This window comes from Caloenas nicobarica, chromosome 3, assembly GCF_036013445.1.
Source record: "Caloenas nicobarica isolate bCalNic1 chromosome 3, bCalNic1.hap1, whole genome shotgun sequence".
In the NCBI taxonomy this organism is placed as follows: domain Eukaryota; kingdom Metazoa; phylum Chordata; class Aves; order Columbiformes; family Columbidae; genus Caloenas; species Caloenas nicobarica.
Window position 1 is genome coordinate 66,532,670 of NC_088247.1, and position 72,089 is coordinate 66,604,758.

The 72,089-nt window shown below is 40.5% G+C and overlaps 1 protein-coding gene across 1 annotated transcript; it reads right to left on the bottom strand.

Annotated features, from left to right (window-relative positions):
* Positions 1 to 7,243: 7,243 nt before the first annotated feature.
* Positions 7,244 to 31,528, bottom strand: OPRM1 (opioid receptor mu 1). The gene is given in 5 exon segments (XM_065630663.1): positions 7,244 to 7,282; positions 14,308 to 14,828; positions 15,686 to 16,038; positions 31,024 to 31,442; positions 31,445 to 31,528. Coding segments are annotated over 5 exon segments (1,416 nt in total).
* Between the last annotated feature and the right edge of the window lie 40,561 nt (positions 31,529 to 72,089).

Here is a 72,089-nt window from a genome sequence, read left to right on the forward strand (position 1 = left end):
AAAATAACACAACCAAAGATTTATTTATTTGATCACTATTTAATGTTCTTAAATTAGTTTTTAGGAGACTGAAGAATTTGCTTCTGTTTTGTGTTCAAACTTATGTTTGCTCATTGTTATTTTGGCTTTTGATGACTGAGCTTGGTAAGGGAGACTAATTTGAACCTTGTATGTCTTAATACAAAATCATGGTTCTGGGAATAAAAAAAATGCTGAAATAAACTAACTGTGACATATTTGTAGATAAAAACAAACAATTAAATGAGTAGAAGCTCCTGGTATGATGCCAATAATGTGAATAAAGCTGTTGGAGAATATAACCCCTGGATGAACATGTCCCTCCTGAATATATATTTTTCAGGAAGGACAATAGCTACTATATGAATACATTTCTGAAATGTCATGCATGTGTCTGAAACTTTGGGTACTGTTCTCATTTCCACACCAACATAGGCACTGGTATTCGCAGGCTAGTTGGCACCAAGTGATACACAATGAATGGAAATTTGGAAATCATGCCTTATAGGAAGAAAATTAAGAAGTGAAAAGTGTTTCAATTAATGTATTCAAAGAAGCAGAAAGATTTTTCAGTGGTCTTTTTTTCTTCTAATGAGGCTGAATCTCATCCCAGCTCCCCCTGGAGGCGCCTGCCTCTCTGCCTTGAATTCACTCGAGGGAAAGCTGGGAGAATAAATTCACTATATTGAAATTAACCCTGTAAGAAGCATCTCATACAAAGCCAATAGGCAAGGAAGGGGCTTCTAATAGCAGGGAGTCCCTAATCTCTCAGAAAAGGCATTGCAATAGGTAGGAAGTGAAGCAATGGGCAATTCAGGCAGCTCCTCTTTGTAAAATGTATGGAGTAGGCAGACATTTTGGACAGAAGTATGATGAGGATACAATGAGATTTCTGTCCTTTAAACTCATTGAATGAAGAATACCCTCCCTCCCCACTTTTCTTAAAAAAAAAAAAAAAAGATGTTACCTCATGCTGTGGGATCATTGGAACTTGGTAAAACATGAGCAGAATGGTTTTGTAGAAAATCTGATGGGAGGCTATAGCATTTGGTTTTGCCCTTCAAATTGCTGGATGAGTGAATTTGTCCATAGGGATGAGCAAAACACTGTCTGAAGAAATCCTCATGGTGTTTTGGCTTAAAAGTAATAATACAGGTCACAAGTAACAGTATATTTTAGGTAACCACAACAAAACTTCAGCAGGTCTCTTACAGGCCCCAAACAAACATACATCAACGATAAAACATAATTTAGAAATGAGTGAGCAAAAGAAAGTAAAGAGCACAGTATAAGTAAATCTGTTGTGCTGGAAAACTCAGTGAAATCAGGATTACCCATACTGGAGTAAAACCCAGGGCAAGGTTTAAATGTCATGTAGGTGGTTATCTCCACAGGCTGTTTTACTAAGGTTTTCCTTTACCACTCCCCCACCCACTTCCCTGTAATGTAACTGCCTCTGCTTTGTCTTTGCTATGTTACCTCCTGTCTGGTGTAAGCTCAGTGGACCTACCGCTGCTTCTGCCCAGCACAGCAGCAATCTTCTGTTTCTTGTGTAATGCCTTCTTTCTGGTCCTGTCCCTCTCTAGAAATTATTGTTCCTTTTATATGCATAGTTCCTATTAACATATTTGATGTCTGTTGCTGGGCTTTTTGCAGAGATATCGATGAGATCATAAAGAAAAGCACCACCTTTTTCCTGTAAGTTTATATGAAAAGAACAGTGAAATAAAATGCCATCTAAGATGTGCTACAAATAAAAAAATACTGTGAACATTCAATAATTTTACAGGCTTTAACACATCTTTCTTCAAGCTCAAGGTGTTTTGTTTTGTCACAACCAATATCAGCAAATTAACATGTGAATCTGTGGGTATTCTAGAAAAGGCTATTGGATTGGAAGTGATTAATTGGTGTAACACACAATAAATGTCTGTCATCTTTAGCCAATCTACTTTTATATTCCTCAATAATGTAACACTTAAGAATTTACCCTGGTATTACAAATCACTCTAAAACATTCACTGAATTGTCCAAAAAAAGAAATTAAAAAAAAAATCTTCTGTTTCTTTGGATAATGCCAAAGGTGGATTTGGTGCCATGGAATTAATTTGATGCTACATTAAAACCTGAAAACCAGTTATTGTGCTGATCCTTAACAGAGAGGGTAGGAGTATGGAATGGTTGTGAAGATCCCCATCCAAAGAAAAACGCTATGTCCTGCCCTTAACTTGATGAGTCATTTTACTGGGGGACTTTTGGAGGTTGAAGATGGCTCTACATCCCAGAGGTCAGCGACCTCTTGCTGGGGAGATGCACAGTGTCTGTGCAGCTTCCCTTGGACAATAAACTGAATTTATCACTGCTGCCTGTCTAGGCAGTAGATAGTGCATCAGGAAAGAACTAAGCTCACATAGTGGGGTTTCACTCTTCCAAAGCAACAAAATCATTAAAAGACTCAAGGCTGGAGAAACTGAACTTCCAGTGCTGTACAAAGCGGCATCATGGCTCAGGCCAGGTTCCATGGTTCAGGCCCAGGGGGCTGAATTATTGCAGCTGCCTATGATATACAAACTTGGCTTTGGGAACTGAACCTACTGTGGTTTCTCTCATATTACCTCCCAATCCTTTCCTGACACCAACCCATGGTCTGCTGTGTCTGGATGCTCACTTATTTTCTGGCCAGGTGGTGCCTATGAAACAAACAGAACATGTAGATTGAACACAGTTTTGCATCATCTTTTTTCTCTCTGCGGGATCCTCTTGCCTTTTGTCATTAGGCTGGTTCCTGATGGCAGCTGATATGCTCCTTGAGGACAGTGGTTCTTCCCTGGGGGCTCACACAGGCTAGGAACAGCTGAGAGCAGTGCATTCAGCAGCTGCTGGCTTCCTTCATCTCACTTCTGTTCACGCAGAAAGCAAGGCCACAAAGAAAGAGCATTTATTGGCTTTCTTCTGCATCCAAAACTTCACTGAGACCCTGTGTGCTGTACTATGCAATCACAGAATCATAGAAATGCTGTTTCGAAGGGATGTCTGGATATAGTAATTTACTCCTCTAGTATTTGTGATATTTTGCCAAATGGTGAAGTGTCTGACTGACAATCATAGCAATCATAGATCAGTTAGCATTTCTGCTTTGGACTTAGCTTCTTTGACTACTTCTGTTATATGTTGGTAATATGAAAAAACATTCAGGCCTAGAGTAAACATAGCATGACAAACTAGAAGGCTGCAAAGGGTCAAATACATTACCAGTAAATAAAAGACATGGTGGAAAATGGAAAGATGTGTGAATTCTTCACATGACAGCTCATTACAGAGGAGCTTAGGAGACTTTCTGTGTTGCAGCCTCCAGAGAGGAGAAGCCTGAAGAGGCATCTCAGAATGAAGTGTCAGCTGGAGTGGCTTAGAATAAATCAGGTTTTCCAATAGGATCAAATAGCAAGGGTCAGATGTTATTCACTCCAGAGTTCTAAAAGAACTCAGGTACGAAATTGCTGAACTACTAACTGTGTTGTATTATGCACTTTTAAAAACTGACTTTAGAACCAAAATAATACATGGCAGTTAGGAATCTCACTTTTTTTTTTTTTTTTTTTTTTTTTTTTTTTAAAATAAAGAAGGGCCTGAGTAAAGGGGAATTACAGACAGGGGATTTTGATTTTGCAGTAAGCCAGGTATGTGGAAGAGCAGAATGGGTAGACAGGTGGCAAGTATGACAGAATGAAGAAGGACTGACTCAGCAGTTCAGAGGTCATTGGAGGAGCTGATGAGAATGTGGAAAAAAATAATCCAGCTGAAATACAGTGTGCATCACTTCTGAAAAACCTGTGGGACACTGTACTTAAAGAAACCAAGGTAGAATGACATAAAGGAAAAAAGCAAATCCTTCCTGAATTAATAACTGCACAAAAGGCAAGAAACAAACAGGAGGAATAAATCGTAAGTAGAAGGGATATTTCCAGTGATGTCCCAGAAAGTTGCTCTCCCATTTTGTCATATGTTTAATGTAAGATGGACATCCAGACAAGTAACAATGTTTATAAAAACACGGTTACTTAAAATAGCGAAAACCAGCCCAGATGTGACAAAGAGCTCATAGTATTGAGTGGCTGGGGGAAAAAAATTATAGATTGAGGAATTTGTCCAGTCACTTCATAAGGAAAAATTCCTCAAAGTCTTTTAAAAATTGCCAGAATTTCTACAACAATAGAGAAAATGTGCCCGGTAACATTGTTGGGACACCAAGACCCACTGGGACAAAACAGCTTGCATTTAAGCTAGGAAATTCGGAGCTGCAGGTCAGCAGGGGGCCAGGCAGTAGCTCCAGGCTCTGCCCTGCCACTGGGTTTAGCAGTATAGGCTAAACCTTGCAGTGCCTGGGCATGTGCCCAGCTTGTTTAATTTAATAGGATAGGGCCTGGAAAGCCTCTGTCTGCCAGAAGCTGGGAAGAAGTTTCCCTCTGCTCACCCTATCTTTCTGTAGTGTGAGGTGGGCTCCCGCTGGCTGGCTCCTGGAGCTGAGCCTCTACAGCAAGTTATCAGCACAGGAGGGATGTGTGTGGTTTGGATCAAAACCAATTTTTGTCTATTTTTTTTAAAATAATAAACTATTGGGATTTGGCCTTTTCAAAATAAAGCAATAGAATGTATTCTTTAAAGCAATCAGATAATTAATCTGAGAACCTGCAAGACAATTGTATTGGTATGAGTTGATTGCATGGCATTTTTTAAAGCTAAGCTATGGCATAACATGTTAATCAACGTGTATTTGAATACAGTATCTTGCAAATATAGAAGAAACATGAACATTTTTATTAGAGGTTTACAGTGAAGATACAGAAATTGTGTAATAATATGCTACTTACTGCAATGCACTACCAATGAACATTCTTGCCTTCTGGAAAAAAAACGCAAAAACCAAAACCAAAAAGACATTTTACTTATTTTTGCTAATGCTTTGCTAATAAAATTTTCTTCCTCATATCCTTAGACTGTCAAAGCTATAATAACATTACTACTGCTAAAAATATTCACAGTCAGGTTGCTCAATTCATTACCGGACTGTAGAAACCTAAAATATCTCTAGAAACGTTAGGCTGTCTGTTGCCAAGTTTTAGTATTTTTCCTGTGAACTTGATTCCATTCTAAGTACAAAAGAAATAATGGCTTCAATTCATTATGTAAATGTGGTGACAGCTGAAGAACTTTTGACTAGGCATGAAACCCTGATTTTAAGTTTAATTAAATGTAGATCTGATTTATCAGTTAAGACTTTTCAAATGGTCATTCAATGTATTTCAATTTTCTGAGCATGGCTGACACCTCAGAACCTGTCAAGTAGTAATGACATCATATGATGCTAATCCGTCTGTATTTCTGGTGTATTCTGTATTCTTCTTGTTATCTAAATTATACTGCTCTGTAGTGCAAAACAATATGTCAAATTCTTCCGAGTGCTTATCTTATACCGTTTAAAAATTAGATGCAACACCTTTTAGGATGATGATGACTCTGGTTTAAACTTTCATGATTACTATGAGGAGATCGTGCTAAACTAATACAAAACTAAATATTAAATCTCTATGCCAGCACAGTGGAATTTTCAACAGAAGAGGGAAAGAAATAAGGCACTTCTGCTATATCTAGTTTCATATTCTGCTGATATGGAGGGCTATATATTTAGCTGCAACACAACGATGAAACTCACGTGTTACTTTATTTTACAACTTGCAATGATATGGCCTTCAATCTTTATTACACAGTCCATGGCAGAAACAAACAATTTCACATGAAAAGCATATTGTTACATAGATTTTAACAATGAAAATAAGAAATACATTTTGACTGCATAAAGAAAATGCAAAACCTTATACCACAGAGTAGCATTTTAGAATACTCTTAAGTTCATCAAAGTACATTTTCCCCCGGTTAACTACTGATGATTTATTTACAAAGCAAGTAACAAACAATGGCTAGAAAATACCATTGCATCACAAATTATCTACACAGATAGTTCTATTTTTCTTACTAGAAAACAGCTAAGGTGGCATTTACTTCAGTACAATGTTTCTTTCATAAATCTTAACATGTTTTAGCAGCTAATACAAAATGGAGATGCAGACTGTATTACCTTAGTTATAAAAGCAAACATATTATGGGTTTGGTTAAGAAAAAATAGATTTCTAGCAAAATGTAACCTTTTTTTCTTTAACAAAAGGTCTAATGCGTTAACGGCTCCAAGTACTTCACATAGAGACTGTTGGTGACTTAGAAATTTGAAATATTGTTGACAGGGCAGTTGAAATTTGAGAAACTAGTTAAAAGAGAAGTCCTCATCAGCCTGTGCTAGCTCTGACAGGCTCATCACTAGATTTCTGTTCACACTGGAATTTCTGTTAATAGTCTCTGCTGTTTTGGGGATCATTCGACAGTCAATAACAACACAGAATACTTTCATTTACTCATCTCTTTTAGAAGAAGTGATAGCCCATTGTTTTGGTTTTAAAGTATTGTTGTTTTTTTTTTTTTTAATGTGAGAAATAGAAGCAGAAAATGAAGCTTGGAGGTTTTTGTGGTTTTTTTGTTAGTTGTTGTGTTTTTTTTTTTTCTTAATGAGCACTGAAATACATAATTTCCCTTTGAAACTGTGGAACATGCAATCCTTGTAAGAGAAGGTCTCTTGAACTGCAAATATGTTGTTCTAGATGATCTTGTGAGACTTCAGCACACAAATAACCTGCACAGAAAACACCTCTACAAATAAATTTTAAGAGTAAATTGAGTACCAACAGTATTACAAATTCATTTCCCATTATTTCTCATCCTTGAAAGCTCATCTTCATTTTTCAAGCTATAGTTGTCTAGCCTTTGAGTATTTGCTTCCAACCTGTTTAACTTGTCGAGAACATGTCAGATGGCTACAGGTACAGTAGCTTTGTTTTAGACTTACGTATGTACTCCTGGTAAACATGACTGTTTTGAACACCGGAGCCTGGCAAGCCCCCGTATCTCTTGGCTCTGCTTGCTGTTAAGTTTCATGCTTCTGTTATGTGCAATGTAGAAGTGCTGCAGAAGCAATTTTTGACAGACTGGAAAAGCAGGCACTTTCCTCTGTGGTGTTTTTTTGAGGGAAAGTGTATCCTACACATTCCCATCACATACTGCCCAGACACACTGTGGCACTGGTGTGATTGCTTTGAGAGCTATACAGCAGGAGACCCTGTCACGGCAGTGGAGTAGTTTCAGCTTCTTGAAGTTCCAACTGAAAGGAAAGAAATTGCAAATACAATGAACAATTACTTGATTTCTTCCCACCCACAAGTTTGTGTGTGTGTTTGCATGTATGTGGGGTTTTTTTGTTTGGTTGGTTGTTTTTTTAAGAGGAATATACTTTTCATTTGCAGCTACTGTCCTGCTGTATAAAGCTAAACAGGTAGACCAGATAGTAAGGCAAGAATATGCCTTTGCAACAAAGCAACAAAGGCAGGGGGAATGACCACAGAGAAGTTTTACGTCTGACCTCTGAAGACAAAGAAATGTTAGTAGATCTGAAATTTGAATTAGAATTAGAATAAATTTAATACCAAGCTAGCTGTCCTCTTTCTAGAGGGAAACTTTCTATGCCTTTAATGAATATGGAAGGATTTTGGGCCCCTCAATATAGGAAAGACATTGAGGTGCTGGAGAGAGTGCAGAGGAGGGCGACAAGGCTGGTGAGGGGTCTGGAGCACAAGACTTATGAGGAGCGGCTGAGGGAGCTGGGGCTGTTTAGCCTGGAGAAAAGGAGGCTTATCGCTGTCTACAACTACCTGAAAGGAGGTTGTAATGTGGAGGGTGTTGGTATCTTCTCCCAAGTAACAAGTGACAAGACGAGAGGAAATGGCCTCAAGTTGCACCAGGGAAGGTTCAGATTGGATATTAGGAAGCATTTATTCACAGAAGGGTTTGTGAAGCACTGGAACAGGCTACCCAGGGAAGTGGTTGAGTTACCATCTCTGGAGGTGTTTAAAAGATGTATAGATGAGGCTTTTAGGGACAGGATTTAGTGCTGGATTTAGGCTATGGTTGGACTCAATGGTCTTAGGGGTCTCTTTCTACCAAAATGATTCAATGATTCTATTCCACTCCCTCCCTGTATTATTTTTGCAGTAATTGCAGAAGAGTTAGTATTTTAGATTATTCCTTCTGTGCTCACATCAGTACATTGGCTAACTTTGGATTTGCAGCTAAAGTAGCTGCACACACATTCTGTGTGAGATGGACTTACATCAGGAAACCAACCCAGCAACTCTCAGCAGTCACTCAGAAGTCCCATTTGCATAGAGGCACAATAGCGCTACAGAAGTTTCCATCAAGAAAATCTGCTTACTGAACAGCATGTACATAAAGTCTGTAACCCTTTTTACTGCCCAGCAAATGTTGCTCTGCAGCACTAGAACCTGTGGACAACAGAGTGGGAAACACTGTGAATGGTTTATGCTATGGAAAGCAGAGTCACACGTGAAGCCTGATTGAGAAAACAGGGAGCATGCTCCTGTGAAAGTAACGGCACATGGGGAAGGATTCGGGGTCAGGGAAAAGGAAAGTGCATTTTCTAACTGGCTCAATTTCCAGGCACATTCATCAGAGTGGAGGCTGTTTGGGCTTCTGATTTGGAGATAAATTTCTCCAAGGCCACAACATAACTCAAATGCTTCTTCAATTTAACGTGCTATATTTAGAGATTTTCTTTATTCCCTATTGGGAATATTTCTCCTCAGCTCCTTCTGGCCAGAAACTGACCTGATCCTAAATGTGAACGTCCCCATCTTTTGGAGGAGCCTAGATCCCGATATGAATTTTGAAGTCCATATCCACTTATTTTTATGGATTAGATAAAATAGAAGCTTTTTTTTTTCCTTGTTTCTTTTTTTTTTTTTTTACCAGTGAACTTTTTCTGATTAAGGAAAGAATTGAAATGTTTTGTTACCCATTTATTCTAATTCACAATTGAAGGAATGCCACAAACACAGGCAACCTTAGAAGCCATCTAATTAGTTCTGGTTCTCATAGCACAGTTTATTCTTGTTTCCTTTAATGAAATAGTCTCATAAACACATTCTGTTTTCTCTGCTATCTAAAGGGTTCACAAAGGGCTGGTGTAAGTACAAATCAGCTACAAACGAAAGCCCAGTTTCAAGGATCTATTGAATTTAGACAATCATTTCATAGATGTAATTATTATCGGGACAGAAATGGTCTTTATAAGAAATTGGTTCTTAATAATTATTATTGAAATACAGTATTATTTACAAAGAAGTTGTGTCCATTTTCTAGAAATCCACAGAAAGGCCATTTTCTATTAATACAGGTAAATGTGAATCTGCTGAGGTTTGGAGTTGCAGAATCTGCCCAGCTTTTGTCATGTTTCTGTATAGGACTCACCAGCATTACCCATATTTGTTTATATCTGTCATATAGCTCTGGGAAAATTCAAATGTAAGAAAATACTTTATTCATTTATTTAATCAAAGTGAAACTAGCTTTCATTTTTCCTTGTTTCACCATAAAAATATTTTTTCTTTACTCCGATACCCTTTTTATTTCTACATGTGGCTGTCAATCCAAACAATAAAGGGAAAACCTTTGAGGGCTGTGCACAAACACCAGAGCCTCTGATTACTGAATATATCTCTGGCCTCATTTTCAGCATATGAGAAGGATGCAGCTTCCATCATGGCATTTAGACACAGTGGTTAAGGAGAAAGCATCAGAAGCTAAAAATACAGAAAACCTGGTTACTTAGGATGACTAAATAGTCCTTAAAATGTGCCTATACATCATTTGCTTAGTTGCTTGGATACATTCAGGTGAGGCTGCAATAAAAACTTACATGTGTCACAAATAAACTAACCCACTGGAACAAATTTTATTTCTCAGATTTCTATAATTATGAATAATCAATTTTTCTGAGTATTTAGGATTTTTTAGTTATTAACAGGCAGATATTAATAAAAGTAAAAGGTATTTGGAAAACATACTTTGCAGGTAAAAATAATTATCAATGAATTTTAATTTTTAAAAAATATTCAAACTTTTAAATCTAGGAGATAAATTAATGCAGAGAGTCTCTGTGCATCTGAAGTAAAAGCTACTTTGAAATATTTGTCCAGGTCTTTGTTATGAATCAGCTTAATGTCAATGACATAAAAAAAAATGCAACTATTTGAAAAAGCTAGCGTTTTGTCCTTTATTACCATTCCCTACCAATATTGTGTCATACAGAGAAAAGTTCACCGTAAGCAGTTCTGCTTTGCAATCAATTTTTCCAGAATTCTATCACTCCTACTCTTGTTTTAACTCTTCATGCAAATGCAAGATTGCATATGCCTCCTTGAAAATTAAAGTGAGCCAAGACTTCATGCTCACTTTGGAACAAATGTTTTGTTTGTAAAATGTAACCTGTAACACAGGATACAACCCCCCATAGACGTGAAATATCTCAGTCTTACACCACTTCTAGTCTTTGGATGCCTGATTAGCCACTGTCTGTTGTCCCTCAGAACTATGTTACTTCACCGAGCATGTAGTATTTTTATAAATGCTCACACCATCCGCGTTGTAGATCAGGTGCTACTCTGTGCATTTGAAACAAGCTGCATTTCTGGAGGAATTCTGAATGTGTTCAGCTCTTCCACTTTTTGTAAATGCTGATAAAACAATAATCAAACTCTTAATCTGGATCTTTTTGATAATGCCTAGGAGACATAGAGTAGGCCAAAGGCCAGTATCTTAACTCAGAATGATTATTTGTGATGTTTCCTGTTACTGATTTTGCACCGATAGAAAACACAGTTGTTCAGTCCACCAGTGAATGCTTATTTTTAAGTGCTTTTAGACTGTGAGGCCCTAAGCTGCTGAACGATTGAGTGCTTGCTGTTCTTATTAACTTTAGCAGGAGAAAAGGATTCTCACTTGGCAAAAAAGCAACTTTTAGAACATCCATTTCTTTGAAAATGACTTGAACTGTGCCAAGTACTATAAAGGCTTGCAATTAGAATTCGTACCAAATGCTCTCCAAGGCCTTGTCTATACAAGAAAGAGCTTGTCAGTATACTTAAATCAATACAGATAAACTAACTAGACTTTCTTTTACAGAAAGCACTTATCTGTGAAAAGGATGCTCTGTGAATAGAATTTACAAATGCTCACTGTTTGAACAGTGGTGGTTTTTTCTTTCTTTTTGTTCTTTCTTTTTTTCTTTTCTGAGAGAAAAAGCTGCATCATTCACCCTAGGGCTTTTTATGTTTAAAATAAAATAATAATAATGATGATAATAATAATGATGATAATAATAATGATGATAATAATAATGATGATAATAATAATGATAATAGTGATAACGATAACGATAATGATAATGATGATAATAATAATAATACTACTAACAACAATAATATGTTACACTTGTAAATAGTACCCCAGAGAACCTTTTTAGTGTAGGTTAGTCCTACAACATTGTCTGTCATTCTGATAGTAGCAGACAAAGAAAGTGGTGTCTTTTACAGAAATGTTTCCTCAAAAAAAAAAAAAAAAAAAAAAAAAAAAAAAAAAAAAAAAAATTGAGGTTTGAACATGACTTGCTGTGAATGTATTTTATAGACTTTGTGGAGAGTGAGAAAGCCTGCCCCTGATAGCTGGTGTGCTGTAATCCAGGGAATGCAGCAGTGAGAAGGCTCAGGTCAACATCCAGTGAGCATATGCTGCAGAAATAAACCACTGGCAGCAGCAGCCAAAGCAAGGACTGCAGGGATGGTAGTGAGGGAAGTGAAATTTGGCCCATTTATGGCCACTTCAAATTCTTTCAAATACCAGGCCATACAAAGAGACCTATTCACATATCTATAAGGACATGAGCTTCCAAATGTTGCCTTCTTCTCCCCAGGGCTGGGGAGAACTGCTGGTTACCTCCCAGGAAGAGCTACAGAAGTAGTCAAAGTTGGGTAGTCACATCATTTCTTACAGTTCTGCATGTGCTTTTTTTGTTCCATGTATATTGGCTCTTTGCTTCAGTTTCCTTCCTTCCTGCCTCTCTCTGACATCACTCCTGATATTCTCTTTTCTCCTCTGCACTCTTCCTCTCACCTCCTTTTCCCTTCAGCATCTTCCCCTTCACTTCTCTTTACATGTGCTTTATCTCTTAACTAATTCCATCACTATTCCCTAAATGGAATGAAACCAACCAACGAAGAACCCAGCTGTGAGACCAGCTTCCTCCTTATTGCTACTGTACACCTCACTTAACTGGCTTGGTCTACCCCTGCCTCAGCTGGCTCTCTTCCTTCTTGGTGTAGGTTGAAAGACCTTTGTGGGAAGGATCATCTTCGATTCTGTGTTTGCTCAGTGCCAGAAGAAATAGACTTTATCTGACTCAGCCTCCAGGCAGTAAGTACCACATCAATCTTTGCTAAGGGTAAAAGTTTAGAAGGCTACGGCTTTCCTAAAAATAATATAAAGAAGCATAACTAAATGTAGAAAATGTGTGCATACACACTGCACTGTAAAAAGCTGGAATTGTACTAGATATAGATACAATCCTGTTGTCAGACACATGCACAAAATCGACTCCACTGAGGATTACAAATGCATTATTAACAGCTGAATCTGTCCACTAAATTTTTGGTACGCCTAGTAAATACTACACATATATACATACATTTATGTATGCGCCTATGCAAAGTTTGGCAGTTCTGCTCTACCACCAAAGTGTGCGTAAGACTGAGCAGACACTGACTGATTTCGCAGGCCACAGTTTGGCATGTATGAATCAGATGCTGGTGAACTACACCACCAACTGCAGATGCTTAATAAAGCTTCCCCTTCTACCTTTAGCCTCCTCCCTCCTCTTTTCTGGTGCAGTGACTATTTTGTCTGTTTGGAGATGGTAAAGTCCTGACGTGGGCTTTCTGGCAGCAGCTGAGTGACAGGTAAGTGACTGCTTTCACAAGAAGCCATTGACTTGTGCCCCTTAAGAAGGCAGCCAGCTTGTGGCTGAAGTGGCAGCCGTCAGAAACTGGTGCAGGAGCAGTCTAAGTATAATATATTGGTGAAAGGTGGTGTGTCAAGGAATGAACTAAGCTTGTGCCTTTAGTTCTTCTTTTTAATGAATTACAAAGGTGACTCAGTCTTTTTTTAGCACTTGTGATGAGCATGAGTTTCCTTCATGAATGTTAAGATTGCCTTCATCTTTTGCTTGGTGTTAACTGAGGGATGTCAATTGCAGGAATAATCACAGGAACATGGATGTTGAACATGTAACAAAACAGCTTCTTTGCAAAAGCTAAGCAAAATTAGCCCTAATTAAAAGAAATCTCTCTTGGTATCTGCTGTGCCATAAAATCCCTGCTTCTCAAAGGCTTTTTCTACATGGAAAAGGTATATTCTCAGTATACCTTATTAATAATGGCAAAATGGCACAATACTTCTTAATAGTTGGACTAGGTGATCATTGTAGGTCCCTTCCAACTGAAATATTCTATTCTATTCTATTCTATTCTATTCTATTCTATTCTATTCTATTCTATTCTATTCTATTCTATTCTATTCTATTCTATTCTATTCTTATTCTATTCTATTCTATTCTATTCTACTCTGCTCTGCTCTGCTCTACTCTACTCTACTCTATTCTATTCAACATGTGTGTATACATATTTATATGTGTTTATATATATCTCAAGACCCACTCTAGCCAACACAGATAATTATATGATACAAGAACTGCATGTAGACAGGACTTTGTCTGCTTCTTGCATGTGTTCCAGGACAAACAAGGCCAGGTAGGCCTTCTTTATACATCAACCAAAAGTGTACAAGCACAGATTCTTCTCTTTTTTTATTCACTCTTGTAATAGAAGAAATAAAGAGACATATATTCTGTCCCATTCCTGTCTCTCTAAGCAGACAAAGAGTATGAATAAAGAAATCTGTGATTATTCTCCAGCCAGTTCTAAAGCAGTCATCTGTTGTAAACATCCTGCAAATGAAACACTGTTTTGTTCACTTTGTATATGCATGCATGCTGGACCCAATCATACAAGGTACCTCTGAAAGCCCTCAGCTTCTGAGCATCAACTAGAGGACAGAACAACTAGCACCATGCAGGACTGGGGTCTCTGTGTATGCATGCACCTTCAGGGTGTTTAGACCTTCAAAAAGCTACAAATCAGTATAAACTGTAAATTCAGAATACATGTCATCTCCAAGCGGGAGGCCTGGATCCAGAGATGACATCTCCACTGCTAGTCATACCTGATGGTTAGTCCTGTCCACAGTGTTGGCAGTGGAAGCATGGTCCCGAGTGTTTTGTCGGACTCGGGTGGAGTTTTGCTGCTCAATGGTTGAGGAAGTGGGGATGCAGAACTCTCTGAAGCACCTTTTGAAATTCTCATCTAGAAATGCATAAAGTACTGGATTAAGGCAGCTATTTGCATACCCTAGAGCAATACAGAAGTGCCAGGAGACAGTCTGGAAAGTAGTTTCTGGGATGTTGACCAGGGCTTTAATGATGACATAAATGTGGATGGGAGTCCAGCAGACGATGAACACTGCCACCACCACCAGAACCATCCTCGTGATTCTCCGCAGGTTCCTGTCCTTCTCTTTGGAGCCAGATAACATGCGAACACTCTTTAGGCGTAAAATCATCAGCCCATAGCACACGGTAATGATCAGGACTGGCATGATGAAGGCAAAGATGAACACACAGATTTTCAGGAGGTTCTCCCAGTACCAAGCAGGGTGGGAGAATGTAAGTGTGCAGTCAATGGAGCCTAGAGAAAAAAGAAAACAGCAGAGAAGAACAAGTGGTTCAGTTTTTCACGTGCTTTTCTTCAAATGTTTCTTTTTTTGAAAGCACAGGCCAATGCATTAAGATTTACTAAACAAACAGCTAAAATGAAGCAATCTGTGACCTGGCATCAGGAAAAACATTGATATCACACAGGGGTGCAAAACATGCATGAAGCGTCAGTTAAAAAAACAAAACTGAAGTAATGTGTTTTCTTTGGCATTTTATGGCTTGGAATTACATGTATATTGGACAAAAAAAGAGCTGAATTGTCATAAATGCTTAAACTGACTCATTTTCACTTTCAGTATAAAACCTGGGAAAAAATTAAAAAGATGACATGACACTTATTAATTGTGCACAATGGAGGGTTTGGATATCGAGATGCTATCGCTTCATGGAAGGTCTTTGAGCACCACGCTCTGCATCATGTCTTGCCAGATTAGGTACAAAATATCTATGACTGCCAGCTTCTGTGGGAATATCCTAAGTAAAAAGCACAGGCTTCTGTGCTGTAGGAGCGTGCATAAGCACCCCACAGCAGAAGGCAGGCAGTCACAGATGCTTTTCCAACCACTACAGTAACTGTGTGGGGCAGCAAGACTCGCAGGGATCTACAGAAGGAGCTGGAGCTGCCTGTTGTAGAAGACAGAACATGTGCAGTGCTTTGTCGTCGACTACAGCCAGACACAAAACTGTTGAAGGGCCCATCTGCACTGACACCTGCTTTATACAGATGGAGGTCAGAAGTTAATTCAATGCCTCTACAGTAGAGTGAAACAATGCAGAAAGGAGTTTAAACATGAAAACATTCAATTTAGGAATGAAAGCCAGACTTACCATGCCTGTATTTAGTAGTTGCCATGAACATAACTGGCAGGCCAATGGCAGACGAAAGAATCCAGTTGCAGACATTGACAATTTTGGCATTTCTGGGGGTACGGAAATCAAGGGCCTTAACGGGATGGCAAACAGCTACATAGCGATCCACACTCATGGTGCAGAGTGTAAAGATACTGGTGAACATATTGTAGTAGTCTATGGATATAACGATCTTACAAAGGATTGTACCAAATGGCCATGTTCCCATCAAGTAATTCACGCTCTGGAATGGCAGAGTACTTGTTGCTAGGGCATCTGCCAATGCAAGATTGAAAATATAGATATTGGTGGCAGTCTTCATTTTCGTGTACCTAGAAAAAAATCAGCAAAACATGTGAATGATCACAACTGACAGTTAAACAAAACTGAGTCCAGTGCACCATGTATAAGAAACTCCTGTGAAATAATGTGCTAGATATTATAAAAGATCATATTTTCTGCTTTTAACCAAATGATCTTCCTATGGTTTATCTACTATAATGTTTGCAGTTCAGTAAGATATTAGTTAAATGGTGTAAGAAAGAAAAGACTAATTAAACTTGTGCAGAGAGAAAGGATACACATAGAAGAAACAATATTATAGATGCTAAAGAACTGAGAAATAATTTGAAAAAATTGTATTTGTACATATCAGACTCTGCATTGAATGGACACATTTTCTGCACCTGCTGATGTCATGTCAAGTATCAGAACTGCATTCTATAGAAATTGGGAACTCATTTGTAGGTTATGGAGTAGTAAAGATGCAATTCCTCAGGGAATAAGTACATAAAAGATTAGTGTAATTATCAAAGCCACTATGTCTAAAAATTCAGGCTTTTAAGATTTTGTCATTTGTTTATAATTATAGAATTCTAAAATAATTTGTAATGATGGTTATCACATTGCTTTACTAATCTCAGTGTCCTATACAAGTTGGACAGATGGTTTTTCCAACTAAATGAGGAGACAGATGCTATTGACCAGATGCACTGAGTATATCAATAGAATCAGCACCCTGGGTGGATGCTGCAGCCCTGTTGCTTGAGGTGGGAACTCATGCTCTGTCTCACGGTGCCTATTTTGGCAGAAGGGTCTTCCAACTCCTTTGCACTTTCCTCTTGCTAAGTCTCTGGCACTAACTACTGAAAATCCACTGTCTAAATTTTGAATATGTCACACTTCAATCACAGCTGAGCAGGGGGAGCTTTCTATGTTTTAATTTGTGTTTGCATTGCTAAAGGTAGAGTCCAAATTCCTCCCTAGTTTCATCAACTTTTGTGAAGAGACATTTACAGCTGCAACTCCTTGTGTCAGCTGAGCAGCACTTGAGACTCACTGTTCATGAGGATGCTTTCCTTTTGCAGTAGTACAATGACTGTTTCACTTTAAATAATGTTTCTGGCTATCTTGCCCTGCTCTCCTGCTTGCTGCTGAGGTTGCTGGGTGCTGTCGCTGCCTGGATTTTGGAGAGACAGATGGCTCACTCTTTTGATAAAACTCCATTCTGTTTCTGCAGAGTAACGAGTGCACTGTTTGATCAAATATTTTACAATTTATGGAGTGATTTGCAAGATGAATAGCCCATTTAAAAGGATGTTACAGGCAACTTGCCAGAGAAGACAAAGTGTAAAATATAATATTTAATGTTTTTTCTCTCTGACTTTGATGTCTCGGAACATGATTCAGCTGCAGAAAAAAGGCGACAGGGCTCCATAGGGAACACAAATTTTGGTAGGGTCTGGAGAAATGCAGATTTCTTGCTGAATGCATCTAGATAGCTTTTATGATGAACATCTGAAGAAGTTTGTGCTGGCTTTGTTGAATGTCTTTCTCATAGGTCTGAAAACAGATCCAGGACTAGCTAAGGTTGTGTCCAGAGACCTAACCTGGAGGTTTGATTGCATTATGAGCAGACATCTCCAGCTTGCTCCAGTCTGGTCCACTCAGGCAGCAACAGCAGCGGAGGGACAGTGGCTCTCAATTCTGCACAGACAAGGAAAGGTGATGATGATCCTGCGCCCTCACCCAGGCTGTCGATCCCTAGTTAGTTCTGAGGTGATTGTCCTATCTTTATGGCTGGACAAGAAATCATGCTTAGGTGTGCTGCTCAGTGCTGCTGCCATCATAGAATCATAGAATAATTTTGGTTGGAAGACACTATCAAGATCACTGAGTCTAACTGTTAACCTAACACTGGCACTAAACCATGTCCCTAAGAACCTCATCTACACGTCTTTCAAACACCTCCCGGGATAGTGATTCAACCACTTCCCTTGGCAGCCTCTTCCAATGCCTGACAACCCTTTCTGTGAAAATTTTTTTCCTAATCCAGTCTGAACCTTCCCTTGTACAACTTGAGGCCACTTCCACTTGTCCTATCGCTTGCTACTTGGGAGAAGAGACCAACACCATCCCTGCTACAATCACCTTTCAGGTAGGTGTATTGAGCAATAAGGTCTCCCCTCAGCCTCCTTTTCTCCAGGCTAAACAGCCCCAGTTCACTCAGCCACTCCTCATAAGGCTTGTGCTCCAGACCCCTCACCAGCTTTGTTGTTCTTCTTTGGATACCCTCAATGTCTTTCTTGTAGTGAGGGGCCCAAAACTGAACACAGGATTCAAGGTGGGGCTGAATACAGTGGAACAATCACTTCCCTAGTCCTGCTAGACACGCTATTTGTGATACAAGCCAGGATGCTGTTGGCCTCCTTGGCCACCTGGACATACAATTCTGGCACAGCTCTGTCCGGAGACCACATAATGGTTTTTTTTTTTTTTTTTTAATCAGCAATTAAAGCCATTCTGATGATTTAAAGGGAATACTTAATACAGAAAAAAAAAATACATCAACCAATATGTGACTCTTAGGTTGACATGCCAGAAGATGAGCAGAGAAATGCTCTGAATAAATGGAACAAAGCTTCTCTGCTGAGACTGGCATGGGCCTTATCCCACCTAAATGCTACACATTTTTCAGTTTTGCTATCTTGCTTTCATTGTCAGCTTATGCTTCAAAGGTCTGGGACTTATTTCATTTAATGGACTATTAATGAAAGATTTTGCTTGATGTACTCGTAATCTGTGTATTTCTAATCACACTGTTCTTAAAAAGAAAGGAAGCAGAGCTTTTGTGGTGGTAGAAAGTATTTGCCTCCACAATTGCCTAATCAACAAAAGCCTATTGAAATCTACATTATTTGTTTCAGTGAATTCTATGGCATAGAATATTTTAAGATTTTATAAAGGGCTTATTTCTAAGAGGTACATTTTGTTAAACATGTATTTTTCAAAATAAGTAGATTATCAGCGTCGCCAGGATTCTTTTTTTGGTATGAACAAATAAATACTAAACCAATTGATTAACAGCAATTTTAACAGCAAGAAAAATAACAGTCCCCCATAATGCAGCTCTTCAAAGCCTTGATCTTAGCCATTATTATATCTCTCACTAAGGTATCAGTCTACCTATTTGAACAAGCAGCACAAACATTTCCATCATCAAGACATATAGGTGTATGTGATGAGATTTTGATACTTCAGAGGGACTGGATTTTATATGTAATTAAAGTCACAGGATATCTGTATGGCTTATAATATCAAAAGTATTGTATTTAAATGCAATCTTTTAACAGATAACTGCTTTTGCACTTCCACTCAAGGCCACTAGGGAACCTAGAAATGAACAGGTGTGTAAAGGGTCTTAAATGCAAAGCCATAAAAATCTGAACGCTGGTATTTAGAATACATTGACATTTCAGCATCTGAAATACTAAATATATTAAACTTTGCATGACAAGTGAAGACAGAAGTTAGCTTTGGGCAACATTACTTCTATTTTTACAGCTCTGCAATGAAAGACTAATGGAACAACATGATGGTTCAAATATTTTGTGCATATTTAGCTTGATACTGCTCTTGATGCATATTCAAATTAATTATGCTCATTATAATACTGACACCCACTAATATGCCCTTTCTATCTCCTCAGTGTAGGTCTTATATCATAAAATATCTGTCTTTATGGACCATGTTTTTGTTGGTAGTAGCAGATGATGCATCAGATTTACAACAGTAAGAATATAATTTGTCTGTCTAATTCTGTAGGGCAAACTCAGCCTTGCCTCTATCTTCAATCCAGCAAAGCTTTAAAATATACTTGAAGATTGAAGATCTGATCTGTAGAGGTCCACTCAACTGGGATTTCTTGGAATAAGAAAAAGCAATCCAGAAAATCATGAGAACCTTTCTCAGATAGTCACTAAGTTCCTAGTACTCAAGGATAAATAGAAAGTCTCAAAATGACCTCTTCAGCTGGCAGCCCATGGGCCACTCGTCGTTTGCAAATGAAATAAAAGGTGGTTCATGAAACTAACCTACAGAGACCCCCAGACAGTTGCACGGTGTGTAAGAGCATCTTGAGCAGGAGCCATGAGCATTTTCCCTTCCACCTTAGAGACATGTGACAAGAAGGATGTGAGCCTGCTTTTGCCTCTTTTTCTGCAAGACGTGCCACAGCTCTCTTTCTGGCCTGCCCACTCCAATGGTTTAGTCTCCACCTATCATGTGCAACAATTTTTGAAGAGTCCTTTCTTTTAAGCCTCCATGGCTCAAAAGTAAAAATAACACGGCAACCACATATTTTCTTTAAAAATCACAACATCTTTGATTTGCATCACACTTTTTCTAAGCCTAAAAGACATAGTCAGTATTGTGCCACCTGAGTCTTGACCCTATAACGTCTTGGATAAGCCATTTACATCCATGTGGATTGTTGAAATATACCCTGCTCCAGACCCTTCAGCCTTTCCGTACCAGATCAATTTTATAGCATCCTTGTACCACGAGGCTGGTACAAAGAAGTCAGGGGATCTAAGTCTAGCCCCATGAATACAGTAACACATACCATTACAAATTTGAAAACTGCTCCTATCTGAATAGGAACAGTGAGGAGAAAAGCAGAAACAGTCTTTTGCACTTAGGAAATTGGCTAGCTGATGGTAGATTGGTAATAACAACATTCAGTGACACAAAAGCATGCAAGCTTTTGTCCACAGAAAGCTAATTTGGAGAACAAAGCCTGCTTCAAATGATCTGTGTTTAAGTTCAATGCAAAATATATGAAAAACGGGATTAATTACAGGAGATTCATTGCAGAAAGCAGTTGTTCATGAAAATGGTTTGGCTGCTGAAAGAAAAAACAGCCAGCAATTAGGTCTTGCATACAGACGATCTGACATAACTCTTGTTGATGCTGGAGGAGATTAGGTTAGTGTTTCAAATTAATGTTCTTTGTGCATAAATTACTTGTTAAACAAATGAAGCATCATTATGTGCATACATTAGATTAGTTGTGGTCTCCTTGGGTGGGAAGATTGAAACATGTGAAGTATGCCTAGTTGAATCAATTTAAATGAACATTTATTTCCATAGCTGTTCTGGTGCATTTTGTATATGTAACTCAAAAACAGTAGGAAAGAGGGATATTTTTCATGCTTTCCTGAGATACCAGGTACTTGAATTTTTCACCGAACCCTTACAGCTTTGACAAACATCATGTCATATTCAGGTTGGTCTGGAACCCCATCCCTCCCCTCCCCCCGTTCCTCCTACCCCCCTCCCAATTCCTTCTATCTGCCAATCCAATTAGTATGTTTGACACTGAAATTATGTCGCTCCGCTAAGCCATATACTGGAAAGTACCTTTGAGCTAAAGGGTCTCAAATGATAGACTTAACTGACGGCCATCATATCTCATTGTCCTTTTCCTTTCTTTGCATGGTAGTGGTTCTCTATGGAGTGGAAGACCCATACTGCATTTCAGCCACAGCTGTGACGTGCGCTGTGGCAGACTGTTACCTGCTAAAGTTTTGAAGTCATATATATTCTGGATGAGCCTAACCTACCTGTCAGGGAACATATGACTTCATCAGCTTGAAGATTTAGTCTTTGATTCTTTTATTCAGGAATACTTCAGAATACTTATGCATTAAGCCATTAAATTCAAGCTCTGGGTATGAGCACCACAAATTTGTGGACAACGCTTACACATTATTGTGTAAGCCACAATGAGGTCAGGCCACCTAGATTGGAGGTGCCATACTATAGTTAACAATATACTTGTCCTTTTGATTTATGTTCTTCTGAAAAGATCATATACAAGAATGTAATTTAAAACTAATAAGCCCTCAGGGAAAACAAACACATAAAAAACCCAAACAACCCTCCAGCAGGTACAACATCATAGCAGAAAATGTTCACCCTTAGTTACAACGAGATTGTGCAATTTTCAGGCACGTTCGCTTACTTCGTGCACTGATCCTGAGTTTGGGGGTAAAAGCTGAACTGGGGAAGGGAACAAGGTTTTACTGCCTTTAAGAAAGACAGAGGCAGCATTTGTTTCCTCCTGTTAAAGCTTTGCATCTTGATTCCCAACATGGTGTGACCCAGTCACCTCTGTGACTGGTGATGGTTTCATCAGAAGAGATGAAAAAACACAGAAATACCAAGTATCACTTCAGGCGTCAAGGCATGACATGCTAAGGGGGTGTACTAGATCTAAAATAGCAAGGCCTCATTATTTGACATACTCAGTGGGGAATGCTGCAAGGCCTTCACATACGTTATGCTGGAGCAGCTTTTGCCTCACCTCTTCACACATCAGCAAGGGGATATCCGTTTTCTGAAGGAGTTGAATGTATGTGCTGAATGTGGATCTGAACATAGGGCAGATAACTTCTGGACTGTAGTTGCTTCAGCTGCTACCTCTTTTCTCCCTAATACTTTGTTTTCCCACTGCCAAGTTCCTTTTCCATTTTATTCTCCTCTGTAGCACAAATGAACCTAATCCAGAATTTCACCAATGTTTACTTCCCTTGGGTTATCATGCTAGCATCTTTAACTTCCCAGCTTGTCCTTTCCTTGCATCAGGGGCTGCCTCAGGGCATGTGGAAATCCACCAGCATTTGCCTACAGGACCCAGGCAGCAGAAGCAGGCAGCACGTGACATCTTGTGGAAGAACATTGGCTCAGGGCCATTTCTGCTGTACTAAGAACCAATTTGTGACTTCTCTCAGACCTCAGCTTTGGGAGCTGGAGAACCAAATGAAAGACTTTTAGGCAGAGTCAACTTTCTTCAGACTGCTGTGCAGGTCTCCTTGAGAATGATGTGGCACCAAGAGAGCTGGGAAGACATCTAACTCATCCTGTTTTTAATGAATTACAATACTGTGTTGGGCTTTCCGTTAATATTCACTTGTTGCTTTCTTTTTGGCTCCTTCTGCTTTTTTTTGGTATTGAAAGGCATCATACAGAGGTCCTCCTTCTGCTATTTAGTTTGAATTAATGAGTCTGTCCCTTTCCAGAAAAACAAAACAAGCTTCTTTCTTTGGGATAAACATATATTTTGGGGAGGAAGGCTGATCCTTTCTCTTCATGTCTGACTGAGAGGATTAGTGAGTAAGATTACTTCAGATAGAACACACAAACACCACAGTAGTCATAACAGGTAACTATTTTACTATTTCTGTCCTACTATTTTCATGCCTTTTTTAGTTACATGTATATACATAATATCCTGGCAGAAATTCATACAAAATAAAGCTGATACCATGCATTCTTTCTTTTTCCAAAAAGGCAAGGGGAACCAGAGAGGAACAGGTCTTTACAGACGTGTCAACTTGTCACACCAACATTTAAGATGTTGCGATATCTTATAACTCCTATTACCCTATTTTTCTTTTTCTTTTCTCAGACACCATAAAAAGCTACTTAATGATAAAAAACAAATGACAGTAACACATATGCTCCAATGCCCAAACTGTCATCTGCTGGTACACTTCCATCCCCTCCAGCCTATTTAAATGGGGGAAAAATATCTGCAAACTATCGCAGGACTTAATCTGGCCTGTTTGTTAAACGACGTTTAGCTGAGTCTCTGTTTGCTTGATGCTGAGGCATATACGGGTCTCCATAAAGGCTGCTGCTTTCACCGTTACTGTGTAACACATCTCTCAGAAATAAATCAATGGTGCTAAAAAGGCCAGCTCCAACATACTGTCATTATCCAGCAGTGGGTGCTTATTGCTGAAATTTTTGCTTTGCCAGGATGATGTGAAAAGGAAAACTGTTGGTCTCTTCAACTTAACTTTCTCCCCTCCTGCCTTCAGGGAAGCATGGTTGAAAATAAAACCACTGACCACATCTATGATAACTGCAGTGACATTTTTCTAGAGGGGGACAAGTTAACGGCTATTTTTTCTGGTTTCCAGGTGCTGGTTCCCTCCTCTTGATCTATGGACTGATGACCTCAGGTGAGGACTGTACATGAAACATCCCCAGCTTGGCAGAGAAGCTGGCAGGGAAGCCTTTGAAGGCAGTAGATGTGAGATCCTCAAAGGTGCGATGGGGAGCAGCAGAGGTAATACACCCTAGTGAGAGAGTATCAGAAGGGCAAGCATGGGGCTCGAGGCAACGCCACAGACCACACAGATCGAAGTAATGCTAAGTATGCAAGGTATGGTGTCTCACATACAAGAGATCAGGATCTTATAGTGAAGCTGTTGAGTTGAGAAAAAGGGAGTGGAGAGAGAACAAACATGGAGGAAGACTTGCCTGTGACAGGGAAAATGGGGAAAGCAGGCAATGATGAAGGCAGGTGTGACAGAAAGAGGCAGCATGATTACGTGTTTTGAGAAGACAGGATCAAAGGTCCAGGAAACACGGATTCAGTCTCCATGTGACAAGGAAGAGATTGCATCTGAAACTGGGGCTCTGAGGGATATACTGAGACCATCACCTCACGACAAGGATATGGGAAACTGGCTTCTTGGATGATTTCTCTATAGAGGCAGCACATCCCAGGGCTGGAGGTTAGCACTCTGCGAGAGGAAAACAGGGAAAGATCCCCCAACTGCTGCTCCCTGCTTCCCCTTAAGACAGAGACTTCCCTGAGCTGGGATTGCTGTATAGAACACAATGAGGAGGAGATGCTCAATTCTACACAAGCATTCAAACATTTTTGTTTTGAAGGTTTATTCTTGATCTGAGATACAAGATCTTACAGCTGATAATTGAACACTTCTCAGTGAGAAGAAGAAAAAAAATATGCTATTTCATGTCTTTCACAGTTACCTGACTAGTTATAGTCTGTCATCCTTATCTTTTTTTCATCATTCAAATTCAAAGGGAAGTATAAATAAAATTCAGAATTTTTTATCATTAAACAGATGAATGAGAATGCTTCTTAACACAGCTGGGCTAAGCTGTGGAACCCCTTGCTAGTAAACAACATTAAAAGCCAACTTCCAAAAGAGAGTAGGGTCTTTGAAAGATAATGATAGCAGCCCTACTTATAATGAAATAAACCCAAACTTCACAGTATAAACCAAAGAAGGCACAGATGGTTACAAAAAAGAACTTCATTTGAGACCAGCCTAACCACAGCAATTCAGAAAATAGTTGCTTTCAGTTTTTGGTTTTGTTTTTGTTGTTGTTGTTTGTTTTTTGATTGGCTGGTTGGTTTTTAATACTGTTATAATGATCAAGGATTGAAAACTTATTTTCACTGGGAATCATAATGAAACTAAATAATTTTTGGAAAATGTCCACTAATGAGGATCTGTATAACATCCCTCTTGGAACACCTAAGCTTAAAAATAACCAACTTAAAATCTTCAAAAATGTTTCAGAATTCTGAAATTTTACTTTAGAGAATTTTTGTTTCAAAACAGCTTTGTTTAGACATGGTAATGTTGTGACTTTTCCAACATTATTTTTGATTCTGATTTTTATTGGACTACTGCATGGTAGAAATGTCCACAAAAAGCTATTGAATAAAATGCTGATGCAAACTGCAACTCAGGAAGTCCCTCTGCAGTCTTAACAGACTGTTAGAATAATTTTCACACAGTGATGCTCCTATTTATTCCACTCTTCAGCTGAAAACCAGCTGCTGGCTATGATTGGAAAAGAGGTTAGTAAGCTAGCCTATGATTCTGAGACATTTGGGCTTACATCATGTTATGTTTCAGAGTTTTGTAAATATGTCACCACCTCATCTAGAAAAATTATGAATGCTTATCAACAGTGCTCAGCAGAAGTTATGCCTGATGATTTGAAAAAATAAGATAAAATGAAATAAAGCAGTACTTCAGGATTATACTAGCTAATTAGCTCATTAGTCATTAGCTTGCTAATAATTACATAATACAAACAATGATTTTACTGAAGCAATGAAAAGTTGGTAAAATTTTACTTATTTCTATGAGGACATTTTGAAAAAGTCAGGAAGTGTTTAACATTATTTTTCATGGAAGCCATTACCAAAATGATACTCCAGGAAAAATACAGTGGGATCAGAACAGCTTTTTCAAGGGTAATTGAGTGAGAGGGGATGTTTTTCTGCCCAGAGGTGCCTGAGGGTAGCTGCTAGCAGAGTGTGGGGGGTCTGCCCTCCTGGGGCAGGTGTGCTGTCCCATGGGGGCAAGAGCTCACTGGGACTGGGCACAGGGTGGCACAGAGTTGCACAGGGTCTGGTTTAGAAATGAGTGCTGGGGCTGCAGAGCTGGCTGCTGCTCGCTCTTATCCCGCAGTCACCTCTGTACCCTCAGGGTGATGGGGGTTATCCCCACGTTGCAGGCTAATTTTGGCTATAGCTGTGACAATATATTAAAAAAAAAAAGAAGAAAATACAAAGGTATACATGCTGTTTTATCTGTCTGCTTCCCCTGATCTTGGGGGATGGAGGGGAGCAGCTTGCTAGTCAAACATTCACCCACTGGCAGAGGCTGATAAACTTATTACAACAGTGTGCAAACAGGGACACCTGCCTTTCTGTAATGCAGGATGCTGAGCATCAGCCCCTCACTAGGCTGCTCAATTAATTCAGGTTCTGTGCTGTTCCTGCCCAACCTGACTCCCTCAGTTCTGTCTCCAGATCTTCTCTGCCTTGTGCTGGTATCGATTTGTAATTGACACAACTGGTTAGGACTGCTGTGGCTTTAGGTAACAGCTCTTAGCAATGGGGTGGAACCTTTTATTTGCAGACAGTGGAACAGGCGGGACACACATTCGTACACGCAATGCCATCCAAATGGAGAGAAGTTCATGTGGCTGTGAACAGAAAGAAAAGAATGAATTTATGCGTTTCTTGGTTTCTAAATTTCCTGATCTGTGCTGCTACAAGAGATGCCATAGGCCTTCTTTCACACAGCATCCATAACTCCATGTCACCTTGCAAAGAAGAACCCTTCGTTTTTAGTAAAACTTGCTTTGCTTCAGCCACTTTTAAGCTTGTGATCATTTTCAGTTAATTTCTCTAAACAGACTCTCCCTGCTTCATATGTTATGACATCTTTTCAAACCCCATGCTTTTCCCTTTCTGTGCATGTGTGAGAACATTTATTTCTCTGGTGATATCAATTATTCCTGGAATTGAAATTTCACCCCAAATTCCGTTTTATTCAGTAAATTTTTCCTGAAATGTGAACCAAGCTGAAGTAACCAGAGCTTTTAGTACTGCATAATCTTTCCAGATGAGATGATGTTTCAGTCACAGCTCTTTTTTTCAAAACAGTATTAAGAGGCAGTTTTGAGAAATGTAGAAGGAAATCTCTTCATTTCCAAGAGGACTGATTTCGCTGGGTTTTCTTGTTTGTTTGTTTCTTTTCTTTTTTTTTTTTTTAAAGCAGATAATCATTTACGCTAATGAAATAAGACATTTCCTTCCTCCTGCTGCAAAGGATCACAGAGAACCCGAGGCCCTTTTGTTTATGATATGTGACAAAATTAATAGCAAAGCAATTAAGGAATCACTCTTGACTTTAGTGACTTCAGCGGCTACTGGTGGAACTACAGTCTTCCCAGGGCACTTGGCATCACAAAGGACTGGAGCTTCCCAGAGCTATTCCTCTCTTCCAGTCCAGCGATGTCAAGATTTTAATCTATGATCTATTACAGCTTTCTAGCATATTGCCTTAATCACGGGGCATATTCTTCTTCCCACTCTAATGTGTGACTAATATCCCACTGACTTGATGAGAAAGCTGGAAAAGCCTATAGATTACTGTGTAAATTAATTCAATAGCACATGGTATTCATTGTACACTGTCTTGTTGTACTCTGCAGCAGCTAGAAGTAGCATTTGTTGTTGACATAGCCATAACAACACTGTTCATATTAGTAATTTACAGTTCTACAAAGCACATGAGGAAAATAGATAATAAAAATTATCTACAGATTTTTCAGATTGCAGGAAATTTATGGCTGGCAGTAAAACCTGACTACTACTGCTGTCACTCAAAACATGTTGTTTTGTACTTGACAAAAGAAACAGCTCAGTGTTAGTAACATGGGGTTCAGCCTCACACACTACAGATATAACACGTAAATATTAATTCAAGAATGAAAGTATTCAGCTGAACAAGAACCATTTGGGAGAATGGGGAGGGTGGATGAGAATGCGTTAATTATGAAGTAATGTATATAAATTGGAAATCCATGGATCCGTTTTGCATGAAGAGCCTGATTTTCATATTGATAATGACATTTCTGACTCCTTGTTGGACATATCTGCTTTCTGACCCCTGTTTGCTCCAACTGGGATAACAGGGCGGCATTGTAGACTGATAGTGATGGTTCCACATCAGGCAAGTACTTGCACAGCTCTGGCTCCAAACCCATGGAGCTTCATGTGGAGAAGTTGTAAGAATAATAATGTTTATAAGAATAATATAATAATTATTTAAAAATATTTCCAAAGAAGCCTAGCATGAGATATTAGCATGCAGCACACTAAATATGAAGTCACTGTTGCTTTCACTGGGTCTGGACTCTGAAATGTGACTAGGGACCGAGTTTCAAATATCTAATCACCCACCTCCCAACTCCTAGTATTTTCAAAGCAAACTGGTACCAATATTACTTTAAAAACTTATTTCTAGTAATCTCAATTCTTCTCAAAATTAATACAAACTTTGATATTTTATTCTTCCTGAGCAGGCGTGGTGTGAAATGTAGATAAAGAAGGTAAGCTTTGTATGATGCCAGATTCAGTCCAGTGAAAGGTTTGCCTTCTGTCTGTAGCTGGATCCAAAGATATATGAATCTGAGTACATATGCTCACCATTTAGTATCTGCATATTATACGATTGAGAATACTGTCATGTTAGTATAGCTTGCGACAGGTAGAAAGTTCCCTTATGCTGTCCAGATATACCAAACATATAGAGAAGCAGAGAAAGGAAATGCGTTTTAATGTTGCTTAAACCACACATCATATTCAACCATTAACATGTGAACTCTTTCTCATCCCAAATTGGTAAACAGCTGCATGCTATTAATTGGGAAGGAACTCTGTCATACCAAAAGCTGCTCTTGCACAGGAGACCTGGGTTTGGTCCTGCCTTTGCCATAGAATTCCTGGATGGTTTTTGGAGAATCCATTTAATTTATTCATGTTTTCCTCTGTAAAATGAAAATATATTTTTGCTTTCTCCTATTGCTTCTGGCTTTTGTTTTTAAGCTGTAATACCAGGGAAAGATGCTCTCTTCAGATAGAAATCTAAATGCAACTGCCTCATTCAACTTGGCTTTTTGGTGCAAGTGTAATTCAATTAATTAATGCAAGAAATATGAACCCAGTATGGGTAATGCCTGTTATAAATACATAATTCCAGTGACAATCTGTGGTATATTTCTCTGCGGACAGCTAGCCTGGCTCTGTTACATTGTGCATCTGCTTTTTCTCCCAGAGGAATGCATTCAACACTGGCTCAGACAATTGCAGTCATGCCCCTGTTCAGAAGCCTTTCTGCAGCTGTATCTTCACATAGATAACTTGAGCCTCAGACTGAATGAAACCACAGGGCAGAAAAGAATTTCCCCAGCTCTGTGCATTTAAAATATAGCCTCTAAAGTGTAGTTAAACTCACCAGGTTTCTAAGCTACTGTAGTTTGAACCACTGATGCACATTACTTGTGTTCCCATTAGATCTATGAGCTGCTCTGGTTTTGCAGAGACATCCCCAACACATGCAGGAGGAATCATCCTCTGCTACGCAGCAGCACCCTACCTTTACAGCTATCCTCACCCCGGGCTTTTTATAGCCAGCACCGTCAGTGCTGCACCCACCTTGAAGCCACGCTGGTGCTGCTGGCCTACAAGCGATGCTGGGTGCTAACCTCTGCTCCAGCTTCCAGCTCTCTGTGGCCATGGCCCCCCTACCCAACGGCTGCTACCCTGACTCCTTGGGAAACACAGTGTTCAAAGGGAAAAGGGACGCTTTATAGACCTGGAAAAAATGGAAGTGCTGTGGCTGCCCCGGCAGGGAGGGAGCGCGCCCCAGGGGCACTCCCCGTAGCAGGGCCCGCTGGGCTCTGCAAGGCTCGGCGGATGCTTGATTTGGAAACGACGAGCAGCCAGGAAGGAAGAGGGGCTTGCTCAGCCCCGTCCCGCCACCCCGTTCCCGGGAGGTGGCAGTGTTCCCCTACGGTACCGCCCGCCCCGCTCCCGGGTGGGCAAAGGAGCGCGTTGATTCTCGCTCTCACCCGCTTTGCGCCGATTTACGGGCGTCGGGTTTCTCGTGCGTGAAAGACACGGTTACGAGTGACCTGTAAAAGCCCGGGTGGGCTTGACGGCGGGAAAGCTGCGAAGGGTGCTGCAGCACAGCCGGAAAGCCGGGATTACGCACAGTGGCTGCGATCCTGGCGACCTTGTACACACGCATTCGCATGCATGTACACATACATATAGGACTGTATATGAGTATAGAAGGAAATCTATAAATCTGGGCAGAGAGAAGCTTTTACCCGAGATGCCATTTACATTTCGTTTGCGCGTTTGGGAGAAGTGGGGGGAAAGACGCGTGGATGGGTGTCGGGTGTCCGTGTACGCACTTAGATCTTCACACGCTCCCAGGCAGTGGCTGAAGTCCCTTTAAAGCCTCCCTCCTCAGCGGGCAGGTGTGGGATTCAGGCCTCGTTGGCCAGAGCAGCTCCCAAAGGTGCTGCAGCACGGAAGGTCCGCAAAGCACCCCGGATCCGCACTGGTTTCTGACAGATCGCCCAGCCCGGCCGGTCCTCACGGCCCCACCACAAGTTTCTCTTCTCCGATCACCCGTTCCGGCGCTTTCTCAAAAGCCTCCTCTCCTTCCCCCGGGGGTAGGAGCCCCTGCGCGCCCCTCAGTGCGCTGCCTGCCGGTGAGGGACCTCAGCATCCCCCGTCGGGACGCCAGCCCGCAGCGCGGCTCCCGCAGCAGGGCGTCCGCCCCGACGGCAGCGGCCGGGGTCTGCGGGACAGGGCAAGGCGGGGCGGCACTCACCTGATGATGACATACATGACCAAGAAGTTGCCGAAGAGCCCCACGACGCAGACCACGGAGTAAACGGCCATGATGGCGATAGCCGTGACCATGGAGGGGCCGCCGCCCGCGGGTGCGCAGGGCCCGCCGCCGCCCGCGCTGCCGTTGGCGCCGCCGCAGGGCTCGGAGCGGTTCCAGCCCGCCACCGCCGCTGCCGCCGAGGCGTTGCCCCAGGCACCCGGCGGGGCGGCCGCGCAGGGCGACACGGCGGAGCGGCAGGCGACGGAGGCGTTGGTGGCGAAAGGGACCTCCAGGGCGCCGGCGAGGAGCGGCGCGGAGCCGTTGCCCAGCAGGTAGGCGACAGCCATGGCGCGCAGCGGCGTCAGCGCGGCCAGCGGCTCTCCGCGCCCGAGGGATGCCCAGCGCCGTGCTGGTGCGGGGCGCGGATGGCGCGACGCGCGGTGCCGGGGAGGCGGCGGCGCCCGCCCGCCCCGACGGCGCGCCCCGCCGCTGGGTGCGCACACATGTGTGCGGCGGGCGAGGCGGGCAGGGGAGGAGGGGCCTGTGGCGGTAGGAGGGGCAGAGGGTGGTGGGGAGGAGGGGCCTCCCCCCTCCGCTCCCTCCCGGGCCGGCGGGGCACGGGCAGCCCCCCCGGCGCGGCCGCCTCCCGCGGTGAGCGGAGCTCCCGCCGAGGTGCACCTGGTGCAGAGCGGGACCTGCCCGCCCCGTCGCGCCGCTGGAAGGCCGGGGGGAGCAGGGGGCACTCCAGTAGATTTCCCCTTCCCTGCTGGTGGCACTTGAAAAGGAAAACGCTTAAAATGTTCCCTTCCTGAGCGCCGCAGGCATCGTTGGCGAACAACAGAAAGTACCGGTAGAGACTAACTTCGCGGGGTCTGGACCGGGGCAGGGAGGAGATCAGTGAGCGACTGATTAACGTAATGAGTCAGGGATCTTGACAAAACGATGCCCTCTGTGATTACAGAGATAGCTGAGCCTCGTAATAAAACGTGGTGAACTGTACGGCACCACGCTGGGAGGGGCGACTGTGAACAGAATTGTGCTTTGGAAATGACTGGGACCTCACGAATTCTCAGGGTTTTCAGAGGACTTTCTGTGCCAGGGCTCCAAGGATCCTCTCTCCTAGACATTGGTATGATTGTTATTGGATGCGATGCCACAGATCAGGAAGACATCCAAACCATTCTATGAACTGTACCTGCCTTGTACCGGGTGCTTGACTCTCACACTGCTTGTTTGCATCAGCAGATTTCCGTGATCATTTTGTTCCAGATAAGCAAAGAGATGCATCCTCAGGACTGCCTGCTGGATGGCTTATCATTAATTACTAGGACCTAGGTCTTTACCATCCCATCAATTAAATCAGAAATGATCTTTGGTAAGGCAGAAAAAGTACCTCCTGGTAAGCAGGAGGGAGATAGAATGTCAGTGGTTGCTCCTGCTGCCTCCTTATGGACACACAGTGTATCTGCTCATCATATGCAGAGCACCTTCCACTACTTCCCAGAGTGATAACGGCAGAAATGGAGAAAAAGCAGGAACTTGCGTCCTGACAGAAAGATGCGAAACCTCCGTCATTTGAGTCTGAAGAGTTCCCATGTTTCCATGACACAAACAATGGGGGACAGTGCCAATTAGGGTAGGGAACAGTAGCAGAGGTAGGCCATACGCTCTTCCAAAGTATCTCTGGTCATTTGCACTGGGGAAGAAGGGGAGAGAAAGGGAAAGGGGTGTGACAGGACTTTGAGAGGGACACAGATCTGGGTAACTGGTATGACTTTTTTCAAGTTATGTACTGTCAAGTGTCATCTGGCATATAGTGGAATGGAGGATCTAGTAAGCTGCTTATGGGCACTTTTTGTGGATAGCATGTATTACTTCATGGCCAGAGAGAGTATTTTCAGCATCCTTTATTGACAGGAGAGAGCCATTTAGCATCATATTCAGAAAAAGAGCTTTAAAATAGGAGTTATATTGTCGCTGGAAAAAGTTGTGGACAAGGAGAAATGAAAGCAAGAACTCAGATTTCACATGGTCAAAGTCACTGCCTCTTTATCCCCTTCTGAAGTATAGCATGTTTAGTCATACACAGGACGAGAGCAACGAGGTTTAAAACTGGGCCGTTCTCAAAGACACTTATCTCTGGGTATGTGCACAGTGTGCAAGAGCCTCTCTCTGTGCTTGCCCTTTGTTCTACCAAAGCCATCAGAAGAGTTTAATGTAAGCCTGGACACAATTAGTATTTAGACCTTTGAATACACTCTTGCCTGGCTGTGGAAGGGATGGGGAAGATGGGGAACAAATATCAAGGCTGCTAGGAGATCCACTCTGCATCTTATGTCACAGCCAGATTTGTATCATCCTTGCTGTCAGAAGGGTCTTTAGTGTATCAAAAATAAGTATCTTTAAAAAGCCTTAAAAATAGATGCACATGTAAATTAAGTGTTATATACAAGTCTTTATTATTAAAGACAGAAGACTTATCATGCCTAATTAAATCAACCTTTTGGCGGGTGCAGATGAAAACCTGGGCTACAGAAAGGACTGACAAAAAGCCCTGGGAGTTGAGCCCATTTAAGATAGGCGTCATTAAGCAGAATTTCAAGGTAGGGGAGTGATAGTTAAATGCAGCTCTTTGTGAAGTTATTGCTCAAGGACATAGGCAATATGAAATAAATCTTCACAATAATGCTTTCAGATTGTGAAGGACATTTTATGTGTCATAATGCATGAGACCCTTTCTTCAAATAATTTCAGATAATGAAGGACTGTATAGTCGAGATTCTGCTGAAAATGTATTTGCAAAGTTGCAGAGCAGTAATTCCTTCTTGTGGGTAATAGTGTTGTACATGTAGGAAAGGCAAATACATAGCTTTGAGACATATATTTTCAATGGATGCCTTGACATCAATCACAATCTCCATCTCAAATCAGATTTTTGCTTGTCTCTTTTCTGCAACACACTAGGAACAGGAAAGTTCCCAGGGCTGTAACTAGAAATAGATGGGCTGAAGACCTGAGCAAAACTCAAGACTTGCAGAGAATTTTAGGGTGAAAAAAGTATGTTAAAGACTGTCCTAGGAGTGCTGGTTGGTGAGGTCACTCCAATGCAGTTATATATATATATATATCTACAAATATATATATAATAGCAAACCCAGAGTTTCATGTAGCAGGTTCACTTCCACAGTATTTCCATGAGTCCTAAACTACAGTCTAGTTAATAAACAGATGAGAAATGGGTTGTTGTGGCTTGGCACTTTGTAAAGATGGCCTGTATGCTAGTTTCTTCTAAGGCATGGCAAGAAGGGATCTGGAAGCAGGCTGTATTCTCGTTCAGCCTGGCTGGTGGAAATATTCCCTCGCCTCACATCATTTTACCTAATAGCCTGTGCTGCGTCCATGTATCCCAAGCAGAGCAAGGAGCAGAAGTCACGCAACAGAAGGGAAGGAGGGCACTTTCTCAGTAATCCCAGAGCCATTTGCATCATGGTCTTCAACTGGTTCTGAAGTTCTCCAAAGACACATCCTCCTTTCTCTCCTCAGGTATATCCTCAAGGTGATATAGTGATAGTGTTTTGGTAGTAACACTGTGAAGGCTACTTTAGATCACATATACCGTACTAACGGGCTGCATGACCTGACCTTAAGTTTGGCTGCTGTTTGGGTAGAGCAAACCTGTGCATGTCTAGAACAGACTAACTGTGTTCCTTATCTCTTGGTTCATTAGTAACTTTAGCTTTCACCTGTGCAAAATGGGTGTGGAATTCTATGATGTATAAGTAACAACATATGGTCCTGGGCAATAGGAGGATGAGATCCTACAGCTCTTTATCATGTCAGACTAGCTCACTGCACTCACCATGCAATGTAAAGAATGTGTGGCATGAAAAATTCTATTTATGAATTTACAGGCAAGTCTATTAGTTAATATTAATATTTCAGTGGCCAGAAGAGCCCACTGGGGTCACATTGGTTGGTAGTTTGTCTAATGTAACTCAGATAATTTCTCTATGTCTTGTTTCTTCTTTAAGCCATTTACCCAAAGTCACACATGTCTCTGCCTTCTTAGTTTCAGGGCAGTGTTTTATCTGAAACTTATCTTTTTTTCCTGAAGTAAATAAAACCTCCATTGTTCAAAGTACAGTGATTTTAAATATGATTTTTATATAATGGTGCTACATAACCCTGGGACCTAGACCTAGGCTACAGAATTCAGATGATGACAAATACACATAACCTAGAATCATAGATTTCAACACTTTTTTGGTATAACTTCAGGAATTGTAAATATGTTTAGCATTGGCCTATGTTCTTTTGAAAACTGGCCCCCTAATCTTCATAGACAATGAAAACAATTGTGTGGATTTTGGCCGCAGGAGCCCAAGAGCTAGCCAATTGAAGAGGTTAGAGTAAATGGTGGTAGCTAATGAGAAGAAATGTGGAGGCCAGGCTATGGAGCAGATGGTAGGAGGGAGGCAGCAGTGAAGGAAAGATGCAGGATGTGAGAGGCTTGGGTAGGACTGTGGTGTGCCTTTGTAAAAAGAAGATGGACAGGTGCTAATGGAGTGAAAAACTAAACTAACTCATTTTAGGTGTCTAGTATAAGCCAGTGTCAGAGAGGTTAGATGTGAGGTAAACTACTGGCCTGATGTAGCAGAGCTTTTCCTTCGCTCTCACAGGTGTTGAGCTGTGAGGGCACCAGGTGCTGGCTTGGGGAAATAGGAGTTGTCCTGACATCCATCATAAAATCTGTATGCATGTCATTTAAAATGCTATGTTTAGAGTTGACTAGTTTGTGCTGTGTAGCAGCCATGTGAGGGCTGATGTTTGGAAATGAGGGACACAAGGACCAATAGCCACAATGGCCTGGAAGGCTGCTGTGAATTCTGGCATGCTAGGAATATGTGATGTGCTTGCTACAGTTTGGGTCCCTAAAGTTAATTGTCTGCTTTAAAAAATTTGATACTAACTTTTTGGCCTCATTTTCTAGCATATGAATATTAATAATCAAGTATTAATAACTCATGGACTAGACTGATGTCCAATCAGTTATCTTTGTGGAAAGTAGAAGTTTCTGTGTTCAACTTTTTCCTTCACATTGAAGAAGCAATCTCAGTCATTTGCATTACTTCTGTATTAGTGACCCAGGTCACCTGTGTCTCCTTGCTAAGTTGTGACAATGACTCTGCAGATAAGGCTAATGTGCAGGGTGGCATATACTAAATTCATTACTTGAAAATAAGTACTTTAGGTTCCAGGATTTCTGAGGTCTTCTGCACTTGCGAAAAATAAAATGTATCTTCAAATTTTAATAAATGTAGCTATGAGTGATAGTTTCTTTATTTGTACAAGTCTGAAGGGCATCGTGGTTTGGGGATATAGATTTGATCTTCCTAATCTGGCAAGACTACTAGGCAGATTTGTTAGTGTTTTTTAAGGATTGTATTAACAGAACTATCCTTGAAGAAAAAAATAATTTTGCATTTTTGAAATTGGAGCTACATATTGAATGAGAAGAATGAAAGGTATTCTGAAAAACTACTGCTGTACTGAATGACATAAGTGTCTAGAGGAAGCTAGCATGTGATATAAGTAAACACTGTATTGAGGGGAACACTTAAGTTCATACAATCTTACGTTTTCTAACTCCTGAATATTTTGAATCTGCAAGTTTAATTCATGGTCATTGGTTAGGCTCACCAAATCCAGTAGCTCAGCAAAGGGAAGGCTGCTGCAGCTCTGTGCCAGGTCTGCCCAGAAGTGAGACTGAGCTTGTATTCCCAACAGTCATGCACACAAACACCTGTACAGAACTTACACATAAACATATACACATGTCTGGCCACACAGACCAGCACAGACACATCCTTAGCACTCTCAGAAACACAAATGGCACCAATGGTCTCATTCTGTTCCCCTCTCTGGCTGACACAAGGTGCTGGCTGTCATCCCTGGCCCATGGGGCTGAGGCTCTGCTGCAACAGCCCGGGAACAGTCTAGGGAGGGATTTTGTTTCTCTGATGTCATTACTGGGGTTCTCCCACCTGCCCTTGTGCCCTGGTGCTCCTTCCTGTGTGGGGAGATGGGCTGATGGCTCCTGTGGTGGCCACTGGAGTAGCCAGGGCAGAGCATTATTTAGGTTCCCCCACCTGCTGCTGTCTCTCTGTGCTCCTTGCATGTGTGCAGACACATATCACATAACTCAAGAGTCGTGTACTAAATCAGTACTAAATACTGATTTCTCTGATATGCCAGAAAGACAGCATTAGATATATACAAAGGATGCACCTGTTGGAGAAATACTGTCCACAAAGAGACTGACTCCTTTGCCCAGCTGCAGATGGTACTGTAGGGAAAAATGTATCTGTGGCAATACAAGTAGCTTTTTGCTGAAGGGAGGAGATTCAAATAGGCAATTTAAAGACAAAGAGATGCTTTTAGGAAATCCTCAGAATGCACTAGTAAAGCACTTGTTATGGGCCTCGCAGGTTCCACAAGGCATTTGGAAATAAACAGAAGACTCTGAGGAGCAATCATAAATCTTTATGTAACAAATATCACTTCTAAATCACAGTTTAATGCCATTTTGGTAGCACTGAAAACAGAACATTATGGGACACTAAGCAATTGACACTCATTATTTGCTTAATGAAGTTAAATAATTCAATGTTGCAGAATAAAGAGATGAATTTGATTTATTGGAGTGGAAGAGCACTAGTGAAATTACTACAGAGTGGTCGTGGCGATGCCCAGCATTTTAATTTCTCCATATGATTTTATTTTGAGCAACAAATTCATTTCAGAATTAAAAAGAGAGGAAAAATGTTGATTATGCTATTGAGAATTTTCCAATGTGTGTTTTGGTTAATTTTAGAGATAGTTAAAAGGTGCAGAATTTAAAATCTGACAAGATCTACTTATTTTCAAATGAGGAAATAATCCCAGTTTGCTTCTGTGTAAAATTTGAGCTTATGATTCCTTCCATAAACCCAACTCCGCGATCTTGTTGCCTGACAGGTTTATCAAATTCACATTTCCTTGCCTCTACCTGCTCACATTTCCAAAATGTTTTCCTGGGGATCCTTTATGGATTTTTTTTAGGATTGCATTAGTTATTTCATCCTTTAAACTCATGTCCTGTTCCCTTTCAAACCCTTTCTTGTTTCTCACTGACAAGAAGTGATAAGAAAGAGGTACGTTTGGTCTACCATGGGGAAATCCTCTGTCCACTGTAACTCTACTGATATAGTTGCCATCATTCATGTTCCCATATGAATACTCTTAATTTTAAATAATGGGAAGTTATAAATATATTGATAGTTTTATTCCTAATTGTTCTTCCATGTAAACAGCAGCTGCCCAAGCACAGTTTGATCTCCACGTTGTGTGTTTATAGCATCATTCTCATATATTGCGAACCTGTTACACTAGTGATTCATCAGTCATAGTGTGCATGTTCACATGGTTCTCCTTATCTTCATCAATTCTACTCTTCAGCTGCCTTACAAGCGAAAAAGTGGGGATCTATTGTAAAGAAAAAAGCTAACCTGTCTCTCAGTACTTCTGCAAATGCTCAGGATGGTGCCAGTGTCATAGATCACAGATATCACAAAATGGCTGAGGTGAGGTGGCTCCTCTGGAGATCGTCTAGTCCAACAGCCCACTCAGAGCAGGGTCACCTAAAACAGGTTGCTCAGGACTGTTCTATCAGGTTTCAATAATTCCAAGGATGGAAACTCCACAACCTCTCTGGGCAACCTCTTCCAGTGTTCAATCACACATAGAGTAATGAAATTTTTTCTTACGTTTAAATGGATTTTCCTGTATGTCAGTTTGTGCTCATTGCTGGCTCCATCCTCTTTACACTGCCCCACCAGGTACTTGTACACATTGATAAAATCCTCCTGAGCCTTCTCTTCTTCAGGCTGAACAGTCCCAACTCTCACTGCTGTTCCTCATATGTCAGATGCTCCAGCCCCTTCACCATCTTTGTGGCACTTTGCTTGACTCTCTCCAGTATGTCCATGTCTCTCTTGTACTGGGGAGCACAGAATTGGACCCAGATGTGCCTCACCCATGCTGAGCAGAGGGGAAGAATCAACTCCCTCAACCTGCTGCCAACACTTTTCCTAATGCAGTCCAGGAGGCTGTTGGTCTTCTTTGCTGTGAGGACACACTGCTGGCTCATGGTCAGCTTGCTGTTTGCCTGGACCCCCAGACAGGACCTACTCTGCCAAGGTGCTTTCCAGCCACTCAGGCTCCAGCCCATACTGGTGCAAGGGGTTGTTCCTCCCCAGTGGCAGGACTTGACAGTTCCCTTTGCTGAACTTCATGAGATTCCTGTTGGCCAATTTCTCCAGGCTGTTGAACTCACTCCAAATGGCAGCACAACCCTCTGCTGTATGAGCTACTCCTCCCAGTTTTATATCATCTGCAAACTTCTTGAGAGTGCACTCTGCCCCATTGTCCAGGCCATTAGTGAAGATGTTAACTAGCACTGGCCCAGTACTGACTCCTGGGGTATACTATTAATGACTTACTGGTCTACAGCTGGACTTTGTGTTGCTGATCACAATCCTTTGAGACCAGCCATTCAGTTAGTTTTCAATCCACCTCACTCTCTGCTTATCTAGTCCATGCTTCATTCGTTTGTCAGGATATTATAGGAGACAGTGTTGAAAACCTTGCTAGAGAGAAGATAAGCAAAATCCACTAGTGTACTACTGTCCACCACGCTAGTCATTTCACTGTAGAAAGTTATCAGGTTGGTCAGTCATGACTTTCCCTTTGTAACAATCTATGCTGACTACTCCTGATCACCTTCTTGTCCTTGAGGTGTCTGGCAGTGGTTCCCAGAAAGATTTGCTCCATCATCTTCCGAGGGACCGAGCTGAGGCTGACTAGCCTTTCCTTACCCAGATCTTCCTTCTTGTCCTTCCCAAAGACAGGAGTGATGTCTGCTTTCTTCCAGTTCTCCAGGATCTCCCTTGATCATCATGATCTTTCAAAGATAATCACAGTGACACCAGCCAGCTTCCTCAGCACTCATGGGTGCATCCCACCAGGACCCATGGACTTGTGTATGTCCAGTTTGTTTAAATGTTCCCTAACTTGATCCTCCTCCACTGAGGGTAAGGCTTCCTTGTTTCAGACTTTCCCAAGGGGCTCAGGCCTAGGATTGGTGAAGGGCAGTTTTATACGTAAAAACTGAGGGAAGAAGGTATCAAATATCTTGGTCTTTTCCTTGTCCTTTGTCACCAGGTCTTCTGCCCCAGTGAGACATTAGTTTGTCCACTATTCCTGACCTATAAGCTCTCACCTGGCTCCTCATCCATACATAGACAGAGCTCTGCATTCCCACTGGTCTCTCCCTTGCTGCACCTGCCTGTCCTTCCTACAGACCTCTTAACCATCCATTGCAACTCTCCAGTCATGTAAGCTATACCACCTTTCCTCTGTGATCCCAATGAGATCATAACCCCGCAACAGCATTCCTCCTGTGTCCTCCCCATGCCACATGTATTAGTGTGCAGACACTTCAGAGAGGTATCCAGTCCTGTGGGTTCTCCAGAAGGGGCGTTAGAGCTCCCTCTACTGCACTGTAACGTAGGCACTTGCTTGTTTGTGTGCATACCCTTGGCGTGGCCCCCTTCTGCCCTGTTTTGTCAATTGTCTTCCTGTTCACATCATCCTGCACACTTTGCTTGTTGCCCCAGTCCACCACGTTCTCAGTCAATTGGTGCTCATCTGCTCCCTCCCCATCATTCCTAGTTCAAAACTCTCCTCACAGGCTGGCCACAGCCTGTGAGCCTTTGCCCTGCTGCAGGTGGATCCCATCTCTTCCTAGCAGTTCTTGATCCTCAAAGGGGGTCTCACTGTTATATTGTCCCTAGAGCCATGCGGTCATTCATGTCTGATATGCTCCAGGTCTCCCCTGACTGCTGTGGTGTAGAGGAAAAAAACTGTAGAGCATATGAAATGTACCTTCCCACCTTTCTAAAATTCACAGCTCCAAGAAAGAAAAATAGGATGGCAAGTCTGCATAATTGTCTTTCCCTAATCTCAATATTGGGATATGAATCTCATTTTTTTGAATTTTAGGTAGAGCACATATGCAGCTTGATCTCAAGGCAAAATCATGATCTTCAGCCCTCAGGAAAGCCATCTGTAAGCTTCTAAGGCTGGAAAATTGAAAATGTTTGGATCCTGGCTACTGGAGAGGTGGAGGGAGTGGGATTTAGATGGCTGATTAACTTACCCCTGGGGCAGGTCCCCTGTACCACTAAGCATATGTCTTTGTTGACATCTGTGTTAGTCAGGTTTAGTAAGGTTCTCAGACTTGTCTTTTGGCATGCAACAGTGAAGCTGGTTTTCTTATCAAAAGAGAGGGAGGAAATTCCAAAAAGCACAAGCAGAGAGCTGCAGTGATTTCAGTCACAATTATTCATAGATCTATTCACAGAGAATTTTCAATGTCTCACTTCTCAGAAGAGGCCTGACTTGGGCAATTACTACTCCCTGTGCTGGCCAAGATTAAAGTATCTTTTATTCCAGTCTTAAGTTTATGCAACTTCAGAAAAAATATCTGCTGAGTTACTTTAAAAAGCCCCTAGTAAAAACAGTTTAACCACAAGAGCTGAAAGCATCAAGTTAAAATTAAATCTGCAAGTTCCCGCTGGTTATGAAAGGTAATTTTTTTTTTTGATGGCAGGAACTGTTGCCTTCTTAAGTTGTAAGAGCAATATTTTGTTAAATTTCAAGACGAAAACTTAAAATCTAATGACTGGCAAACCTTTGGCAAATTTTCTTTCCCTCTTTGATAGTGACATCCTGGTGTTATTTGTATTGCAAAAGTCATGCTGCATGAAAAAGAATTGCTGCTTCTTTGTGTTATGATGTTCCTACTTTATTGCTGTATTGCTGTTGTTTGCTCACAAGGGGTGAATACACTGATACAAGATGAAAGTGCTGAAAAAAGTGTGTAGCTGAAGCTGACAGATGACAGCGCAGTGTCAGCAACTTGCCTGAATCACAGAGATGTAAGTTTTTCCTTCTAGGGAGTTCATTTGCAGCTGAGGTATACTTTAAGGTTTAGTTAGATTCAAATATTAGGTGTTCAGCATCCTAATAGATCATCCTGGTAATGTTTCCCATACAGGGCTAGGTCATTTTTTTATTAGCATTCAATGGAAGTTTAATTCTCTGTGTTCTTCTGGAAGGACCTCTGAATGTCTTTAGTGAGCTTCATTTAGGTTAGTGAGTTCACTCTTTCTTGTCTTCAGCCCCATTAGATACTCCCTTAGTTTCAATACAGTTTACTTACAAGTTGTAATTTGCCTTAAATGAACAAAAATATCATCCTGTCATGGACAAAAAGATCGAATATTAAGAGGAACTTGGTCAGCAGGATATTGGCATAGTTTAGGCTCTGAGGTTCAAAATTATGAACCCATCAGTTGTTCCTTAATTCTGGAGAAATCTGAGATCCACAGACACCTATATTTTCACCTTCGAAGTTGCTCCGAAACTTCTTGCTTATGCTTAGATGAACTTCAGCCTCCACAAAAGGAGAATGAGAAGTTTTTTGGTAAGGGTCTGTGGTTTTGGGAGATCTCTGGGCTTCTGGGAGATTTCTGGGCCTGCTGCAAAGAGTGTTTGTGTATTTTGTTTTAAGTGATAAATTGAATATGTTTCTTTTTAGGCAGAAGAGAAAGTCCTTTTCTATGACCTAATTTGATTATAGATTTATGCACTTGCTTTCCTCTTTGTCATCCAGTGAATCTTAAATTTTCTCCTATTGATCAGACAAGGTCAACAGGAATAGCAGACTGCTTACCAGAGATTTTCATGGTGTAAAGGATTTGAACCCATGTCTGTCAACATCCAGATTTACTACCTGTTGTCTAAAATAAATCTCTTTCAGCTTTATTTTCAAAGAAAAAAACTGTCTTTTTCTAGGCAGGGGTCAGAAGAAGGATCAAGTGGAAGACAATATCTTTTGTTATTTCTGAGTCACTGAGAAAGACAGGATGTCTGACTCACCTTGATCCTTGCCGTATCATGTCAGCCAACTGAGGGCTTCATGTTTTTGGCCTAAATCTGCTTGTTTGGTGCACAAAGAAACAAGAAACTTGGACTCTGTGTTCTCAGTTTGAAAGTTGGACCAGCTGGTCAGCTAAGGACACAGTGGTCAATGCTGTGATAGTTGAGTTGGTGGTTTAGACTTTTATGTATTTGTTAGTCTTGCCTCTAAGACAGTCTTTTTGAATTCAAATAAGTCCTAAAGACAGTATTTTAAATTTAAAGCTTAATCAAGGAGTTATGATCTCTTTTTCTTAGCAACACTGGCAACTTTAAGAAGTTTCCAGAGTTTTGTGGGGAGATATTATTGATTTTTAAAATCTACAATGATACTTTGCCCTCAGATAGCTTCTAATATAAGAAGACAGTGGTTATACCAAACGATCTTTTTATATTTGTTAACAAACATCAGTGTTTTATTTTGATATCAACATAAATATGCTTGCTGTTAATGTAAACCACAAAAAATAAACTTCCTAGAAGAACCTTATGCCATTCAGAAAATCTAAAGAAAAAACGTTCAGAACGTTTCACTGGGGAACTGTGTATGCTGTATGAAGTTGGTGGAAAATTTCAAAGGGCTACTAAAAAATTGTATTAGATAGACTGTAAATTACTGTGAAGAAAAACAGAGATGAATTTCTTGGCTCAGCTTATGGACCTTAAATCCTAGAAAAATATTTTCTAAGACATTTGGTGTTTCTCAAGAAAGAGTAAATTTTACGTTTTATGATATTTTTTGCTATTATTTTTTTTTTTTTTCAGACCAAGTTGAATTCAATGTATTGAATGTGGATAAATAGAGAAAACCATTGATGTGCCCTTCAAATACCCTGCCTGCTCCCTCATGAAAGCATAAGCCAGAGTTGAGGCACCACTGGAATGAGCCGAAATAAAAATTCAGTGCACCTCCTCGCAGCCTTTATCTCTCTATTCTTCCCCATGCAGGGGAAGCACACTTCACCACCATATCTAGAGTAATTTATGAGAGATAATTTTAGAGGCTCATATAAATCATGAAAGCAATGTCCTCACAACAGTTCTTGCAAAAGGCACCAGTAACAAACCCGACTGGGAGCAATTACCTACAGGTATGCCATGGGTTTTTCTTTTCAAACCTTTCTGCAGTAACTGATATTGTAAGGTGAACTAATTTCTCTTTTGTCTTCCCAGTAAGTATCAATTAGTGTAAAAGAAGGCCCTCTGTTTGCCAGCTCATGACAGTAATTGTTGTTTCCTGCTCGATTTGTCTGCTATGGCAATGAATACTCAAAATACTTCTTGATACATCTGTGTGCGCTCTTGCTGCAGGCAGTGTGCCTTGCTTATTTCAAAACTGGTCTGGAAGACCGTGTGTTTTCTGTAATTAAGCACTATGCTTTAAAGCTTGCACTGAACAGATGTAGACCAGAAGGCAGAAGCAGGGCTAAAGACTAAGCAAAGTTATAAACAAAAGAAAAGGAAGAGGTAAACTGGAAAAGCTTGAATTTCATAAAGAGTCTGATGTCAAACTCTGACTGTCATTTATCACTAGATGCTAAATATTTTATCATTACAGTGTTCATTGGAATAGGAACAGGTACTAAGATCCAGCTCAAGAGGGAAAGCTACTCGGTTGCTGAGTTAGGAATTATCATTGTCCCTTTGCTCTGGCTAAGTAAATAGCTAATTATCCAAAGGAAAGTGGAGCAGCTTCCAAAAAGAAAGAGCTGTCACTTCCTCTTTTATCCCCATCTCCCCTGAAATACAATCTACTGTTTAGGCACTTGTCTAAAAAAATATGCTGAAGTCCTTTTGATCTCATGAGAGAGGTGAGCTCAGGCCTTCCAGCTCTTGGACAGGTGTTCTTGTCCTTGAGGTGCTGGTTAGGATGTATGAAGGAAAAAACATCACAGCAATAGCAGTGATTTATGAAGTGACATGGAGATGGGCATCCAGCAGTGGAAAAAGTAATGGCTGTGATTTCAAACTGGAGGGAGGCATCTCCCTGAAATGTGGGGTTAGGGAGCTTAAGTCCAAAGCAGAACTGCTGATTTTGGTGTTCAAATTCCTTTTAACATATGCAAATTCCTGCTGTAAAGATGCCCTTGGGTCTGAACTCAAACCAACCAATCCTCCATAGATGAGTGTTGCCAGATAATAACATTGTCTAAATAGAATACCTTAAGCAGAATGCTGATGTAGTCTCCTGAGCTTCAGTTTAGATTTATGACAGAAAACACACTCCTCTTTCTGAGCTTGCTTACTTGCTTTTGTCCTTGTCATATCTTTGAAAAACGTTCGAGATTGCATCTTACAAGTATTGGGTCTCTACATAATGCACCAAAGAAAGGCACTTAGACTTCTCCACTTCTCTTGCCTCTGAAAGCAGAACTATCTTGGGATGATTCTTTTTTTCAGCCATGGCTTGCTGTTCATGGACTGAGGAAAGAAGTGAACTGTTGTAGCCTCGTTCCCACATGAATCCATTTTGGATGAACCCGGTGAAAGGAGACATTGCAGACCAATTTTTGTCGTAGAGGTATACCTGTTCAGCTTATTTCTTTGAATCAAGTACAAGAGACAACTTATGAACAAGTAGTAGTCTTTCTTGGTGCCACATGGCACAGGATTTCAGTGGAACATGAATATGTATTATTGCTTTCAGAGTGCCATAAGATAGTTGTGTTGTGAATGCCTGCAAGCATGCCTAGACTCTGCTCACTGTATTATTAAGCCTCTTTATCAAATGCATAACAGAGTCAGCAAACTACATCTGAGTCACAGTTTTCACATTTGTATAGGAAGGATAATAGTACTACTTATAACAGGATGAAAGATTGTAAGTATGTCCTGTATTTGTTTATGTATTTTTAAGTGACATAAAAAATAAAATTTGAAAGAAACATTCGTTTCTGATTTCTCTGTTGTTTGTTCTGTCTTTCTTTTCTATTTTCTGTTTATTTATAAGTAGCTTGCAGTTACTAAAAAGAGAGCATAGGAGATGATTCATTTCCAAAAAAACACAATAGTGGAAAGAAAGTGAAGCTTCCACATTTGTCTGTATAATAAGCACTTGTGATTGCAAAAGCTAGTTTGAAGTACAAGATGACATATAGGAAGATGACCTTTAATTTGTCACTATGATTTTGGATGCTAGCAGCCACTGGCAATATGAAGGTGTCCTGTGGGGGTACACTGACATTTGAAGTGAAAATAAAAAATAGCATTTTCCCCCCTCTTTGGATTGTAGAAATGATTGTTTATGAGAAGTTCCATAATTTCAAATTTGTTAGAAAATCTTTTCTCACATTGATTTCTCTCTCCTATAAAATATCTGTAGTCTATTAAGATGAGGTTTCTTGTAATCTTGGAAGTGTGACTTTGGTGTTTGATGCATTTGAGGTGCTTGAAATGATAGTAGTATCCATGTTAGCCTTATTCCTGCCTGTTTTGGGTATGCTACCCTTGGCACCACATTCAAATACCAAATCTGTTCCTTTTGTGGGTGTCACTATTTTTATGTACCATAAATCATTTAATCTAAAAGAAAACTGTAAGTCTGATATGGCTTTGATATTACGGGAGTAAGTAAGGTATAGTTCCACTGTAATCAGTGGAGCTGCTTGGGGCAACAGGAACTTGAGGAAAGACTTGCTGTCAGTTATCATTACTTGGGGGAACAGATTCTGCCCGGTGTATTGAAGTACTTAGACTGCTAATTCTGCAGGGAAAAGGTCTTCCTTTTGCTATAACTAACTGTATGGACCACCAGGGCAGAGTCGTGGCAAACAAGGTCACCGGAGGCTTGGTTCCATGGAGTGGGGCTGCCAGGGAGAAAGGAAACAGCAACAGTAAGCCCTTCACCTACCTGGTGGTGCCTGGGGCCACAACACCTTGTGCTGCAGCCATGTTAGGGCCCACAAGTTTGGGAGGTTGTACAATAGCTATATTTGATGGTACAGCTACCACACAGTGAAGCAAATGCTGCAGGAGGTGGAGGAGAAAAGCAATGGATGGTATTTTTTTGGCAGAATTGATACAGAAGGAGCTTGGGGGAACTTGTACTACTAAAGGATCCACTCTCCTAATAGGAGAGAAAAATGAATTCCTGACTTATGTGTTCATTAATGATTCAGTAGATCTGATGCAAAAGGAACGTTTAGCCTTCTAGAATAAACTGCTACTGAATTGTCTTTGTTTTATTTCAAAGTAATATGCTGTCATTTTTCACTTCCTGTTGAAGCGTTTATATACTGTCAGATAATTTCTTGGTTCTCTCCTAGAAGCTAGTACATTTTACTGAGGAGCTAAAGCATCCATTACATCTTTTATGCATCTCAGAAGGGTATTACAGAGTTCAATTAACATTTGAGAAGTGTTCTGCAATCCTCAGATGACATGTACAGTGGAAGCACACAAAATAGTTATTACCCGTTGAATGCATAATTTTTCATGCGTATATATCTTTCATCAAGTTACTCCTGGGTAGAAGTGTTCTTTTCTTGGTTAGAAGGCCACTTGAACTGGTGCAGTGGTACTGGCCAAAAATAGCATTAGGATGTGTGAGATGTATTTGTTCATTGAAATCACTCACAATTTAAGAGAGAATGACAAATCATTGTTCAAGACTTTATTTATATGAAAATCTGAACAATTTTCAGTCCTGCAATTTGTAAGACCCTATGAAGTCAGTGTGAGAATAAGCACAAAGCAAAGAAAGACTAGAAGGCAGGAACCATGATCCTGCACTGTGAAGATTTCACCTGCCACACATTAATGTCTTTGCAGTCCTCATACCACTTCTAAGGTCAAGTAGAGTAAGCATAGTAATTAGAACATTAATTTAGAGTTCATGTCATCATTGTAAGTTTGCACTTTGATATGGCAGATTGTGGGAGGATGATTGCTAAAACCTTGAAGTTTCATTAGTCCTGGAATGAATCATTTGCACAGAAGAAAGGCTGAAGTCAGTCTGCCCTCTTTGAATGAATAAAGGCTTTTTATATACAGGTATGGTGAAGCTGGTTTCAGAGCACCCAATGATTCATGCTTTCCAATAGCCTACTTGATCAGTCAGGTGGCCCTTCTGATGGAGCTCTCAAAATGCAGGCACTCAAGAGAGCATTGTACCATCAAATGCTATTTGGGGTTAGTGCACGAGCACAAAATAAAATGTAAGCAAATGCATACAGTCCTTCAGCTGTCATACAGAAAAGTTAATTGCGGCTGAGGATCTGGCTCTAATAAATAACCCAGCAAGCCAGTGGCCTTATTTCTTCACTTCCTGACCCTGATAGGAAAGTTATTCTTTGTGCTCAAGTACCATAGGAGTGCAGCAACTTCCAGTATTTTTTTTTTTATGGCACCTGCTGTTATTCCAGCCCAGTCATAATGAGATTTCCTTCCTGCCAGGAACTGAAGAAAGAGTCCCAGCTCTGCAGGATGTGCAGGAGGTAGAGAGAGCAGAGCTACGGTAGGGAGAAGTATTAGTTTGTGACAGAGTGGGAAGTACATTGAATGGTGTGTGAGAGGGATTTCTCCTTCCTGAGGAAATTTCTGTCTCTCCATTGACTGTGTCCATGCTGGACTATGCTGGACCTCAAAATCCCTAACACAGGTGCCTCTGTTAAGTGCCCAAATGTAATTAAAATGAATGTAGACTGTAATTTCATTAATTCCCATGTGATAACTTGCCCATAAGAACATGTCATGTCCTGTATTACCCTGGGATAATCTGAAATCATTTTGGTTGACTAAAACTATGGGTTTCTCAGGCTGAGGCAACGGAAGCTTGACTTAAGTTTATCTATTTCTTTTCTTCCTTGTCATTGTAAAACAGGAAGGAACAGGTTTTTTGCTGTACCGAGTATACATTGAGGTAGGTTTGCAGGAGCTGGTGGACTTGTGCCTTTTCAAGGCCGGTATTATATTCTCTTGAATTCATTCTACTTAGTTTTCCTTGTAAGTTTGTGATATACTAGAATACCAACTTCTTCCTTTGGTATAGACTCTGATGCTTGTTGTCACAGCCCTGGAGAGGTGAAGAGGGATGCTGATGAGCTGCAACAACTGAGTGGGGGTGGTTTGAGTCTTATTATCAGTGTGGATCTGAGACATGAGTGGGGGAGAAAAGATCAGTTGACCCCATGTAACTTGCTGATAAAAGTTTTTTGTTACTCGTCACTTCTGCTTCCAGACACCAGAGGGACTGAGCCCTCCTCTGGGGCTCGGCACATTCCCTGGCTGGTTTCTTAGCAGACACGTCCTTGCTGCTGGATCTGTCAACATCCCAAGCTGTGCTCTCACTGTGTTGGGTGCCCACTGTATCACCTGCCTCTTCTGGTAGGTACACTTGGGATGTGCCAGGGCTGATTGCTCACTTGGTACATATTGCTCTACAGCTCTACATTTTCCTCATTGTGGTGTTTTCCTTTTTTTTTTTTTTCTTGTGTGTGTGTGTGTGTGTGTGGTTTTCTGTAAGCAAGCAACACTAGCGAATAAAGCAAAGTATATTAATCACCATATCTGTCATCAGATATTAGTAAATGATATGAGTGTCTTCTCACCATAAATATATTGCTATTTCTAACTATTGATTTTAACTTGTGGTGGTGGTATAGAAAAATATGAGTAGAGTAGCTTTATGCATGCTTGTGAAAGAGTGAAGGGCTGATTTTTGTCCCACTGTGCTGTTAGAACAACTCAGTATCTCCTTTTTAAAGGATTTGCTCATTCCATGTAATAGATACTTGTGTGGCAAAGAGGATGAGGCATCATTACCAGACATTTCCAGTCATCTTATGAAATAGATTTGTGCCCTGCAGGTTGGAAGCCATTCACTTTAAAACAAGAGTTTGCTTTTAATCCCAGAACAGTATTTAAGGATGTATAAACGTATATTATCAATGTTCACTTTATGTGATGTTCTTTAGTATAAAGATGGATTTATATTTCTGTTTTGGCCTTTACTTCCCACTCCTACAAAGCCCACCAAACTTGTGAATTTTATTTCTAGCATTAAGAGTAGAAGAAAGGGGAAAGAAGGGAGAAGAAAAGAGAAGGCGGCCTACTTGTGGAGAGATATAGTATGTATATAACACCTGACTTCCTTTGTATTGTCCTCCAGATAGAAGAAAAGATCAACTCCTTTGCCTCTTTCTGAAATTTCTCTCTGAAAGGACGCTGTAGAAGAAGTCAGGAGTCTATATTCTAGACTGAAATTGGGGGCATCAAAAAATAAGTGACTCATTCTGATATAACTAATATATAGGTCCCAAACAACTCCACAAATGGAGAGCACAAGCTGCCTTCTCTGCCTGGCCATAATGCTACTTTCATTTAGAATATCTTCTCCTTATGTCCAAGCAAGGTTTGGATGTAATTTACAAGTCCAGCAGCTAAAAGGCAATTCAGTTTTAAATTGCCTGATAGTGCAAATACCAATGATTTACTTCTACTTGCATCTTTTTCTGTCTCCTTCTGAAATTACTTGTTCCTGTCTAAGTTTCTCAAGCCCATCCAGTATCATTTTCTAAGACACACAAAATAGAAATTCGTTCTGCCAGGAAGTTTATAGTTTTTTAAATTTACTTTCCAGTTATATATGAAACTTGACTTTTAAAAATTTTCCAAGAATTTCCAGGAAAAAAAATCACCAAGAGCAAACAACTTTTCCAAGCTTTTTTTTGGTTTGTTTGTTTTTTCTCTCTATGCTTTATTCTTACTAGTCTTATTTGCTCTAATTGTCATTGGCATTCTCAGAGCCTCTAGTTCAGATACTAACATCTTTTGTCTCTTTCTCTCACTCCATCTCTATCAAGTTCACCATGCTGCTTCTGGGCATGGAATGGTCTTCTCATTCTGCACCATTGTATTACTCAGTGTTGGGAGTCCCTGTTGTTTCTCCCATCATGTTCAAAGGACTGGAATTACGTTAATCAATGAAATGCACAAAATCTTCAAGTTTCTGACCTTCCCTAGGGCAGGTCCCAGAGCATTACTTCTCCTCTGGCTTTTAGACCATTAGTACCTTCCAAGTAGTAGTTCCAAGGCAGCAGACCATTAAGAGTTCTTTAACAGTTATCTGCCTAAAAACTCTGTGAAATGTGGGCTTCTGGACTTGAATTAGAGGGCTCAGTCCCAAACTGTTGTAGCCTTTCTTAGTGGCCAGTGCAGACAGGGTGCAATTCAGTTGCTTGAACCTAGACATCTATTACCATTAAAGATATCTGATATAGTGTTCCCCCAGCCCCGCGTCGTGTCTTCAGGAAGTCTTCTGTCATTGCAGCCACACGGTGTCCTTAAATAGTACAAGAATCCTGTCCTTATGGTTTATTTAAAGTGAATCATATCAGCAGTTCCACTGAATTCAGTGTTAAGCAGATGCTGAAGTTAACATATCACCTGCTGACATGTTTTTGCAGAACTCAGACCTTTGAAGCATCAGGGTTGCATTTACTTGGGAAAGCCAGAATACCATTTATGGTTCACAAAACCACATACAAGGTAAGAATAAAAAGATGTTAGCCTAAATCCTGATAGTGATAGTGATTTAACATCAGTGTTGTTGGGAACAGGATAGTAGCAGGACAAGCATGTAGCAGTGCTTCCTCAGATTTTCTTCTGGTTTCCACAGGTTTTCACGTGGGGACTTCCCAAGACGGGAAGGATATATTAGCATTTGCTAAGACGTGACTTATTTTTTTCTTGGAGTTCATCCAGTCTCCTTTGAACCTATGTAACCTCTTACCATCCATGGCATTCAGTAGTATGTGATTTAACAATCCATTATGTGAGAAATATGTCCTTTTGTTCATGTTGAACCAAGTACCTTCTAGTTTCTACTGAGATGTCCCAAAAAGAAATTGTGGGGAATCACTCTCCAGTCACTACTGAAATGCTAGTTATGAATGCTTAGATTTCTTATCCCTCAATCATTTTTCTTTCCTGGTTTCAAGAGTTTTTATTAGAAATATGGTATAGTGAGCTATATTTTTAATATATTATATATATGAATATTTGTATATATTAAATATTTTTTCTTTCATAGACAACTAATTATGCTATGTGATAATGCTATTTGCTGCTGTCTGAGAGCAGCCTGCACCTATCTTTATCCTCACATATTCATTAGAAATCCAATGTCAGCTGTAAATGACAACAGAATTGAAGTGTAGGCATGTTGTATTTAGCCCTCTCTTGTCTGGAAGACATTAACACCCATCTGTACTTAATGTAATATTTCCAAATGCCAGTGTCTCTTCCAGTACCAATGCATCATGTCTGACAGTTGGCAATGCAATTAAGGATGGAGTTCAATGATTTCCAAAGATATAGTACCATAATGTTAGGAGTGCAGGCATTTTCTACAATTCATATTTCCTCTTGTATGATATTCTGCTTTTTTTTGCCACTGTTTGCCTTGCACTATATATGCATTTTTAACAGTGACTTACTGACCTCTAGTTGGTTTTCTGATTAATCTGATGTCATGTCATTGTCAAATCTGAACTTAAATAATTGTCATTGGAATGATGCCAGTGTTTGACTTTTCTGTTTTGGCCCTGGTTTGCATGAGACTAACAGTATCTTTTGTCAAGTCTGGAGCAGCTGGAAAAAAGCTTTTTCCAGTGCCACAGTGCAGCACTACAGGACATTTTTCTTGGAAGAATCCTTCCTTATTCACTGATTCGGTGCCAGTTATGAATTTATGAATGTGTATAACTGGGCAGCATTGCAGATGCAAAGATTGTGTATTTTCTTGCATAGTTTTGGCCTTAAAAGTGCTCAGACTAGCCTCTAGAGGCTGTGAGAAGCTCACACTTTTCAGACTGACTCCCAGGTCTGAGGCTGCACCACTGCCATGTGAGGTCTGCAGGATGGAGGAATATCATGAGTGCTGGCATGCAAACAAGCACTTCGACCATCCAGTTTGCCTCAGCACACTTTACATACCCATCTAGTACCATCTCTGCAAATAGTTCCTGAAGTGGAAATCCGTTTCTCCTGTTCATAATTTATGCAGTCAGAGAGTTATGTTGGTTTGCTAAAGCTGCATCTACTCTTTGCTCAACATTGTCCTTTACTGTATCAAAGCTGAATGAATTTTCTAGGCATGCTGTTCCATTAAGAAAACTAATGGGACAAGGCATAAAAATCCAGAGAGCCTTGGGGTAATAGAAAATATTTTTGGCAAAGAAAACAATGCAAAAATGGATAAGCAAGATCTTATCTTTTTTTTTAGGGAAAAAAATGGTGCTTCATTTTTTTCATTTTACTTTTTCATTGCCCCTGCCTCACAGCTTGAGAAAAACTGGCTTGGGAATGCTAGTTTTACCCCATTTGATTTCTCCTCAGGAAGAGAGAGCTGTTTACTGCATGAGCAAAAGCAAGTGATGGATTAATTTTGGGTGTTATTTGAATTGTCGTTATGTTTGAAGGAAAAAAATCAAATCTGTAGACATGCTTTATGAATGTTAAGAAAACTGTAACTTTAGTACATGAATTCCTGATTTGCAGTTCAGTCAGAGAGGTATCACGTTCACCTCCTATTTAAATTATGTGCTTTAAGGTAATTAAAGTCAGCGCTGGATCTAAAACAAAATTTGCATTTTTTTCAGGTGGTTTTATTATTTATGCATTTAAATCAATTCTTCTAGCAGTCCTAGCTGTAGCAGTAACTGTCAGATAATGTAAGAAATAATATTTGGCAAGCACTAGGGGCAGAAAAAGATATACGTAGCAGTGTAGCATATATGAGCAACTGTTTCAAGTGGTTCATGTCAGCATAGCTTTAGTTACATTGAAAATTAGGTAACTGGAAAACTGACATGAGAAAAAGAGGTGAGTTGGGGATTTCTACCAGCAAGTAAATCAGTAGAACTAGCTTGATTGTAAAGGATGCAGTGGACATACATTTTATCTTATTTTGCTAAAATGGTGTCAAGGTTTGATTGCAGGGTGACAATAAACCGTGGCAGATGCTTTGTTAACCCCCTGCCCTTCCCCCTCCCCGCTAAGCCCCCCCTCTGCACTAAGTAAGGGCAACAGGAGGGCAAAGAGAGGCAAAAAGAGAGAGGACTTGCAAGTTGGAAAGAATTAAAAATGTTTTACTAATGCTACTAATAAAATAGAGAAAATAATACGAAATATACAAAACCAATATTGAAATTCCCAGCACAGCTCAGCATTGCTCCTGCAGCAGCAGGGCAGGCACCTGGAAGTCCTGGGTTGGACTCTGCAGCAAACTGGAACTGGATTCAAGGATGCAGCGTCTCTCACTAGGCCTCAGATTTGCAGGGATGGCAGGCAGGGTCCTTCCCATATGTCGGCCACAGTCGAAGAAGGGAAAAAGGCAGGAGACCCTCGTGATCTCCCACTTTTATATGAAGCATGACGTGAATGGGATGGAATACTTAGTTGGTCAGTTTCAGTCACCTGTTCAGTTCACTCCTCCTTGCCCCTCTCACTTATGGGATGTGCATCCTTATCAGCAACCTTGCTGTGTCTACCAAAACATGTATCCAGCTTCAGAAAAGTGCAGTTGCTAAGAAGGGCTGAAAGGAAAATTCACTAAAAGATAAACTTGTCTTGTTTTTAACAAGACCAGGACAAATAGTATCCAGTCATTTTATATACATTAAGACGATCTTATATTAGGGATTAAGATAATAAAATAGTCCTTTATCAATGCGTTGCTCCTCTGACACTGAATTCATATATATGCTGAGTTTCCCACATGCTCAGAAACCCCCTTGAAACTTTCCTTTGGTCTTAGGCAGAATTTTCTGCCTTAATGAGTTAGCTTTTTGGTAGTCAAAGTGTAAACCTGATCTTTGTGGCATACTCTGGAGCTGAGGCAATATAATGGGCCATTGCCCTGCCTGGTGCTTTGGGGACTGTTATATCACAGGCAAGACAGGACCACACACTGCCTGGGACAATTCTCTGGCCCCACTGTCTTCCTTGGGGACAACTAACCCTTGTCTAGGGAGATCATGCGATCTTCTGCACTGGAGAGTTTTAAAAAGCTGGAGAGGGACCTACCCATAATAAACAACTCTTGATTAGAAAGGCATAAATTAGATGACCTTCCATTTTAAGGGTAATTTTTAGGTTAATGGCTTTGTGTATTCAGTCATTCTGAGTAGTGTTTTCCATAATTTCTAGTTTAATTTTGTTCAAAACCAGACATGAAAGTAGGAAGTCTTGACAGCTTTTGTCTCAAGCTTTTAATCATCACATGGGATGCCTAAAGGTTTCACTCCATGAAGTCAAAAGTACATAGTTAAGAGTGGGAAGGAAAAGAAGACTCAATAGGTAGACTTTTGCTACTGACAGTTCGGTCCTTCCAAAGATTTCAGTCCATGGTTTGTTTGAGAACAGGATGGACCTGCTTCTGGTGTTGGGGGAAGGAATTGCCATGTGGGCAAAAATCTGAAAAGAGTTAAGCTGAACATTGTGACATCTGCAATCTGCTCACTGGTACATGAGAGACGAGTACTGATAGCATGCCCCATGCTCTATGAAATTTTAAACAAGGAACTAACGAGGCATGTCATATATCTGACAGCATTTAAACAAACATAAGAAATGAATCAATAAGTAGGCCCAGTTTTGCATTTCTCCTGTGCAAAAAATTCCCTCAGAGGTCAAATTTCTCTCTGCTGACTAACTGAATTGTATGTAGGTATTGAACACTAATAAATTCTTTGAGAGCTAGTTAGGAATAGAATCAGCTTTCTGTGGACTTAATTCTTCATAATTTTAGGTAAAATAATTGTAAGAGGAGACTGAGATGCTGAATTTTGAGTAGGTGCAGAGAAATGTAATGTTTGTGACAAGCATAAAGTGTTCAATATTTACAGTTTCTTTAGTATAAATTAAAGAATGAAAGAAGGTTATTCTGTGTTTAAGTTCTGTAAAATAACTGTACATTCAGTTTTCTATGTTGTGACATATGGGTGAAAATGGGAAAAGGGAGACTTCCAGATCACTATGGCTAGCTGCTGTGCATGATTCAGAGATAATATTGTATGGGGGTATATGCATTACAGAAATGTTAGGTTGTGGCAAGATCTGTGAAAGAAATGTAGCCATCTGAATTAAGACTTAACGTTGGACTTTGGCACTGACTTAAAGTCCATTTCAGCTGTCCCCACTGACAGCTATTGGAGAATATTAAATAAAACAACTAGCATCCTGTTGCCACTCGTGAGCTGCTAGCAGCTTTTCTCTTAGCTGAAGCACTGTATTAGACAGTGCGACTTTTCTGTTTTAGAGCAAAAAAAGTCCATGTGAGATGTCATCGAAAGTGTTCCTTCACCTGCCTAGGTTGAGGGGTTTGTTCTTGTGGGCAATTTCAGATCAGGCTGCTCATGTTGCAGGTGATACTGCAGTGACCATTGCTTTCTTTCCAGATGGGTGTCCCCTTACTAAGCAAGAGCTCCCTGGTTACGACAGGTATGCAGAGTTCTGCATCATCTGCCATCACTTTCCATTTCCCTCTGAAAAAAAGGAATTCATATTGTCCTTCTCCAAGGACTATGCTTTTGTCTTAGGAAAATATTCTCAGGCTTTTCTGTTACAGTGGTGGTGTTGTTAATAGAAAAGTTGAGGTAGTTGTGAAATAAGGTAAAAAAGAAAGGTCTTTATCTACATATTTAGGATGTTCATCAGGGAGATAGATAGGTGGAGGCTCCTGTTTCAACAGTCTCTTGGGTATTTATGTCAAGCAGCCATTGGCTGTTAGAATACACAAGTGGTCCATAAACCACGGCTGGGAATTCAGGATTTCTTACTTTAATCTGAATGCTCAAACTACTAAGCTACCAAGCCACATTCTTGCTAATATTCTATCTTGGCTCCCAATTAACTGTTAATATTCTTTTCCTAGAGGTTGTATTCACTAAGCAATTTACAAACAATACCAAATCAGAAAAAAAGGCAGGAGCAGCTTTCCACAATAATAACAGAACATACAATAAAAAAGACCAAGACTTGCAATAATATCTAGATAAGATCATTTTCAAAGTGACAACTTAGAGGATACAATGAGGTTTTTTATTGAGGTGCTACGAGAGGAAGATAGTTACTACCTGAGTAACTGTAGATAAGCTGATATCTGTGATAGATTAAAGTGAATCAGAACATCAGACTCTCTGAATTAACACAGTATTATACACAGTATTGTACTGTAGTCCATGAAAAGAATATTTGCTAACCTTCCTCTATATTAACTATATGTTAACTGTAGAAACCATGTTAATACTGTTGGAAGTGATGAAATGCTTTCTCTTAACTTTTGGTCTAAAAACCTCATGGAAGAATATATTTAAGACACTGTACCAATACAAGGATAGCAATAGTTGCTGACCTTTAAATCCATAGGTAAATAGACTGATTAAGATCATTGTTGAGTGAGAAATAGATGCACAGCATAGATTTACTCCACAGAATCGCAAGGCTGGAAGGATCTTTGGGAACATACTTACTTCATCGACAGTCCTAAGACAGAATCAAATATGAAAAATACAGTTCTGACAAATATTTGTCTATACTTTTCTAAAGTGTCCAGTGATGGGATGCTTTGCCTGAGGTCATGTGGAAGGTCCACAGCAGAGCACAGGGTAGATGTAGGTATTTCTAATATTCCATTCGTCAAACAGACCCACTGTCTTATTTCTCCAAAAGAAGACTGTTGTATTTTAAATAGCTCTGCAGAACAGCAGAACAGGTGAAATTCTCCATAATCAACTATTTTATTCTAGCAGCTTTAAATAATTAAAAGACAAGAGAAGTCCTATGTATAGAGGAAGATTAAGTGCAAATTTCTCTAGTTTCAGAGAAAAGAAACGGAATCACTCCCATTGATATATCTTATGGATATCTTATATCTTATCCTTCAGGTAAGGAGAAATGGTGCATATGAAGTGGAAGGCTACTGGGCTACTGAAAATTACTGAAGATACAGAGCTGGGTCCAGCACAAAACAAAAACAAAAACAAAAAACCAAACCAAAACCACAGAATATCATACAGAGGATTTTGGTTGACACTGAAGGTTCTAGTACTAAAAATAATATATGACTGAATTATACAAAATATACTGTCATGAATTTAGGAACTAATAAAATTGATCTCTATGACAATCTTTGAATTCATCAGTTGGAAATTACAGAGGAAGAGAAAGACCCAGCTATACTGCTTGGTCATGGGGTGACTATGGCTTGAAAGTGTCCTGTATTAACAAAACCCAACTGCTGTTCTGTATAGTTTCAGTATTAAGTATTAGCAGTACAGATGGGATATGTTTAGTCCTTTTAAAAGGCACTGTGGAATTGCTCTGGAGTACCATGTTCAAATCAGCTGCCCCGTGTTCAGGGCAGAAGACCTCAGAAATGCCTGCTGAGAGGAACTGCTGGGGTGAGGAGGAGGGGAAGAGAAGACACTTTATGAGAAGACATTAAAAGAAGTTGGCTCATTTAAACTGGCAAAATGCAAGCTGTGAGAGGACATGATTGGAGTTTGAAAATGCATTGAGGGGCAAACTGCTGAAGGGGAAATGACTGGGCTAAAGTGAATGGCTAGCAAAACTAGTGGGTATGAATTAACCACTAACTGGCTTAATACTGGAAGGAGGTTTCTGCTCCAAACAACAAGTCTCTGTAAACATTTTCCAAGAGCAGTAAAGTGATTGTAATGCTAGCTAGTGTCAGGATCGGAGCTCCACCAGTTTGTGAAAGGGATCTGTGGTACAACTGCTGGTGCTAATAGGAGACTGGAACTGATTGTTGGAAAAAGTCTGTATCTGCTCTATATTCTTAGGAGGACCTAAGTATTCTGACAAGAATAGTATTTGATTCAATTCTAGAGAATTCAGGCTAAAACTCTAGCTAACTGTAAACTTGGTTGCAGAATAGGTGTAAGCAAGATACAGCAGTGTAAATCAGCAGGGTGAATACCTGGGCTCAGCCTTAGCTGAAGAGAAGGCTTTGGTCAGACCTTACTGTGGCCTTTCAACAATCAGAAGTGACTTATAAGAAAGATGAGGACAGACTTTTTAGTAGGGCCTGTAGTGATAGGATGAGGGGTAACGGTTTTAAAATAAAAGAGTGTAGATTTATACCAGATATGAAGAAGAAATTTTTTACAATCAGGGTGGTGAAACACTGGCACAGGTTATCCAGAGATGGGGTGGATGCCTCATCCCTGGAAACATTCAAGGTCAGGCTGGACGGGGGTCTGAGCAACCTGATCTAGTTGAAGATGTCCCTGCTCATTGCAGGGGGGTTGGACTAGATGACCTTTAAAGGTCCGTTCCAACCCAAACTGTTCCATAATTCTATGACCGTGTTCTCCTAGCTGGCCCAGAGAAAACTTGTTGTGATGGCTTGGTGCCACTAGCAAGCCTCCCCTGGATTTTTCTCTTCTCCGTGGGCCATACCAAGTCCTGATGACATATGACCACCTCTCAAGTGCTACCAAGATAATATTACATTGAATTTCCTAGAAATTACATCCCATCCCCCCACCCCCACCTTTGCTCCCCTACATCCCTGATAATGTGGCTTTCAAATGCGAATAAGAGCTACATAGCTCTGATAGGGCTGAAGTCTGTTTCTTGTAGCAGATGTCTAATCATGGTAGATGCTGGTTCTTGTTCAAATTAAACTGCAATCCAGATTTCCTGATATGCCACATCTCCAAATTAGATATTGTCTTACATTTCTCAGGGGTGAAATAAAGATGTAATAGAAATGAAAAGCAAGCTGTCTTGAGTGTATGCAAGACATAAAACTCCATGAATCTAGATAAAAGGACAGTTTTTATGCAATGATAGCCCTAGATCAAGAAACTGAAACAGATAAGTGATAAATGTACAGAAAACAGATAAATGCACATCAGGCAGCTTGATAGGAAGATAACATTAATTTTGTCTTGCATAAACTGTCATGACTGAAGAAAATAAAATGTTGAAGAAAGGCTGGTAAATGCTACAAATAATGTAGGATAGAAAGATACTTTGAGTAGATTAACTTTGCATTATTAATGTTTTTTACAAAGGCCTGTCTCAGTTTGCATCAAATTCCATCACCAAATAAGAGTACTGTGAATAGGTTCAAGTTTTTTTGATTCATCCACAGGCAAAAACGTAAGTTAAGTCCAGGTTGAAAACTTATCTCAACAGGTTAAGTTGAAATATGTTTAAATATATGTTTAAAGTCTGTTAGTCGCAAACCAAAAGTAACAAATTAAGATAATTTATTATTAGATAAGTAAATCTAAACACTACAAGGTGTAAGAACGTGTGTTTACATGAGCTAGCAACTGTGACATTCCCTTCCAGAACCTTTCCAAATTCTAACCCAGTTTAAAGGCTGCAATCCTTCTCACTGGCTACATTTTAAATGGTTAGATATTGCCTCCACTTTTTCTTCATTCATCACTGAAATGACTTCCTTTGGAAGAAATCTTGACTTTCTTCTTTCATTGTGCAAAGCCTGTAAGATTGTGATTTGGTAATTTTAATGGTTATTGATCTAAATTCATTTACACTATACTAATTTTTAAATCTCATACTCTGATTTATCCCCTTGTCTTTCGGCGACATTGCTGTAAGAAAATACTAAGTCAATAAATGTTGGTAGGGATCAGGGGGAGCTGGTGGGTAAACACTTGGTTTGTGTCGCCAACTTATTTTGTGGACACATTCTCCCAGATGGTAAAGAGAGGTTTTAGTACTGTGTTCAGGGCATCAAGGACGAGAACTGTAAGCTGTGATGGAAAGCCAAAGTGTGTTTACACTCTGTGATGGAGTGCCAGCGGAGAGGACTTCTCACATTTGCTTTAAACTAGCTTGCTTGTGTACGGGAGCACTGCAGCCATGGGAGCAGAGCAGGGCAACAGCTATGCTCTTCTCTTGGTATCTCTGGCCTGGTAGGACAGCCTTGGATTATCACAGTGATCTTTCCAGCAGCATTCCCATGCCGGGGTGTGCAGTTGGCTCAAAACCCAGATGGGTTTTCACATCGTTGGGTTGCAGTGGAGAGGTACCTCTTACTTCCTGAAAACAATTTACACCAGCAGAAATAAAAGAGATGAGAGATGTTCTGGTGGTTTTGAGTTTCATGTGGAGCTGGTGCTTAGGAAGTTTATATAAGCCTTTGTTTGATTCCTTTCAAGAAGTGTTATCTTTTGTTAGTGATTCTTCCTACCTTCAGTATTTCTCATTCCTTTGTAAAGTGAATCCCAAAGCCCGCTGCAGTCCATTGCAGGATTCCTACAGGCGTGTGTGGATTTTGGACATCTGCACTACAAATGGTCAAGCCCAAGTTATGCCATGTCTCAAGCTGACCCACTTTTTATTCAAATCAAATTTTCTCAAAGGGGATAAATGACAATGTTTTTGCTGAGTAGCTTAAATGATCTGAATGCATTTGACAAATCTAATGAATTTAGCACAGCTAGAAGCAACTCTGAGAGCATTCTGCTTTTATCTTGTATCCCCATGAGTTTGTGCCAGTAGCAATCCCTTCCTCCAGCTTTTTAGCAACTTGATTATGCCCGACACGTGCCACCTTACCATCTTATAACTTACCCCAGCAACACTTGGTTCATTGTGAGCTACAAAGTATGCAGTGTTAGATCCCCAGCTGTCATAAATCAGCACTCTCAGGTGGCATTTATTGCAAAAGACAGCCTTATGCCAACTGTCATGGTAGTATCTATGAGAAATCAATTAACGTTGTTGTCAAGTGGCCCAGTGATATCAGTATTGCTATTGCTAGTAACAGGTCACAGGCGCTATGCTAATTTTGCAACTTGAGCAACAACATTTTTAGGGTTATAACTGCTTCAAATAGATATATGGGTCAGAGGCAGATCTAGTTTTGCTTCATTGGCCTCTCAGGAGGAAGCATTGAAAAACACTAACTTTCAGTGCAGCACTGGAAAATATCTTCAATGTAAAGGCAGATTGATCAAAGTGAGGGAAGGCAATGGTTGACAGGAGATAAATTCATCAGTACTGAAGATCCTGACTAGACCTCAGACTATGTGACTGTGGTCAGTCTATGAGACTCTGACTGGGATGTCTCAGCTGAGCAGATAGGCTGGCTGTGCAAAACAGTCGACCAGCCAAATGATGAAATGCAATAACAGACCATTAATTTTTTAACAATGTAGCTCCATAAATATGCTTTTTGTTGTAGGAAACGGTCTGTGCCTAAGGTGGCTGTCTAGAAAACGGAGTAGGTTAGAGAAAAATGTTGTTTCATAATCAAGAAGAGCTGTCAAAGCCACTTGACAAACAAACACACAAAGTACTTAATGCCAGAAATATTTATGCAGTATTCCTAAGGAAAAAAACAAAACAAAACACAGCATTGAGTGTATTTAAGAGTCTAGCACAAGTTGCCATATGAGTATTGTGAGACAGAAGGGATGGGATATTAAAAGCTCATCAGCTGGGCTCTGAAATTGTATTTCCCTGTCACTAAGAAAAACAGAATGAATGTGCCTCTCATTTTTGGTCAATCTGATAATTTTAAAGCAAAGATATTTGCAAGCATTTTATGAGTGTTTTGGTCTCATTTGTAGCATGGCTAACCATCTCTGTTGCCCTCAAACTCCACTACCACAGACTATACTTGCTGGGATTTACTGTCACTCATTGTTTTCTAGAAAGCCATCTGATGAATGCAGGCAGAGAAGCAACTACATATCACGATATCCTTGATTGCCTTATCTACAACTCCTTATATGCTAAATCAAAATTTCTTGCTGATTCCTACCTTTTCTGTGCATTATTTTTCAATTACATTTTTCCTTCTTTCTTCTGGCTTTGCCCTCTAGCTAAAAAAATTGTAAAATTGAACCTAGGGTGACTAGTCTGAGAGGTGAACATAATGAGCGAGCAGCTGGATGGGCTGCAAGTCTCTGAAAGGAGCATCACGGCAAGCCAGCCAGGAATTTCTTAGCAATAGGGGTGTGATGTAAGGGTCTAAACTTGGCTTGTGGTGATGCCACCTGCTCCCAGTGTGCTTCAAACATGGAGCAGCAAGCTGAGAAGGGGCACTTCAGTCCCCTCTTTTGCCATCTATCCATCTCATTTCATTTGAAGAAGAAAGAACAAATGCAGCAGCAGAGGTGAGAGCTATGGCTTCATCCCCGTTGTCTCCTTTGCCTAAGGATAAATAATTAATTTCTTTCCAAGGTGTTTTTCCTCCTGAAAAAAAAAAAAAAAAAAAAGAGGAGGAAAGGGAAAATAGAGGAACTGCTTGTCTTTTTCTCACCTACTACTGATTTCATGTTTGCTTACCTGAATAGTTTGTCACGCGAAAATAGGTACCTGACAGCCAACTCAAAGCATGTATCACCCTGAGTGCTGCGGTACTGGAAGCCCCTGTGGTTCCTCCCCACGGAGCGCGGCAGGAGGGGCCGGGCTGCGGGAGCGAGGCCAGCCGGCGTGGGGAGCGCCGGCCGCGGGCAGCGGCACCAAGCAGGCCCGGCGGCCCGCGGGAGGGCCTCGGTCTCCCGGCAGCCTCTCCCCGGCAGGGGTGCCCGGCCCCGGGCAGCCGGGCAGCTCCGCGGGGCTCCCGGCCCTGCAGTTGCGATTTCAGACCCAACAGGTGGCAATCGCAGCTCGGCCTCCGCGCCTCCGCCTCCACCGAGCACCTGCACAAAGGACCCTGCCTCCTGAAATCCTCCAAACCCAGCAAAGCCCGTGCTTGAAATTCAGCTTCCTCTGAACAAGCAGCTGCCTTTCAGGTTTCAGGCCATTTTCTGAGTCTGATACAGTACTCTTGCTCCGTGTCAGAAGTCTGAAATAAAATAAAGCAGCCACAAACTATGGCTAAAGCCACAATCTCTTCTCAGTGACATTACTTAAAAGTCACACTGAACTCTTCAGCCCTTCACAGGTTTTACCCTGATGCAGGATTAGCCCATCTTGTTTAATTTTCGTTTCCATATTTGTTCCAGAGGTATGAAAAAATGAACAGTCTTCAGAAAACGAAAAAGGGGGGGAGGGATGTGGAGAACAGTGCTGTTAGTGAAGCTGAAGAGTTCACTCATTGCCATGGGAACGTTCACATCCTAGCAACAGCTTATTGATAGCAAGATGACATGGAAAGACAAGAGCTGATGCCTTTGACTCATGGGAAAACAAGCTATCCTGCTTTTCTACTTCTTTACCTCCTTTTCCAAAAGTGCATAGTGGTTTAACATAAAAAACCCTGTTCAACATTTTTTTTTCTTAATTGTTTGTGCTTGTGTTGACACATTACTTGCTAAGAAAAGTTGATGGAGTTGATGTATTATCATCATTGGCTATCTGGCCAGAAAAATTATTAAAAAGCAAAGAAACTGAAATGCATTAAGCTGTTTTTTTTTTTTTTTTTCAAGGCATTGCATCTTGCATTTAGCAAGATATTTTTGGACTAGCTGAAAGCATCTAGAAGGTCAATGCACCGTTTTCTGTTCATCTCCACACTTCCCAGAACGTTTGCTGCAGCTGATATCACTAAGATCTTGCTCGATGGGATGCAGGGTGGAATCAGCTGCAGTACGGGCTGCATTCCTCACGATGCCCAGGGAGTGCGTGCACTTGGAAGTACAACTGAAAAGCTGTCTCTATTTGTGTGACCTTCGGTTAGGGTGGGTAAAGCAGCACCCAGGTGCATTTGCTGAGAAAGTGCATTTCCTTCATTTTCCTGACACACAGTGAGTGGTACAAGAAGCTTCTCCTGGGTGATGATAGGGTACCACAGCAGTCACCTTGTGTGAGAGGAGATATCTTTGAGAGCAAGGATCAGACTGCTGTTAGTATTATTATTATTATTACTATTAAATACAATAGAATGCAATAGCATTGTAGAGTCCCAGTCACAAAGGAGAATTTAAATGTGAATTGTTCCACACGGACACAGGCAGTCTTTTTCCCTCGGAGCTAGGAGCTTATGATCAGTTTGTTTGCCAATATGATTATTCATTGGTAGGAAGAAAACCCAACAGTTCCTTTATTGATTTTCTTTTTCTGTGTGTGGTGTATAGTTGTTGGAAATGTTTCTGTCAAAGTAGGTATTCAAATAACCATTTTGGAAAAACAGGAAATGTATGATGTTGTTTTGTACATAGCATCACTACAGTGTAAACATTTATTTAACAGCTTTGCTGAACTGAATCCATATAAAGGACTCCCTGAACATTACATTTAATGTGAGAAGAGCATTGAATCATAATATTTCTACAACTAATAAAAACCACTTTTCAAAAGTGTGACCTTTCATCTCTACATGGATTAAAAATGGAGCTAATGAAATATCCCAAGAGAAACAGTGATGTTTACAGAGTTTATAAACCCTGCTTATTTACCTACCTTTTTTGATAGCAAAAATCATTTAGATTTTCTGAATTTTTTCTTCTATTAACAGTATTTTTCCCCCTTGGTGACAAGGACTGTTTGGCTGATCAGCAAGCCAGGTTGATGTTCTGATACTACCGTTCTACCGTGTTTACAATAAATGTGGTAACTAGTGCTGCGGAACCATTGGAAGAACAACTAGAAATGTCTGAAGGAGGGGAGAAATACAATAAGAATACCACCAAAATAGCTGGAGATTTTCATGTCTGCTGCTTAAGTGCAAGATTTCTATAGGGAGAGAGAAGGAGCAGTTAGGAAAGGATTATGAGAATTAAAGTGAAGCTTAGATGACTTTAGGATCCCGTACTGTGATTGCTGTTTTCTTTCTAATGCCAACAGCACTTTAGCTATAAAACTTGGTACCTTCTGTTCTGAGCTGGAGGTCCCTTCAGTGCTGTCACTGCTGTGTTGCTGCATTTCTAGAGCAGGTTCTGTGTGAGTTACAAGACTGGCTAACACTTTACTTGCTTCCCACTAGTAAGCAATAAATCAGAAGTAATTCTGAGAGCAGGAGTTAGACTTGCCAGGCTCCTCCCAGTTGGCACAGGCTTTTGCACAGTATTTCTGGGGTTCCTAGCTATGATTTCAGCTCCAGGTTTGAGAAGGGTGGAAGGTATGGATGTGGGGATTGCCCTAAAGGAGTGTAGTGGAGCCTCCTCCATTTCCTCAGTGCTTGCGAGGCAAAGCAACATGCAGTGTGAATGGTGAACCATGTTCTGCTGGGACTTTCACTTACTCAGTTATGTATGTGAAATTCTTTTTCCAACTCCCCATTCTTGGATGAATTCCTCTTAGAATTAGGGGCAAGGGAAGTAATGGTAAAACAAACTCTTCTGTCAAGATTGGGAGAGGAGATCAATTTGTGTGACAGTATGTCATTAGGTAGCTTAGCTAAAAATGCATATTGCCCCCACTGAACCTTTTGAAGCCTTTACAGGTTTTAAAAGATACGTGTTCTGGAAAGGAATAGGCAGACAGGGAACAGCTGTAAACTTTACTGCTCTTTCTCCAAAGAACCAGGAAAAAGGTCTGCATGTTGAAGCTCATAATTTCTCCTTCTTTACTGAAGAATAATATGCAGAAGGTACAATGCAGGCTTTTCAAGAAGTGTGATCAACAATATTACTTTTCTTGCAGAGGCTGGGGGTATATTAACTTTTTGGATAGAAATATTTTTTTAATTCTAGAAATTCACGTTAGTTCAGAGCCTGGAGTGTACATATCTAATGCTTCTGTGACCCTGATTTCTCGATTGACTTGACTGATGCATTGACTGATTTGGGAAAATGCCCTTTTCCTTTCTTTAAGTTGAAGGTGTGTTACCTGTTAATAGCGGATTGATTAGTCAACATTAGCACCTGGCAATGCATTTATTTTTATCACTTCAAGCAAATATGTCTACAGCTGGAGACATAATTACATGCATTACTGAAACACATTTTTGCTGTTCTTTAATTATATTTTGACAGAAAAGAAATGTCAAGGGAGTAGCACTTGCTTTTTAGCTCTGAAACATTTATATCTGTTGTACACATTTGCCTCTGCTTTGTCATGCTATCCTTTCAAATCTTACTTTTGCTGTGTTGTGGTTAGTGTCTTGCCATTGTTTCGTGATTTAATGCTAAGATTTTATACAGAACTCATAAAGAGCAGCTACAGATTATGTTCTCTGAAGCTGTAGGCCATCTTCAGCTGAAAAAGTATGAAATCCAGTGGAGCTTTGTTGATTTGTACTGGCCACAAATCTGGTCAGTCTCTCTGAGACTTCACTCCTGGCACAGGCTTCTCTCTGTCAAATGCTAGTGGAGTCTCTATCCTGTGTGACAGAAGTCAGAGGCATTAGAAAGGGTTACACATGACTTCAGGATTTGTGTAAGGATTTTGATTCTATTTTTTCTGGTGTTTACCCTGATATCCATCAAACATCTGGGAAGAAGAGATAAAAACTGGGAATGCCAAAATTGAATTCTGTCTTTCTCCTATACTAGAGGTAAAATTTCTGTCTGCTTGGATTATTTCCCTGTGCGACAGCCAAGAACCAATCTCATCTGCAAGCATTTGTACACATCTGAAATACAAAGTAAAATTTACTCTGGGTTTGCACCAATTTCTTAATGAAGGTAGAGTTTGTCCTACCATTAGTAATCATTTCCATATTCAAAGACATATTTCTAAGCGGAAAGCTCACTCTTAACAGAAACATTCAAAGCTGATTAGAAGAACCCAGCTATAAGGGGATATGGGACAAACGGTCTCTTAGTGATGTCACTGAACTTATGACAATAAGCACCAGCTAAGTAGCCGTCACTGTATCCCAATCACAAGAATTTACTAACAGGTCTCTTAACGTATGGCATTTTTATATGTAAGCTGTACTAAGGAGCAAATGAAAGGACACCGTGTATCATGCTTCTTTTTTGAGGTGTTACATTACTTGTAATTGAGAAATACTCTAAGGGAATGATATACCGTCAATAAGTGATGCTGATGATTTGAGTGTCACATTTCCCGCGAAGTTATTACTGAGCCAGAGCTCTGAAACTATGTTAGGAGACACTGTTATTGCTTTGAAGAATTGTCAGACAAGGCACAAATGAGGCACAAACTTCAGGATCCTGCTGTTTATTGTCCTTGATGGTACTGCTGTACTTTCTAGAAACTGGAAGATTTTCTGCTGAGTTTTCTGGATGCATAACCATGCATTTTTTACCTAATATTGGCCTGCAATTCAGGTTGACCAATCAACTGCTGCTAATTCTTCTCTTCTTTCCAGCCTACAATTTGGAACCACATTTCAGAAAGGTCTTGTAGCTACCCTACTAACAGCCCTACAGGAGCTTAAGAACATGAATCTGCAATACAGAAAAGAGGCACAAAACCCCAATTGAATGAAGACATGCCACACATTCTGTCAACAGTTTCTCCTCTCCCTCAAGCTGAGCTCTTTTGCATTTGTTTTCTTAGGCTCTTTTTCCTAGAGCTGAGAGAACAACTCTTAATGAAAGGTTATTTTAATAATGTTGTTCTCTTTGCAGCATGCCTTCAGGAAAAATGACCATTTTCTTAGCTGTACTAATTGGAAAACATTTAGTAATGTTCTGCATGCTTCTGTTCAGTCTGTGGCCCATCACTGAAATCAGGACTTACTTGACTGCATCAACCAAGATTTCACACTACTTCATGGTACATTGGACCATTTCTCTGGAACATGAGATTTGAATGTTGCATCTCATGAATGAAATTTCAGACCAGGGTCTTGGCAATGGCAGACAGAACACTACTGAACTGAGAGGAAAGTAGTGGTTGGGGGTTTTTTTGACTGTTTGTTGGTTTGGTTTGTTCAAGGAGCCAAACCGACAATTAATGACATCCATGAAGCAGTCCAGGCCTTTTCTTCAGCATCATAATTCTTGCTTTCCTTCTTTCCCCTGGTGTTACCACCTCAGCTGAGCAGGGTTCAGTGTTGTCCAAAAGTTGTTTCCCCCAGCCTCACTCTTCTCCACCTCCTCTGAGAGAAGGTACACTAGATCTGTTAGCAACCTCAGCAGAGCTGTGAGGTGGAATAAGGAGCGAACAGGAAGGTTCAAGTACACAGGGAAACCTTTTGCCTAGCAAGTAGTAATAAAGTGGGGCATGTGAAGGAATGGTTACACAGATGTCCTGGTGTGAGAAAAAAGGACAGTGGTAAACAGGAATGGGGAGACCTTGTGTGTAGCAATCTGGAAAATGGAAATATGGGACCAGATGAAGATGAGCTGATACAGAGGATGGTGAAGAGGGGAACTCCTTGGAGGAGTTAGCAGCAGAGGGAGCAGGGCAGATAGCACACAGGGAGCTGAGGGGATAAAACAGAGGGAAGCAATGAGCCCCTGCTCGTGTAACACTTGCTCAACTTTCAGAAGTAGTGAAGAATGAGATCTTCTAGGACTGGGGCACAAGTGACAACTGACTGTTGTGGTTCCATGACAGCATGAAAGTCAGTTGATTATAATCAAGTTTCCAAGCAAGTTCTTTTGAACACTGAGTTTTAAATGCACTTGACCTCGAGTTTTAAAGGATACCTGTCTAAATTTGTTTTTTACAACCAAATTATCCTGTTGAAAGTCAGTTGCTTTGTACCTTAACAGGAAGAGAACACGCAAGCAATAGGAAAACACAAGACATCAAATAGCTTAAAAATCTGAGCAAATACTTGGTGAATATACAACATTTTTTCTGCTTGAGGTTCTTGACTAAAGCCTTTTCCATACTTGCCAGGAACTAATAAAAAAATAGAAAATTCAGATTTATTTTTCATGTCTTTAAAACATCTGAGAAAATGCAGTGGATTGGTTCATTAGTATTTGTTTCATGCCTAGCTACTTAGCATGCCAATGATATATTTAAATCTATAAATAAGTAGGTGAGAAATAGATTTTCTGATGTGGCATTGTCTAGTCTTTAGGTTATCATAATACTTTTATTCTAAATTGCCTTTCAGGCCTTTGTAGATTTGAAGTCTGAAATTTCTCTTATTAGTCAGCTGCCATTTTGATAAACTGTTTAAACCGATGAGGTGATTGTCAGTTTGTAGTGGGAAGAAAAACACTCAAATCCTGTGGAATGTGAGACCACAGAATGAAGATGGAAAGGAAGACTTGTGTTAAGTTTGCCTCAGTGTGAATTTCTGAGTCGTTTTGTGTCAGGGATCAGAATTTAATGTACAATTGAAATAGACTCTTGCACTTAACACAGATTTAACAGGTAGGAGGTCACTGTCCTTGTCCTATGAGTATGGAAATGCAGTTGAAGATTTTGTCCTCCTCTTGGCCTTTGCTAAGTATGCATTTGAGACCACGGGAAGAAAAGCAGATGTGAGTAAAACCACTTGGAGAGATTTAGGCTTGATCTAACCCATGCAGCCTCAATATTGTAGTTTTTTCATACATGCATGTATGTACGTTTATGTGTGTCTGGGTAGGGTTCATGGCAGTTACAGCTTCTGTAACTAAAGAGAATAATTTTTCAACTCCAGTCATTTACTATTTCCTCTATATTGTTAAACCACCAGACTCATGCAACCAGATAGGTTAAACTTGAATTCTCCCAAGATTTGAAATCAAAAGTGACGTGCAAATTAGATTCAACATATTACCTTTATCCTTCAAGTACATTTGCACCTTATTTACGAAGGAAAGATGCAGGTTTCAATATAGGGTAAGAAGGTTGGGGAGGGCATTTTTCTTGCTTCAGATGGATAAGCTCAAATTCAGAGTTTTCCTCTGTAATAATGAGCCTTTGAATCTGTGGTTTTGGTTTGGTTCATTATGGTAGGGAACCAAGTAGGAAATATGGGTTCAAATCCCAATAGGGATTTCTTCCTCACAGCTGCCTCATGCCTAGTCCATAATTCTGTAGCTATTAAATAGTGAAATTGATCCAAAGGCAGAAAACATTGCCATCCTGAAAAAGGAAGCACAAGGTTTTAATGCTTCTTAGATAAAGGAGAAATAAAAACACGAATTAAAAAGCATAATGCATGATGCAAAAATTCATAGACATTTTATAGAGTTTTATAGAAAGAACTAAATCTGATTTCACATGTTTTTCACTTCTGGGGGCACCTTATGTTCCAGATGAGCAAGGATCTTTTTGTCTACAAAATCTTCAGGATAACTTAATCTCTCCCAAGTTCTGTGAATTTCATACTGGGGATTTTTGTTTATTTGAATTTAAGCTTGTACTTTATGCAGCTGGCCAGAGATGGTGCTGAGTGCTCAGGTACTGCAGAGTAAAATGCAGTGGGAACTCGAACAGAAGAGATTTGGGGCATTAATCATAGCTGCACTCAGCTACCATGAGTTAGGACTTTGAGTGAATTTAAGATTAAACACGCAACTTGTAATACTTAGCCAAACAACAAACAAAATTATTTTAGAAAATGAAAAAAGGGTTGGGAAGCTGTGAAATTGGGAAGATTTATTTGTTTGGTATATTTGCTGATATTTTATTGCTTAGTGAAATAAAGGTAGTCCTCTGGAGATAAATTCATCTAGCCTTCATCACATAGGTAGCAGAAATGCAAATAATCTCAGTTTAGTAGTAGCACTTGTGGGTTGCAGGTCACTTCTTACTATGTTCTTAATCGCTCTCTCATTTCATATCACTCTTTTATTCCAGTATGAAAGTCCATGCAATAGTGGGACACTTAGAGTGTATGAGGAGTTGCTCTGTAGAGATCAAACTCTGCAAACCTTTCCTTTGTTATGAATTCTTATCCAAAACCAACCCTACTGTAGTCAGTGCCAGGGCTCACTGGGGAAAGGGCTTCTGAGGCTTTCTGAGATGAGGCTGGAAATTTTGCCTGCTTTGCACTCTGTACTGGTCTTGTCCAGCTCCATCTTACCTGTAGCTCTTATGCTCCGATAATGTCTTTTCTGATTCACGTTAATATCATGAGATTGTCAGTACAAAGAACAAACAAAATGAGTCCAAAATTCCCTTTCACAACCTGATTTTATTCTAGTTTTTATTCCGGATTTGCTGCTGCTAGCAGCTGGATTAAGCCCTTCTAATCCTGGATCTGTGATGTTGATCTAATT